Below are 71,099 nucleotides of genomic sequence, written 5' to 3'. Positions count from 1 at the left end.
CTGTATTTGTATGCACTTATTTTAAAAAGAAAAAAAAAAAGCCAAATACATTTTCTGACATTGTAAGATTGCCTTACTGTCTGTTATTCCTTATTGCTGGCCCCTCTCTCAGGCTGGAGGCCAGTTGGTGGAGAAGGAAAGGGAATGAGCGAAGGGGGCACTGTTGTGAAATGGGCGGCATGCCACTGAGAAATGTCACCAAGTTTACCCCAAAACATTGTCCTCTCAGAGTAGTAGGAAAATAGATTTTGAATCTTTCTCTGTTTTGTTCTTAAATTTCAGTTGTTGGGATATTGATGACTGCCTGAGAGTTGCTGCTGAGAGATTTTCAGGACTGTGTGGTTTTGGGGGTGGGTGGGGGGGATTTTTTTTTTTTAAAGGCAAAGTTGACCACTGTTCACTGCCCACGTGATCAGTTGTATGAGTACAATGCTGCATGCTAGTTGGTTACATAATACCCAATTCAGTGACTGAAGGCGGTGATAATGGATGGTGGTGTATACAAGATGGCACTGCTGTCTTTTGAACAGAGCCTGGCTCTGCAGCGCCACTTCATCTTTTTAAACACCCCAGAGCTCTGTTTGTTGTTGGTCGTGTCTTTCCTTTGAAACGAGTCGCAAGAGAAGTTACGGTTCAGGTGAACTTGGAGATTGTGGGATTGGTTTTGTTTCTGTTTTGTGTTTTGTTCTGTTTTATCATTTACCTGTAGTGCTACTGCTGTTGGTACTATCACCGACACCCTGTCGCTAGTGAGTGCTAAATACAGTATGGTACGATGGCAGGAGGAGCGCGCGGTGCCGCCGGCTCTGCCCGTGGGCATATCCGTGACAGCCCAGCTGGGGGTGGGGGAGGCCTGTAATTTCCTTCTTACATGTGTTTGAAATACCAAGTGAATAATACTGTTCTTCTGGGGGAAAAAAAAAAAAAAGATAAACTAGTGAAAATTAAAGAAAGGGTTTTAATAATAGGCAGGCCCCACCTCTCAAACTATTCTTAGAAACCTTTTGTAAACTAATTTCTTTTGATTACTATTTTGCATCAGTAAAATGATTTTTTTAAACCAATAAATCATCTGTTATTAGAAATAGTTGTCTCACAGTGATACTGGTTTTTCTTTTGTGCTGTTACGATTTAACATTGACAGGAACACTATTTTAAATCCTTTTATGTTCAGGTGTTTGTAACTTGGCCCTCTAATTAGGCTGAATCATGGCTTCAAGGTCTACTACAACTTATGTGTATCGTTTACGACCTAGCTTCTGTTTTAGTTTGAAGATAGAGATTGTTACCCTCTTTGGATTCTTTTTTAGTTACGTTTTTGTCTTTCTTTTTTAAATTGCTCAAATATTTTTTTAATGGTCGAGTTATTAACACTTGAAAATCAGATACTGCACCAAATACAGTTTTTTTTTTTGTAGTGTTTTTAATGAGTGCACCTATTATTAATGCTGTGCAAATTCATGTTACCGGTCATTGTTATATTACAAACAGACTTGCATGATTAACCAGTTTGTTGTTACACTTTTTTTTTTTTAATTGGCGCATCTATGACTCAGATCAGACTGGTTTCTCTTATGTAAATGCACACATGCAGAAACACAGAGTCAATTTTACATGCCCATAAAGACATGTGTAAAGAATTCAACTATTATGGTTTGTTGTATAAATGTGTATCTAAGCACTTTATTATAAACTGGAATTTGACCTCATAGACTTTACAAGTTGATCAGTCATTTGACCTAATTCGTGGTAGCTATCTGTATGCTTTGCAATCTCAATACAGATAAGCTTTCCAAAAAAGATTAATAAAGAACCATCCTGCTGTTTTGAATAAGTCTGTCCAGCTGTGGAAAAGACAACCTATGGTTTCTCTGTGCTGGTGTGTAAGGAGGGGGGAGAATAGGAATAGCTTTAAAGGGCTGTGTATTGAGGTTACTCCCATTAAAAACTAAGGTCTGCATGAGTCCGCCCGGCCCTTGGGTGGCCTTCGTGGAAGGCTTGCAGCTGTAAAATGTTGATCCGGGTTATTTTTCTGGCATTCTCTTAAGTTAAAAAGTTAACACTGGGACATGGGTTTGATGTTTTGTTGTACCTGATGACAGTGCAGAGATTCTCCACAGCTGGATAAAAGTGTCAGAAAGCTACTTACTGTACATGGGCAGTATCAGATTTAAGATCCTAAATATTTCAGCTGTGCTTTTAATACTCAAAATATTAGGGGATGGGGTGTTGAAGCTTTCCCTTTTTTTGCTTTAACAATTTATAGAATATAACAGATGTGCTGTCTTTCATGTGGCCTCACATTAAAAGTTATGAGAACGTACACATGGTTTACAACTTTTACTATATACCTTTCCTTGGCCACCAAGTATTTTTAAAGTGTGCCACCTTTTAACCTTTACTTTTTTTTTTTAAGTTGAAGGTGATACTTTTTCTATATATGATGAAACTCATGTCAGCTGAAGTGAGTGTAATCTCAGATATCAACACTATTATATTTTAAAATCACGCTATGGAAAAATCACATGCATTCTGTCATTTGTCAGATTTACAGTACCTTTTTTTTTTCTTTAACTTTTAGCATTAAATAAAAATAAAATTGGGAGCACTGAACATTTTCTGAGGCCTTTTTTAATTTTTTAAAGTAAGCTCAGAATGGCTATTGTTTTAATCACTAAGGGCAATGTGACCAAAGGATGTGTGGGTTTGGGGTTGGGGTTTGACTGGAACTGCAGGAGAAGAACAGGAGATAAAAAGACCCAGAACAAAAAGGCAACTGATGGTAGGAAAAAAAAAAAAAAGTGCTAGGGACCCGGGGGAAAGGGCAACTGGATAAGGGAAACAGATAAAGAGAAGAGCTGAACAAAGTACGGCCAGAAAGCGCTTGTTTATTTTTCAACTTGCAGCGGAGCCAGCCACTCTGCAATCGTAGACTGGAAGGAAGATCCTGACAACACTGAAAAGGCTGTCGAGACATGGAGTTGCTCTCTGGAAAGCTTTGGAACGAATCAGCCATGTTGGGCTGTGTGAAATGCACTGAAGACAAAAGAGGGGGGAAAATAGCCTACCTTTTGGAAAGCTGTGGAATAAAATCAGAGGGAAAGCCAGGTGTGAGGTTTATTGACGTCCTGAAATCTGAATTTATAAATAAGAGATAAGAGGTGGGAAGCACCAGGACACATTTGCAAGACATCGTAGGACAGTTCCTAGATGTTTGCAGCCTTTACTCATTTTATTGATCAATGGCTTGGCAGACTCCTACAAAAGGAAGTTGTGAACCTGACAAAGAGTTTGAGGATAGGGTACACACACACTGACTATGTGTTTTAAATTAAACAGCAACAGGTAATGTATAACCGAATATATTTTCAGTAGGGGTGGTCCGGTAACTTGGGGGACCCATCACTATGTGTATGTCAATAATTTTTTTTATTAGTAGCCTGCTTAAGGCAGTTTTCAAGAAACCATATTCTTAATAAGTTAATTACAGCTTATAATACACAACACAATGTTTCATTTAGTAATCAGATTAAAAGAAATGTTGAACTATTTTTTTAACTTAAAAATGCTAAATTTTATTTTTAGTAAAATTTAAAAGACTGCAGCTTGCAGAAGTAATTTTTAAAATTTCAAAAGCTCCTCCCAAAGTAAACTTTAATGATTGCATTCAGTTTCCAGTTAAAAAAAAAAACAAACAAACCAGACTCTTGATGTGGCAGATGTCTTTGTTTATTCCCCAAAGGAGGGAAAAAAGTTGAAGGGAAAATACAGAACTCCTTTTAATTCCTAGATTTAAGTCCCTCGTTACTCAAAGTTGTTTTGCATATGATTTATAGATGGTTTTATTTGGTTAGTGAAGAGTAAAATGTTTCTCTTCCTGATTCCAAAGTGTATACGTGGAATCATTCAGAAAAATGTTCAGTCGTGTGTAGGCCACTAGAAGTCCTGAGTCACCCTCATTTGCTTGCCTTTTCTTTGTAGGGAACACTATGAGAAGACACGCCTTTCCTCTGTCACAGACCAAGGTCAGAGGCACCAATGAATGGAATACATATTTACCTACTTCATCATCTGGGGTCCTAGAAATGAGAGGCTGGGTGGGGGATGCTGTTTAACTCCTTCAGTGCCAACGGCTAGGCCTCCAACAGCAACGGTATTGATTATGATCAAATAAAAATTATGGCATAACTTCCCAGATTATTAATAATCTAGGGCCTTTGTTGCTGTTCCTGTTGACAGCCTGCATTTTCCTCCAGTTATGAACCCCTAGCAGTAATTTAAAAGGCACGCAAATATACAAAAAGTCAATTCGTAAATTCAGAGGTTGGAAGGTAGAAAGTGACTGGATTTATGGATTATCTGTGGATTTCTCTATTAATCCCCAGATAAATCCATAATTAGGGATATCCACACTATCCCTATTTACCATTAACTAATTCGTACCTAATTTAACAGTGAACTTTTTTTTAACCCATTAGCCTGTTGTTACCTGCCCCTTCACCATGTCAATACAATTTCAAATGGTTGTTTTACAAAAGCTTTCCTTTTTAAATTTGAGTATCATGTATTTTTTTAAAATTACAGAATATGAAATCTACATCGGCACTGATCTTTATCACAGAATATTGTGTGCTTCTGTATGGCACTGAGCAGCATAAACCAACCCATACAAGCTACAGAAAAGGTATTTTAGGGCAAAAAAGTATGGTATGGGCAAAATCATTTTTGGAATCATGTAGACATTGGGTCATCTTCAGTACACATCAAATTTGTCACAAAGTCAGCCATGGAAATCCACTAGGAGGTGATTTTCTTTTAGGTCAGACAAGGTCTGGATAAGAGACTATACAGGATTCCTAGTTTAAATTGGAAGCATCAGTGCACTGGTTGATCTCGTCTTTTGAATGGACTTTAGAAGCTGGATTGCATAATCGAAGAGCCTCCTCTAGCAATTCAGTAGAAGCCCTTGATGCTGAGATAAGACATCCTATACAGAGTAATAATGTCCCATTTGAATATTTCTAAATATACTTTGCATTTTGGGGAAAATGAATTGTGTTATATAATCTGTAGATCCCACCACTTAAACACTTTTACTTAGCAGTGACTATTTCATTCATTCTGACTATCACTACTACCAGTTAACATTCAGATGCCCACGAGGGGACAGGCGTCACAACCAGAGTCACTTTTGGTTGCGTAGGTACTCGGGTAGCCACTTTAGCAGATAAATATTTGGGTCATTGCATATTTCTCTGCCTTTTGGAAAACCTCTTTCCCATGACAGTTCCAATCGAATAATTTGAACTGTAAATGTGGCTATTTATATTGCCAGGGAAAATAAGTCCAGAATCGCTTCATCAGAACTCAGGGCCTTAAATTTATTTTAATATATAATGAGAGTTTATTAAAAGAGCTTCAGATTATTGAGCTTTTACCTTCTTTTACTGTTTGATTTTAAAATATTAACCACACCAGTGAGAGTTCTTCTGCAGAGAAGTGAAATGTAGGAGTAGGGATGGCCTGGGTCTGAATAAATCAGTATGTTGTTGCACACAGCAGTGGCTTGGGGCCTCCCGCGTTCTCCAGAGCCTGAGAAGACTATGCGTGCGCTGCGAAACAGAAACAGGCGCTGCGTGCCTTAACCCAGGCTAAAAGCCTCTTACCTCCGTTTTTGTTATTTCTGCCTCCAAACAGCCGTTCCATTAACTTTTTTTTGGTGATAAAAGATAAAGATTTATTGTACCCCATATACAACTGAAATCAGAATTTCACAAGAGGGTCACAGTCATTAGAGAAGTTTTGGAATACTATTCTGTTAATAAGCACCATATGGGCTGTCGCCCTTAGTATCTGACACCTAGTAAGTAGGCACATCATTCTAGGCTTTGAACAGCTGAGAGTCTAGGCCCCAGCTTTCTTGGAGCTTAAAGACTATTCCACGGATAGGGAGGGCATGTCAGTTTGCTTGATGAAGAGCCCATATGGAGGAAAGTTAATCACGCGTCGGTTTCCTTGCACGAGTTTGGAAACTATAGTTAGGGCAAAATTCTTACGTGGAGGATTGGGTCTCTTTCTAGAACGCCTATCTGGAATCTCGGTAGAACTCTGACACGGGGACACAGTCCGAAGTCCAAAGTGCTTGCACACAAGAAACTCATCACGCCCAGCATGCAACCGTCTTGCATGAAAGGGGCCGCCGGACCTCACTATCTTCCTACAAACCAAGAGGCCCTTTGAAATCATCGGGGCCGGGTCAAAATCGTCAAATTGTAGCTTTTTCTTTTTTTTTCACCTTCTTATTGTTGCTCACAGTGGCGTTTTTGAAAAGGAGGAAAAGAGCCGCCAGCGCTGCCCAGCCCTGTTTCCTGGAGGGGAAGGAAAGGGGAGGAGGCTCCCTGACTCTCCAGCAGCCTGCGTCAGGGCCTGAGCCCACGAGGAGACCTCGCTGCGGTTTCCAGCGCGGCACCCTGACTCACGCCGCGCCCGTGTTTATTTATTCCAGAACTTCTGCCGGGGCCGCCGGCGCAGTGCCTTCTCCCCGCGCCCCTCTCTGCGCACGTGGAGCCGGGCGGCGGGACCCCACGGGGGCGGTGGCGCCGGGTCCCGCCCCGCCAGCCCGCCAGCTGCGCGGCTATAATTAGCGAGGAGCCTCGGCCGCGCGCGCCCGCCCGCGTGCCCGCGAGGCCCGTGCGCGCGCGCGCGCGTCCCCGGCCGCGCGCCCTGGGCCGGTAACCGCGTCGTGAACCAAATAAAGTAAAGGTCTGGCTCCTGCCGGCCGAGGGAGCGAGTGGCGTGCCCGCCAGCTCAGGGGTGTGGCGAGCCCTCGGTTGCCCAGAAAAGATGCGCCGCGCGTCAGCAAGAGCCTTGGCTGCTGCTGCGAGGGTCCCTGACGCGCTGCCGGCTGTCCTGGGTGGATTTTCTAAGTTGGGGAGGCCGCATGACAAGAGCTGCCCCAAATGTCACTCCCTTTTTGGAAATCATGATGCTAGCCTTTTTTTTTTTTTCCCCTACGACTGTGGCTATAATAAGGCAAATGTTCCGTGCTGGTGGAGTAAACACTCATAGTTAAGGGACATCTGTCTTCGGGGAAAGCACACCGAGGCCCGGTGCATGTCCATAAAAATGTGTTTATTAAGCAGACCTCAGGACATGCCCATATGGGTACTACAAAGTCAAATAAAGTACTGTAACAACTGACTACCTAAAAGGGAGTTGCCTTTTTATAGAGAAACCTTTCTTTCAATTAGAACAACAGCAAAGAAATTTTTCTCTCCTCGTGGTGCCATTGGGCGCTTGAGGTGCCCCGCCATTCATTAACTTCTCATTTTTGTTAATTATTAAATCTAATACTCTGCAGTAGCATCTCAAAAAAATATATATAATAAGGAGGGTCCTCATCCTTTTAAAAAATGACCCTGAAATGCCATTTGTTACCAGCCTTGCAGTGGGGGCCGAGGAACCTCACTGTGGACTAAGTGTTGTATAGTAATTTTTGTCATTGCTTAAAAGTGATTGCGGAAGATGGATGGGAAGCTAAAAATAAATAAAATAAATAAATTAAATAAATAAATAAATAAATAAAGCCGTGCTCCAGGCTTGAGAATACCTAGACACAAGTCTGGCAAAAGACTTCCTTCACCAACGTATATTTCTTTCCAGACAGCAGGCACAAAAACATTTGAGAAGCTTGAGATGAATTCCTACAAAACAGCCCACTCCTTCTATATTTTATCGAGGAACTCAGAAGGCTTCTCAGGTTGCAGGTCGGTTCCTAGGAAGCTATTCTTGCTCTTTTCCTGTGACTATTGTTCTTGACACGGCGACTCTTGAGTCACCTGCTCGGCTCCTTCGCAAAGATCTTTGAGAGGGAATTATGCTGAGAGAGGCTTTATGAGAACCCGCCTCAGGTCTGTCCAATTCTGTACCAGATACACAACGTTGGAATGGAGGTCAGGAAATCTCCAGATGTTCTTGGGCTTTGTGTGGCCATTTCCAGGCAATTCAATGAAGTTTTGTGCTTCTATTTGCAATTATTATTATTATTTTTTTAATTACCATGTATTTAGTAGGGGCAAAGGGATCAGACTGGACTATCTCGATGACAGCTTTTCGGTTTTTCATCTGTCAGCCAGACATGAGAAGGCACTGGGTGTACGTGATACCCATTAGGTACTTGGGCGCAGTGATTGTGTACCACTAAAAATATAGATTCTTGGTTATTTTGTCCAAGGGGGAAATAGCAAACAGCCTTGAAACACTGGAGAGAAGGGGCTCCCCCTGCTGTCATCATAGAAGATGCATCGTCTTTCTGGCTAGAGTCGGGTACCTAGGACACCCACCCAGTGTAAAGCGTAGCAGCAGATGATTCCTGAAGGTGTCATCCCCTTGGGGGATGTACAGTTCTATTGGAAATAAAATAAAAATTCAGACCACAGATGAAGGAAATGAATACTTTTCTTAAAAGTTTCTATGCTCAGACTCATTTACTGAATGGCCAGCTTCCCCATAAACCACCAAAATGGCTAACCCAAGTCCACGGATGGCTCCATAGGCAGGGGTGGTATTTGCCACCTGGTGGCAGGTGGGGGGTGGGGTGAGGATACGTTTGAGCCTATCATGCTTTTTAAAATAATCAACCAATACAAACGATGTCTGATGAAAAAGAAAAACACACCTTCACTGAATTTTGACCTCGGTAAAAAATGTTGGATGTGTAAAAAAGCGTTTCATTTTCTTGTAAATCACACTTCTCTGCACGTGGGTCTTTATCTCCATAAGTAAGCCTTTGGAGCTCATAACCACCACACATTTGTGGCCCTGGAAGGAACTCACTCGAGTCTCGACGATACACATTGCCTGAGTGGGGTGTCAGCCGTGACCAAACTAAGCCGGGGGTCGTTCATCTGTGTGTTTGCTGAGAGGTTGGGGGCTTCGATGGAATGAGTCCGGTCGGAGCTCTTCATGGATGAGGCCAAGCGCAAGCAGTTAAGAAGGAAAGGAGATAGGGGCATGGGCAAACGTTTAATTAATTAAAGCATAATTCCCTCTCAATTTAATTATCTGTGAAATGGGTTAAGGATATTACTTACCTCCTGGAGTTGTTGAGGGGATCGAATGACAGGGGTCTATAACACGCATACCGTGGGAACGAGCACGTATGAAGTGCTTGATGAATTTGGGCCAATCACCCCACGGTGCTGGGCTTGGGGCTGGAGTTCGAGAGTTATTTTAAACCGATGTCTTCAAGTTGGCTTCCAGAAACCCCTTTCTTCATTCCCCCAGCTCACTGACTCACCTCGCTGGATGGAGTGCCCTGGGCTCAGTCCTCAGACGGTTTTTCTCTCTGTCCACTTACTCTCGGTAATCTCGTCCAGAATCATGGTTTCAAAATAATATTTATGTGCTGACTCCAAAGACCTCTGCCCTTGATGTCCTGCCCCGAGTCCTGCTCATCCAGCCCCTGAATCCCCTGCTCCCAGGCTTTCCTGTCTTACTCAACGGCAGTTCTTGCAGTTGCTTGGGTCACAGACCTTGCAGGGCTATTTACTTTAGTTTTTCTCACACACGTTTCATCCAATCTTTCAGCAAATCCTCTTGGCTCTACCTTCAAAAAAATGTAATCATGAATCTGATCACCTCCTGCCACCTCGTCGAAACCGTCATCATCTCTTGTCTGAAGCAATGCAGAAGTTTCTGAACTGTCCTTCCAGCTTCTGCCCTTCCTCTCTGCAGTTTATTTTCAATTCAGCAGCCAGAATAAACCTTAAATATTGGCCTGCTCTTGCTTCTCCTTCACTCAAACCCCTGCGATACTTTTCTATCTCATTTAGAGTCAAATGCGTGGTCTTCTGCTGGCCCATGAGGTCGTGCTGCCTCTCAGACCTGGCTCGGATCCTTGCTCACTCCACTTCAGCCACACAACCCCGTCTTCACTGCTTCCTGCCTCAGGGCCTTTGCATCTGCTCTCCTCCGTTTGGAATGGTCTTCCAAGATGTAGTCATAGCTCACTCCTTCACTCCCTTCAGGTCTCCACCCCACTGTTCCTATTGCTGCTGTAACAAATTACCACAAATGTGGTGCCTTAAAACAACACAAAATTGGGGCACCTGGGTGGCTCAGTCATTAAGCATCTGCCTTAGGCTCAGGTCATGGTCCCAGGGTCCTGGGATCGAGCCTCGCATCGGGCTCCCTGCTCCGCGGGAAGCCTGCTTCTCTGTCTCCCACTCCCCCTGCCTGGATTCCCTGTCTCGCTGTGCCTCTCTCTGTCAAATAAATAAATAAAATCTTTAAAAACAACAACAGCAACAACACAAAGTTACTATCTTGGAGTTCTGGATGTCGGAAGACTAAATTGAAGATGTTGACAGGGCTGGTTCCTTCTGGAGACTTTGGGAGAGAACCCGTCTTCTTGCCCTTTTCAGCTCCTAGAGGCCGCCCACATTCCTCGGCTCGTGACCCTTTCCTGCCACCACTCCACCCTCTTGCTTCTGTCCTCACATTGCCTCCTGCCTCCCTCTTATAAAGACTCTTAGAATTACACTGGGCTCAGCTGAGTAGTTCAGGATACTCTGGTCATCTCAAAATGCTTAACTTAATCAAAAGTGCAAAGTCTCATTACCCAGTAACATCCCATATACGCAGGTTCAAGGTGTTAGGACACAGACATCTTTGGGGGGTCATTATTCAGCTTACCACATACCTTATATAAAATAACCATCCCAACTTACCCCCCTGCCGTCCCTCTTCGATTCTTCCCCTTGGCACTGTTCCCCATCAGACAATGAATATTATCTGTTGGTTTATAACTTTTTGTCTCCCCCACACCCCAATCCCTGCATGCCTTAGAGTGTAAACCCCACAAGGCAGAGCAAAGCATCCCCCGTGGCATCATAGTGTATGGCGTGTGAATGTTCTCAGTAAATATTTGTTAAAGCAATAAATTTAGCCTCTTATCTTACGAGGGAAGTGTGGTGCAAAATAGTAAACAATAAGATAAGAGTCATAAAAATGTATTTGGAAGATTCAGTGGAAACACAGTCATTCTGCCGGAGAGGGAGCACCAAGAGGGCTGCATGGAGGAGGAAACTGAGCAGGACCAGCCACAGGGCAGGGCTTGCCAGAAGGGACCGGGAGAAGGAACAGAGCTCAGCTCGGTGGGACAGATCTTGGGATGGTTAAGCAAGCCCAGGGATCCTACAGAAATGGTGTAGCCAGGCAAGAGGGTCCAGGCAGACCGTCTGAGTCTTCAGATCAGCAAAACCAGGAAGAAAGGGTCAGGGGCACATGCCCACAAACCACACCAGAGTCTGAGTCAGAATGGTGACGTATCCCGAGATGCTTTTACAAGGATAGGAGCTGGGGGTGTAGGTAAAGCAGGAGGAAGCAGGCAGGAAGCAGGTTCTCCTTGGGTTGGGTGGTGACAGCCTTCCTCAAGGTGGCCCCCAGCAATGGCGGGAATGGGTTCTGATGGCCAAACCCAGAGTGGGTGTTGGCGGTGCCAGCTCTGGCCCCCCACATTCTCCTGGCATGGGAGGAGAGAGGGAAGGAGGGGGTGGCAGGAAGGATGCACAGCAGCATGGCTCCCTAACGGTTCCCCAGGTGGCCTTCGAAGCTGGTTGCAGGGGTTCCTTCAGCGAAAGATTTTGCTAAGAACAGCGTGAAGTGGTCGAAGGTATGACTGCCTTCATGAAGAGCCTGGGTAAGTTCTGTGCTGTCTCTAAACCTCCTCAGCCTCCTCCTCTGTAGAATGGGGATAAGAACAGTACCTACTTCTTAAGTTGATTGTGAGGGCTAAGTGAAGACGTAGGTCAAGTCTCTTTGGGGCAGTCACACAATAAACCTGGAGTCTAGTTCTTTATCCCGGAATGGGATGCATCAGAGAGTGGGGTGGGGGGTGACCAACCAATCATCTTCTCTTCCCTCACCCAACACCTGAGATCGCAACACTCAGGGCTTCCCCAGGGGCCCTTTGTGGACAGGATCTCTCTGATCGGCCTTCTTGAAATGCCCATTTAAATTGCACCCCCTCCACCTCTAGAGTTCTCGATCCAAACTGCCACTGCTCGGAACCTTCCCCCACCACCCGCGGTGGGAATGGATTTCCAGCCATTTGTCCCTTCCAGCTTCAGTCGCAAGTCTGTATGGCTCTTCTCTGCCCAGCTCCAACGTGGGGATCTGTGGCCCATCCTTGGCCCTGGGGGAGAGGACAAAGGAAGGCCACCAGGTTCGAGGGGCCGGGGAGAAGCTGGCACGGAGAGGCCTGAGGGTGCTCCGGGTCTGCTCTGTCTCTGGCAGCAAGGGCCAAGGCCAGTTGTATCTAAATTAAATAAATGTACGTGTCACTCAGCACACCACAGGCAGGGAGGGAATGTGAATCTCTATGGCATTAGGTCTAGAATCAAGAACATGAAAATACACTGTAGGCTCTAGGGTAATGTAAAAAGATGGACTTTTACTGCTCACCCTGGGATTTCTCCACCTATAGAAGCTTCGCCTTACATGAAGTTAGGGACTCATTTCCCCTTACAGATAATTTACAAAAATATCAAGACAGAGACCAGCTTCTAGATAACCTTTCTCTGGTCATCTGTAAAGTATTGACCCAATACTGTTCCCCCAAATCAGTTCATCCTAAGGACACAGCCTTTCCTGGGAGTTGGTGCTCATGGCTTTGGTGCAGTTACAAGCCACGGGGTCACATTTCGACTCGGCCTCATGGAAATGTTATGCTTGGGTTTGTCACGGGCTCCACAGTGGGGGGCAGGAGGCCACAGGCACCAGGATAAACTGCAGACTTCCTCTCCACAAGGCTGGGAGAAGCTGGGGGTAGGCTGCCCGGCACGCCAGTCCCCATAGGAAGGCCACAAGAAACAAAGAAGTCTGAAAACAGATCCCCGAAGAGGCTTCTTCCTTTGGGGACATCTGACAAGAGCCTAGAGGTACCCTTGCTACTCTGTAAGGTGTGGTAAAGGGAGTGTGTAAAACCAAGAGGGTCTTATTTCAATGTGGGCTAACGATTTCGTGTGGGATTGCTAATATGGGAACTATTTTGTTCTCCCTGAGCCACGATGAATGTATTTCTAGGTCACCATGTAGGTTTGGGAAGACATGGTCACTCTACAGGGAGCGGAGGGAGCAAGGGACACTGCACAGAGGAGGAGATACTGAAACTCCTCTGTCCTATGCTCCTATGTCCCACCAGGAAGGCTCATGTCTGCCCCAGTCCCCAGGCCAATGCAGGCATGATGAAGGACTTGTGAGCGCCTCTCTCATCCCAGGATCACCTTGTGCCACTGAGGTCCCATGTGACTCCCTGAGTCTCCTTCCCTGCCCTGTCCTGAAACCACTGCCCCTGGAGAAGCCTTCTAGATGGCTCCACGGCCCCTCAGTCATGGCTTCCAGATATTTCCTCCCTTTCTTGGCCCATGCTGCCCAAGTCCACAGCCTGGGCTCTCCCTTGGTCCTACCCTCACGTGCTACTCAGTTGTCCTGCCCTCCAGCCTAGGCCTCCTCTAGGGCTGGAGATCTACCTTAAGCCCCAGTGCATGGTAAGTTTTCTGCTCCTTACTTTTGGTTTCTTTCCCAACATATCCTAGGGGATGGCTCTCTGCCCCAAGTTCCCTGTCGTCATGCCGTGTTCACCTGCTGAGACTCTGGGCTCCATGGTGATGACCTCTTGCGGGCTGGTGCTTGAGACTTTCAGAGATTAAGGGCTCCTCATCATCATCTCCCAAAGCAGACTTTGCCACCAAATCAGTTGAACTCGTGCTTGTCCTATCTTAGTGGACAAGCCTTATGCCATCGTATTGGTCAGGGTTCTTCAGAGAAACAGAATATATACATACATGCACACCTGTACATACATGTGTATGTGTTTCTCTCCTGTTAGTTCTGTGATATATATTTTATATAGATAGATATAGACCGAGAGATAGAGAGATTTTAATAAATTGGCTCAAGCAGGTTGTGTGGCAGGCTGGAATTCCACGGAAGGGCTGATGTTGCAGTCTGGAGTCTGAAATCCGTAGGCTGGAAAATCAGGCAGGGTGTCTACATTGCAGTCCTGAGGAGAATTCCCTCTTCTTCAGGAAACCTCAGTATTGGCTCTTAAGGCCTTCAACTGATTGGACGAGGCCCACCCACATGACAGAGGGCAATCAACTCAAAGTCTACTGATTTGAATGTTAGTCACATCTAAAACATACCTTTAGGGCAGCATCTAGACCAGTGTTTGTCCAAGCAACTGGGTAGGATGGCCTAGCCGACTTCTAAGTTCCCTCTCCTTCTCCCCGGGGCCTCCCCAGACCATGATGCTTCTATCAGTTATGATGCTTTCAAATGCAAAGTCACAAGGAAGCCTATTCAAATAGGCTCAAACTACAAAGGGAACTCATTGGCTCTTGGAACTGAAAAATCCACAGGCAGACCAGCTCTGAGTTTGACTCACTTCAGGTTTGAGACCACGTCTCTCTGGGTCTCTCGGCTCTACCTTCCCTGTGTTGATGTAATCTTCAGGCAGGGTTCCCTTGAGATTGTGACATGGTTGACACACTTCTTTATTCACATCCAAGAGGAAAGAGAGCGGGACATTCCTCCCAGAACCGGGGTGGGGGTGGGGTGGAAAGAGCACCAAGCTTCTCTCTGGTTGGCTCAGTCCTGACGTCATCACGGGGCCAAGGGAATATTCTGTTCTGATTGGCTTAGGTCTACCTCGCTCTATCCAATCCCAGGGCCGAGGGAGGGGGTTTGCCCTGCCTGCCATCTAGTTAGGGACCTTTCCTGGAGCCTGGGGTAGAATCAATCCCAGCAAAACCAGGGCTGAGGGGTGGGATGCTGGGAGCACCCTGCAGGGTCACAGGAACCAGCCCTCATCCCAGGAGAGGACAGCTTCTGGGAAGGAGGGGTCTCCCTGCCTTGGCGTCCGGGCAGAGCTGGTCCAGCATGGAGGGGCGCGGTGGAGACGGGCCAATGTGCGTGTCTTCAGACTTCTTTGCTCCGAATCGGTCTGCCTGTCTGCCATTGAGGGAGCGATGACCAGAACTGAACTCATAGCAGTCAGCTATACAACTGTTAGGACATGGGCAGAACTGTGGGATGTCCCTGGGAGCCACCAGCTGCTGAGGAGAGTGACTCACGCCCTGCTGACAGGGATGGCATGGCCCAGACAGAGAATGCAGGAAGAAGGTGGCTTGAAGACATGTTGGGACAGCCCAGGTGAGGGGGCTGCCTCTGAGATTTTGATCTGTAATTTTTTTTTTTTTAAGTAGGCTCCACACCCAGCTTGGAGCCCAACACGGGGCTTGAACTCACGACCCTGAGATCAAGACCTGAGCTGAGATCAAGGGTCAGATGCAACCAACTGAACCACCCAGGTGCCCCTGTAATTTGTTTTGATAAAACGAAACAAAACAAAACCTGAAGTGGCAGGACTTATATCTTCACAAACTATGAAATGCCTCTTTCGTTCCTCCCTCTGTCTGTACCACTTCCCTCTCTACCAAGATGCCACTGTAATTACTCGCACAGGCATGTCACACAGCATGCCAGGGGAGGGATCGGCTGCACCCTTGCCGAGAAGTCCACCCATCCTTCCTGTGCAGTGTTCTCCTCATACGGGTGTACGGGGCGTGCCTGTTGGCCAGCCCAGTTTGGCCATGTGCACTTGGCCCTCCCATCAGCCACTGGGCGACGAGAATCTTCCCCTGCTTGAGCAGCTGAAGGAAGCGGCATACCACCAGTGGGACCTGAGACTTCAGGAGAAAAAAATCAGCAGAGTTGTGCCTGGATATCATCCCGGGCTAGGGAGAGACACCCTGGGGGCAAAACGTCGCTGGAATCAGACGAGGGTGCTGCCTACAGAAACAGGCACAGCTTTCTAAGTTGTGCCACAAAAACAAGCTGCTGAACACTCACGCAGTAATGCTGTGTGATTTACAAGGCCTTTTGCTTCTCTCAGGTCTTTGAAACAAAAGCATCAGAAACCCTTTTGCAGAACAGAAAACTGAGGTAAGGAAAAGTCGCACCTTGCCGAAAGTTACTCGGTGAAGCCCCCATTGAAATCCAGACCCTCTAACCCTAAATCCCATCTTCTTTTACCACTGGTGCTCAGCGTTTCAGGGTAACACTTTTGGGGGCCCTGCCAGTGCAGGGAATATTAGTTAAGATGTGCCATGGAAAGGATTAAACAAATCCCACCAAACCCTTTGCTTACCCACGGGTTCATTCTCATTCTTCATGCTTAGTTTGCTAATGTAGGAGTCACATGTTCCTGTTGTCTTTATTCTCCCGGTTTAATCAGGAAAACGAGCCAGAAGAGCTGAAATGATTAGCTGGGGATCATTAGAAGAGGAAAGAATTTATATTCGCAGTGACTGTATTTCTAGTCCATTGATTAGGCAATTTTGCTTTTATGAATCAATTGTGGTGATTGCTATGCTGAATAAAATATGGAATTGCTATCGCAAAGAAAACATAAATTATTAGCTTTAAAACACATAGTGTCTCTGCATGGAACTATGTATCCTATGGTCTATTTCTCATTTCCTCTCCCAGAATTCCACCTGGGTTTCTCAGGGAGCTCTCCCATAGGTTCCTTGGCTCTACTGTGGCTTAGAGCAGCACGAGCCAACAAGGTGCAACATTATTATTTAGCTTCCACTGATCATCCCTTGTAGGTGGCCAGTGGTGTTCAAAGGCAATGCAGAGTGCTGTAGGGGGGAGATCAGTACCCACGCACATCTTGACTCTGCAACTTCAATCCAGAAGGTAAGGTGATTTTTAGAAATATATATATGTATATATATAATCACCTTTGGCGATTCTAATAACAAATGCACCAACAATCTCAGCTCCTATTAATATGTTGAATTTTTTTCATAGGCGATACAGAGGTCATTTCCTAAATCGCCCATTTCCCACTGATCCATCTCCGTGGATTGCCTCTTGCTAGAGCAAATATGATCATGCCCAATGAATATAATGAATAATTATGGAACTTTATTTCATAAGAGGGTGTTTTAAAAGCCAGATAATCACTTTTAAGAGGATACAAGAAAATGGAATAGGACAGAATAGAGGTGGAAGGAAGAGGAGAAAACAGAGAAGAAATAGCAATAGATCAAGTGCTTTAAGACTAAAACCTTGCAAGGCTGTTGTTCAGGCGTGAAGAACAAAGAAGGAGGTATGTGGCTTCAGCGGCATGGGATTTTTGTGGATTCTAGGTACCAGAAGCTTCATGAATGAATTCGTTTGACAAACGATACATGAAGGCACTGAGGATTCTAGATTGTTATAATTTTTTTAAGATCTAGCAGTCTCATAGCACACCGTAAAAGGACTGGCCCACGAGAGAGAGAGAGAGAGCTGATGACCATGAAGGAAAAGAGGAAGGAGAAGGAGAGAGAACAAGCAGAAATGAAAATATGTAGCAGCAGCTAGTGCCAACAAAATCCCCAGGGCAAGCCCTTTCTTCCCCAAAGAAGACATGTCGCCTACTTCTTAATTAACACGTTCCTATTTTTTCTCAGCACAGATCAATCCTGAGCACCAGCTTCCGTAAGTTCCTCCCTCCCAAGGTACTGTGAGGAACACAAGATAAATAAGATTCAGACCCTATTCTCAAAGAACTTAGAATCTATTTGGAAATTTCAAGCAATGCACCCTGAATTATGGATCTGCTCTAAGACAGCATTCAAGCAGGTGCAGAGGTGCCTGGTCCACACTCTGGGGGTGCAGTTCCAAGAAGAGAATGGGCCACACAAGGGTGGAAGGGACTAGGAGGGTTTCATGCCGAAGATGGACACCAGCGAGGCCTAAGAGGAGGCACAGCAGAGGTGAGGCAAGAGGACCTCAGGCAGAGCAGAAATTAGCATCAAGTGTTTTGGGATCAAGAAGAAAAATCTGTGACTTCTGTCACTGCAGGTTAATTATTGGGGGGTAATGGGGAATCAAACTTGACTAAATGGGGGAAGGTAGGACTTCCAAGGGCCCAGAGACTCAAGCATAGGGAGGCACCTGGAGTCCAGGGGTGGCCGTAAGGAAGCCAGCCCTGGCCCGGGTACTGATGGAGAACAGAACCAGGGGCCCGGGAGTTAAGGCCATGGACAGGCTGTCACATTACTCCCCTTCTGCGGAACTGGACCAGGATGGCTTCTAGGAAGGAGAAGGAGCTAGGAGAGAATTTCAAAGAGATTTGTTGGTAAGCTTTGGAGACAGATCTGATTTCGGGCAGGGGTAAGAAGAGGGCGTGGAAGATGACTCCATGGCTGCGAATATGTCTCAATTCTGCAAACTGGAGCAGGGTTTGTCTTGGCAGATGACAAATGCCTAGATAAGAGAATAAGAATGACTTGATGTGAGACTGGGACACACCTTGGGGCAAAAATCAGAGCTGCCTCGTCCTCCCCAATCCCCGGGCGTTAGACAGGGATTCGAGGAGATGATGCAAAAGCACCTCTGGCGAGAAGCGGGCCAGGCGGCTGAGGTACCAGGTAGGGCTGAGGATCCGTGTTTGCACCTGTGTGGCACAGACCCTGCTGCTTGTCTGGCTCCGCCGCCGTGGCCCCCATTCAAGGAGCACGACCCGCTCACTCGCTGTGCTGGCTCCGGGCTCTGGGGAGGCTCTCGGTCTCCCCGGGAAGGCAGAGATGAGCAGACTGGGGGATCTGAAATAGGAGCAATCAATCCAAGGAAAGCATCAGAGATAGCCTCTTTGGGTGTTTACTGGGGGATGCTGTGTTGAATTGGCATCGATGAAGGGGCAGTAAAGATTTCAGGGCACTGATCTTTCTTCAGAAATTCTTGGCAGGAGCAGAAGGTGGCATGATTTAGGGTGAGAAGTTTGTGTCTCAAAGTTCGACATATAAGAGTCTAGGGCTGTGGTCACAGCAGCTTGAGGAAGTTAACCAGGGTAGCCCCTGGGAGGCTAGGCTGCAGAGTACAGCAGTCCCCCTTATCCAGGGGGATGCTTCCAACACCCGCAGGGGATGCCTGAAACCGGGGATAGTACCCAACCCTGTGTATGCTATGTTTTTTTCCTATCCATACATACTTATGATAAATACATACTTCATTTATAAATCAGGCACAGTAAGAGATGAACAACAATAATAATAAAATAGGACAACTATAAGCATATACTGTAATAAAAGTTATGTGAATGTGATCCCTTTCTCGAAACATTTTATTGTACTTCTTGTGATGACGGGAGATGATAAGATGCCTATGAGATGAGATGAAGTGACATGAGTGACGTGGGCTTGTGACCTGGCATCAGGCCACTGACGTTGTGTCAGGAAGATCATTTACTTCCCCACCAATTGGCCGCATGCAGGTAATAAACTAGGGAAAGTGAAATCATGGATAAGGGGGACTGTTTGTTGTACATGCTTTTTAAAGCCAGGGCTGACTGTTCAGGTTCTGTGGTGTAGTGGTTAGCACATCTGCCTTACATGCAGAAGCTCCTGGGTTTGATTCCCAGGGGAACCACAAAGTTGCCTTAGTTCCCATTTAAGTGGGAGGGTGAAATTGAGCAAAAGAAAACAGGCTTATTTTCTATCTTTACCAGTCAGGATCCTTTTACTTACTTTTATTTATTTATTTTTAAAGATTTTATTTATTCATTTGAGAGAGAGAGAGAGAGCACGAGCGGGGAGAGGGGTAGAGGGAGAGGGACAAGCAGCTTCCCCACCAGCAGGGGAGCCCCACTCCGGCCCAAGACCAGGACCCTGAGACCATGACCCGAGCCGAAGTCAGATGCTCAACCGATTGAGCCACCCAGATGCCCCCAGAATCCTTTTAAATACTCTTTCCTGGGTGTGTACAAACGTCCTGAAATGCAGGTATTCTTTTTATCAATTTATGGCACAGAGAATAAGCTGAAATCTCACACCGAAGGTCCCCAGGTCCAGGCCCAGATATTCCTGATTTCTGTCCAGCAGGGCTGCAGGGCACTGAGAGCATGGAGCAGAGCAGGAGTCCAGGAGCCCACTCCTCCAGGGCCAGTCCTGGGGTCTGTACGGTACCATGACCTTTTTTCTCGGAGGCTCCCCTGACTTCACCCCTAAGATAGCATGAGTCCTGGCTGCATTGTGCTGTGCTTGAGAGGTATGGGAAAGGAAGAAGTTTAGCCAAGTCAGGAATAGCCTAGGTTTTGATATCAAGAAGTCTGGGTTCCAATTCCGCCTCCACAATGTCACTAGCTGTGTGATCTTGGACGGGCTCTCTTCTAAGCTTCTGTTCCCGTGTGTGGACTGGACATAAGAATAGCACAGTCCCATAGGAAGTCTGTGCACATTGAATGAGATGATCTGTGGAAAGTGCTTGCTGGCACCGTGTCCACTACCTAGTAGGCACTCAACGTGTGCTCCTTGGTCCCTGGTATCGGAGTGCAGCTGTATCCAGGTTCTGCGGGAGCGCTAGGGCTAAGCAATGCTGCCTGCACCCTTCTCTGCTTCTCTCCCCTGGCCACTGACTCAAATACCAGCCACTGAAACACTAAACCTCATTAACAGGTGTAGTCACCTCTGAGTTACCTCCACAGTGCAGCGTGAACCCCACTCAGCCCCCCACTGCTTTGTTCTCTGGCTCGTTTTCTGGTTAATCCAACAACTTGAACAAAAGTGTTCCCTCCCACCCCGTTCCCCCCCACCTCTCCACCCCACGTACGACCCACCAAAAGATGGGGAGTTGGGATCATGGCAGCCCAGAGGTAAATCCTGTCCAAGGAGCCCTATAGGAGAGCCCACAAAAGAAAGAGTCTCTTTGCCAAAGAAGATTTTTTGTTTTTATTTATTTACCTTTTTGCTTACAGGCTCAGAATTCAAACAGAGGATGCTGAATGGCCAGAACCTTGGCCCACCCCCGAGTACCCAGGGCATGTGGCCAGCACCAGGAGTTCAAGTTTCTGCCCAGTAGGCTTGTAATCTGAACTTTCTATTTCTAAAATCCCAGTTCTTAGTAGCCAGCACACATTCTGAGCCACGGAGTTCTGAGAATTATTGCACTTGTCAGCTGCTAGGTCACATGTCCCTCAGCCTGGTCCCTTCTACTGGTATAATAGTACTCATGTTAGAGCCATGAATTTCACTGTCACATGAAAATTGGCATCCCTTATAATACCACCCAAGGCTTGCCATAATCACCCAGAAATACACCGTCAGGACTGTCATAATTAATCAATTTTCGGGATCCCTCAGGGTCTCCAAATACAATGACTGGTAGCAAATTAATAAATACTTTGGATCATCCCATTTAACTTCATCAAGGCACTGACCCCATGATGAAAATTTAGCTTAATTAGGATAATATCTCATATTTAAAGAGTGCCTCAAAGCAAAGAAGCCCCCAGATTCCATCTCTTAATTTTCAAAGCTACAGCACATATCACTTAGAGCCAACTTTCAGTGAACAGGTATGTTTGTCCCCATTTTACGGATGAGAAGAGCTTCCTGCCCACTGACCTTTACAGAGCTAGGGGCTGGGGAGGTGAGCCCAAAGCTTGGGTTTCCCCCTTCGGGGTTGACTTTATTTGTTTTAATTTATGTTTATGGACGATCAGCAGCACAAAAATATATACAGAATGATTTGTGTGTGTGTGTGTGTGTGTACCTATTTCGTGAATAGGGTATCCTGTGTACACTGCGAGGCTGTAAATAGATGTCAGTAGTGAAAGGCTGGAGTGGACAAATATAGAATGTAGCTTGTGCTCAGCAATGCCGCACACCCCCACAGAGCCCCATGCTGGTATGTTAACTGGTCTGTTTGGAAGCTTTTTTTCTTTCTTCTTCTTCTTCTTCTTTTTTTTTTTTTTTTGGTTTAGTTGCATGATAGTACAAAGAGCCTTGTGTTATGGTCTCAACACTACTATTTATACCCTGTGACCCATTAAGCACTGATTCCTTGGTTGGGGTTCTCCCAACATCTCGAGAAAAAAAAAAAAGAAAGAAGGAAAAAATAGCCTGACTGGAAAAAAAAAAAAAAAAAAGGCAGTTCTCATTTACAATACTTGAGTCAAGAATTTGGAAACATGACCCTAGCCAAAGCCTTCAGAGGTCTCATATCAAATGTTGTTATTTTTGGGTGGCTTGAAAATAAGGCTGGTTGAGGCGTGGGCACCCGAGTGGCTGTCGCAGGAAGCAGGAGCTAGGGTGGGCCCAGGGCTCTGTCCAGAGCTGTCCCCATGTGGGGCGGGGACAGCCAGCTGCCGGGGGCTGGCCCCAGGCCTCACAAGAGGAATTGGCAACTTGGCCAGAGGAGAACTTCACCTTCCCTGGGTTGACCTCCCTCCCCTGCAGAGCGGTGTCTGACCTCAACCTTCCCCCTAGCTCTCCCAAAGGCAACCAGGCACTCTTTTCCTCCTAAACACGCTAGGAAATGAACCCCAGTTAAGTCTGACACCCCACCCCTTCTCCAGGGGACTTCGTTTTATTTAAACAGGCAGTATTTCTCCTGAAAGTGAATTTCCTCTCCCCACCAGCCCGTTTGGGAAACGTGCCCGCTGGAGGTATTTTTACGCTCTGTCTGCAGTGGGTGAAAGGGAACCCTGGCTTTAGCCATTCGCCGGGAATGCACCCCACTGTGGTGTGTCAACCTCAGAACTGAGGCACTGCCCATGTTTGGGAACGCAGCTCACTCGGCCTGTACCGCTGCATCTCCCTTCCAACTCAGCATGACCAGCGTGTGCGCGTGTGCGCGCGCGCATGCGCACGCGCGCGCGCAGCCACGCAAGCACGCACACATTTGGCTCAGAGACCAGATGGTTACCTGCTGTGTCACGGACGTTTTGTACACATTTTGGAAAATTACTCCGGCGGAGCCTGGGGGAGATGTATGGGCTCCTCTTCTGCAAAAACAATGCGGAAAAATATCAAGTAAACTTTCCGGAGCACACACTGGAGGAAGAGACAGGAAGCCTAACCTCTAGGCTTTGCATTAGTCACGTGCCTTCAGAGTTACCTTCGAGGAAAAGGTCTTTAAAATGTTTAGACTCGATTCCTCTTTGTAAGGAAGTCGATGTTTAGCTGCCCAGGAACCCTGTAAAATAGAAGATTGTCCATTCTCGGCCCAAGCGTTAGGTTTTCGCGCCTCCGAGACTGCTCCCTGGCCACACGCGTCCTGAGTGTGTGTGCGCCCACCGGCCCTTCCTATGGAAATTCTACTTGTCCTTTCACCCAACTCAAATCCTGCCTTCTCCGCACAACTTTCCACTTGCCCCATCGTAAAGACAGGTGCCAACACAAGCCAGAGGCAGCGTCCCACATTCCAGAGAGTGCGTGAGGTTGCGGAGAGAGAAAACAAGAGGGGTGGTGAGAGCTGGGTTGGAAAAGCCACAAACCTGAATTTCAGATGTTCTTGTCAGCCACATGAAGAGGTTTTTCTTGAATGGAGAGACAATGGGAAGCTGTGATTTTATGTATAAGGGTGAGTCGATGTTGCTTGTGTCCAAGTGATGTAACTAACAGCCGGGAAGTGTTTGTGGGTGCATAAACGAATATTTATCGAGTAACTGTTGTGCAGGGCTCTGAAAACCTCTGTGGCAGTGTTAATTCATGCTCTGTCTTTAACATTTGGAAGCTGGTGTGGTCTGAATGTGCGTCCCCCCGCCAAATTCATATGTTGATTCCCTAGCCCCCAACGTGATGGTATTTGGAGGTGGGCTCCTTGGAAGGGATTAGGTTCAGATGACATCTTGAGGGTGAGGCCCCAAGGGTGAGGCGGGATTAGTGTCCTCGTAAGAAGAGTGAGCGAGACCAGAGCTCGCTCGAATTCTCTCGCTCTCTCTCGCTCTCCGTGCCACATGAAGACGCACTACGAGGGCAGCCATCTGCAAGTCAGGAATTAGGCTCTCACCCCAAACCGAATCTGCCGGCACCTTGACTTTTTTTTTTAAAAGATTTTATTTATTTATTTGACAGAGACACAGCGAGAGAAGGAACACAAGCAGGGGGAGTGGGAGAGGGAGAAGCAGGCTCCCTGCGGAGCAGGGAGCTGGATGCGGGGCTTGATCCCAGGACACTGGGATCATGACCTGAGCCGAAGGCAGACGCTTAACCGACTGAGCCACCCAGGCGCCCCTCTTTCAGCTGATTCTTGATGCTCTGTGTTTAGTTTGGAGAGTACAGCTCTCATATACAAGAGATTGGCACCTTATAAATTGTTTCTTCAAAGACTATGGGAAGAAGAAACTCACTGTTTTTATTTCCATCTAGAACAAATGTACTTGAATTCTTCCTGCACGTGGCAAAAAAATAGAGTATGTTCTATGAAAGGTTATATGAAATATGTTGTCCGTATATATAATTTCCGATGGAAGGAAGACTTATAAATCTTCATCTGTGCCTCTCTTGCCTAATAACTTACAATGCCAAGCGTTGGTTTCCACCCAAGGTAATAGAAAGTCAGAGGGCCAAAAGGAAGGAAAGATCACAGGCATTCTTTATAACACCTGTGTGATGAGGAATGCCCAGGACAGTGTCTGGGCATTCTGGAGACCCAGGTGAGACTCCCAACTTGGGTACTTCTGCCACTTCTTGTCACCGAGAAGGGCTGGAGGCATGCAAGAGCTGTGTAGGCTTGGTCAAAACTCCGACATCGTTTTTATTCCTTTCTGAAATGTGTGTATTGTCTCAAGTTTAATTATGTAGGTAGAGGGGAGGCTGACCTGAGCACAAAGAAAACTTCCTTCTCTCAAAACAAAACAAAACAAGCAACAACAACAAAACAACCCCACACAAAAAATGCAAGTCTCTGCCGCCCCCAAGGATCCTTCCCTCAGCAGGACTAGAGGGGACTGGATTTCCTGCCCCTCGTGCCCCTGGCAGAGTCCAGGGCCCTTGAAGGCCTTCCTCTGTTGAGAGGCCATCTGCGGGCTCAGGAGGCAAAGGACGGGAAGCGATTTGGTTTTCTCAGCCCGAAAGCGAAGGCACATCCTGCTCAGATGAGGCTACCAGGAAGGCATCCCTTCAAACTTGTTTGCTCAGGCCCAGGACCTCCATGGTTGTGTGCACGTGCTCGGCCACCACTCCCGGTCCCCTGGCCACTCCTCCACGGAAGCTCATGCCTACCTACTCCTCTCTCCTCCGCCTCCCTGTCTGCCTGTCCCCTCCACAAAGCCTCCCACCGGGACTCTCCGCTCCCACAGATGATCACTGTCCTCGTGACTGAGGACAGCGATGCACCTGCAACACTCACATGTAATTCTGGATGATGTGTGCAAAACCAGCTAAGTAACACGGTCCACTCTTAACCTTACTCAGAAAAACACTGGGCTTGCCTTCCCAGAGCTCTGTTGGCCAGAGCTTTTCAACCTTCTGTGTGCCTGTCTGTCACCTGGGGAACCTGTTAAAAATCCAGATTCTGAGTCAGTAGGTCTGTGGTGGGGCAAGGGTGGGGGGAATCTGCATTTCCCACAAGCTTCCGGGCGATCCCAGGACCACGCTCTCAGTGGGAAGGGGTGGACCTCAAGCTCCTCCAGGCCACCGCCATGTCTAATGTGACTCTGGGTCCTCGGTGTTGGGGACAGTAGCTGGCACACAGTGGGTTTTTGGATGGAAGGAAGGAAAGGGGGAAGAATGGGAAGAGACAGCAGAGATTTTGATTTTTCCATTGACTAAGTCTTTCCTGTTCTTGACACTTACCACTGGGTGGGGGCTCTTGATCTTAAAACCCAAGACAGGCTCAGGTGAAGCAGATGTGTAATGCAGGCTTGCGGTGGGGCTTTTTTTTTTTTTTTTAAGATTTTATTTATTTGACAGAGAGAGACACAGCGAGAGAGGGAATACAAGCAGGGGGAGTGGGAGAGGGAGAAGCAGGCTTCCCGCCGAGCAGGGAGCCCGATGCGGGTCTCGATCCCAGGACCCTGGGACCATGACCCGAGCCAAAGGCAGACGCTTAATGACTGAGCCACCCAGGTGCCCCTCACGGCGGGGCTTTTTAAAGAGAGCTTCATCCCAGCTTCTGAGGGGTTCTTCCTAGCTACTCACAGATTTTTTTTTTTAAAGATTTTATTTATTTATTTATTTGAGACAGAGAGAATGAGAGACAGAGAGCATGAGAGGGAGGAGGGTCAGAGGGAGAAGCAGACTCCCCGCCGAGCAGGGAGCCCGATGCGGGACTCGATCCCGGGACTCCAGGATCATGACCTGAGCCGAAGGCAGTCGCTTAACCAACTGAGCCACCCAGGCGCCCTACTCACAGATGTTTTTATGGCCCTCAAGGCTCGCTCCCAATCTGGCACATCCCTATGAGGATGCCAGAATTCCCTCAAAGGCCTGGGAGCTATGACGTGCCCAGAGGTACTGGTCACTAGAGAGAGGAGGCGTTCTGATCACAAGCTGCTTTTATCTGGAGCTCGCTGACCAAGTGGTGCGGTTCCATGTCCCTGGGGAGCATTTGATGGACAGCATTGCCTTTAGAAAGTGATAGAACTTTTCTGTTGGCAGAGTTTGTATTAAAACCTCAAGACCCTCGGTCGTTTTCATCTCTGCTCCTCCTAATTTATAAGACAAAGCCTAAAGTACTTGATCTGTAAAATGCATCTTGCCAACAGCAGGCAGACTTACGGAGAGCCTCCTCGGCCAGGGTAGCTTTCATCTTGAAGAATGCACAGAGCCAGGGAGATAGGCATGTCATGCAAATGATTAGGTGGTAGCACAGATCATACGAAATTGGGCCAAAATCCCTCGTCATTATTTGCAGGAAAAAAAAAATGCATTCTAAACAAATAATACGTTTTCAGTATGAAACTAACCTAATCCCAAACCATTTTAAAAACAGGATAAAAGAAAATAAAAGAAAAAAAAATCACTCTAGTACATTAATAACCACCGTTAAATACAACCACCATTAGCATTTAGTGGTAAGTTTCTGTCTTTTTCTTTTCCTGTGTGTCTGTTTTCATGCGTATACTAATTTTTACCTAATTCTGACATATGGTATGTGTAATTTTATGTGCTTTTTTTTTTTCACTTACCTTTGTATCTGTTTTAAGTGTTTTCCATGTTTTGGTAACCTTCATTACCAATATTCTCACTTCCTGTATGTTAGTCCATCGAATGCTTATAGCAGTGTTTATTAATTCAGTTCTTAATGCAGCGAAATGTATTAAGCATTTCAGCTGTTTCAAAAGTTTTACAAATACAGTGGTGGCAAAAATGTAATTTATCAAGTGTCTGCACATGGCATACGGCGTGTTTAGATTATTTAATGAGCTTGAAATCCATAACAGATGTATTGATGCGCAGGTAGTTTTAAAGAGGTATATAACAGGTGACACAATTAAAGCATTTATCAGAGGATCTCTAGGAAGTAAACAAGGAACAGACGTGGCCTGTGAGCCTTTGCCACGGAGAGGGGGAGGGAAGGCGGGGAAGCGGGAAGTGGCAGGGATGGTTGCAGAGAGATTTGGAGTCCCAGAGGCCAGGGTGAGGGACCGCTCATCCGGTCATCACTGTGGCCATGAGCCAGTAACTTCCCTCCCTGCATCCCAGCCTCCCCGTCTAAATCAGAACGGTGCCTACCTCCAAAGGCCTGTGGCGAGGATGAAGGACATACATGAAGGCACTTAGTAGGGTGCCTGTCCAGGTGTAGCTACTCAATAAAGTTAGAAAACACTGTTGGGTCAGCAGCCATAGAAGTCGGAGAGCTGCCTACTCCCATCCTTCCCAGGCCTGGTGCTCTTGTACCATATGTCTAGTTATTTTAAAGTTATAAGTCAAGCCAATAAACCATTTAAAAATTGTTCTGTCCTCCCCCTTGATATGCCTTCACAACACAAAATAGAAAAGTATTTGTAGAGCTATATTTTTTCTATGACTAAATATTAGCAAAATATCAAAGGGGGAGGAATCTGATCCTTTGCAAGTCTGTCTGGGATGTTGTTTGGCAAGCAATGTTTGGATGAGTAATAAGAATAAAGACATGAATTTACAAATGATTATATATTTATTTTTAAAGATTAATTTTCTTGCCTTCATTTCGGCAAAATCATTAATTATATTCTTATAATCAAGATTGTCACAATCTGTGTTCCTTTGATAGCAATAATCTAACAGATTAAAAATAAATGTAATTATATTAAAATGTACAAAATTTGAATATATTTTAATCAATATGTAGATTAACGTTAATGTGAGAAGCTAGAAATTTAATTATTTTAGCTATGTTTTCAAAAAACTTATTTTTTCCAAAATAGTCAAAATTATCCATTGTGACTGAAATGCAAAATATAAATTACTTAGTGAATATCAAAAGTTAAAATTATTTAAATAGATCTGAACATTTTTAAAAGATATTTATTAAAGATTTAATTTCACCTCCATGTGTATTTTTATAAAAATAAAACTATTTGCAATTCTAGCAAAGTTCATTTAGCTGCTAATGTCAAGAACTGCTTTTGCACAGCAGATATATTCTGTCTAGAACTGTATTTGTGTACAAAATTAAAGAAATATAAGTTATGTGATATTGCAAAATGTTAGCCGAAATGCATGTGCAACTGTTAGGCGTACTGTGTAATTTTTTTGTGTACCCCCAGAACCCTGAATTGGAATGTGAAGAGAAGAGAGTGGACTTTTGGCACTATTGGGAAGTAATTCTTCATTATGCAAGAATTTATTACATCCTTGCTATGGGAGGGAAGAATTAACAAGGTAAAGAATTTGTCTTTTTTCTTTTCTCAGCATTTCTGCTGCCCTAGTCCTCTGTACGCTCCAAAGTCATGGTCATCTCCAAAGTCAGCAGTGGTGCAAACACACCTTCTCAGTACTCGGTACTCAGATGCAGTGCCTTTTCCTTCAAGGACAGAGATGAAGGAGGTGGCCCTGGGGCCGGAGCAGTGTTGGGCACAAGAGTGGATGTTTGGGATTACAGGTTGTTGTGCCTACAGTGACCACTGGGTCTCCACTGATACGTGTCTGAGTCTGGCATCAGAGACTCTCTTGTAAAGGCAACTGCAATAAAGAAACAAGGGATGTTATAGACAGATATGTATTGGGATAAATTTTCTGCAGTGCGCAAATCCTTCTTGCAACTACCATTATCCACATTTGTCCCCTCATTGACTTTGAATCTATTCTAGAGCATTTCTCAATACCTTACCCACCCTAGATGGCTTGAGGTTTAAACACTAGGCCTCTGTCCGTTTTGACAATTTGTTAGAAAAGTAGGGGAGAGAAGCTCCCTCCTTTCTCACCACCCGGGGCCAATTCCAGAATTTGACAGCCAGCAGGAACAGAGATGCCCTTGGAGGGAAATACCCATGACCTAGAGCAGAGGGCCAAAGCTCGGAGGAGGAAGAATAGGTCAGCAGGTCCAAATGCAACTCAGAGTCACCACTGTGTTCATTAAGAAACTCTTTGTGTCTCACCCTTTTTTCATTATCTCTGAAGGTCAGTTGAGCTTGACTTCCCACCAGAAGCTTCCAGACATTTGTCAGGGGAACAAGACTCCATGGAAAAAGGGGATGTGTTTGAATGGGAGGCAGGGATGTTTGTAGGCTGTGCTGTGATAGAATGATGTCACTGTCCGCAGAGCTGGGACTCAGGAGCCTGGGGCAGGATAGAATAGCAACCTGAACTGGCCAGGAGAGATGGTCAGGGCCCCCAGAGCCAGAGGAGTGGCCCAGTGTCCAATTGTCTAGGAAAGGACAAAAGGCAGTGCACTAGGCTTTGAATTCCTTTAGAAAAATAGTCACCTTTTTTTTTTTTGAAATTAATACATTTACCACCTGTACCTTTGATTTCTAGCCTACTTTATAGGACTCCTCCCAACCCTCGGCTTAATCCACTGTTTGAATATCTTTGTTTCGAAATTGTAAATTCTCTCGCTTTAGGTTAAAGCAGTGACCTCCTTTCCCTCCGCTCTTCCTTAGCGTTCAAATCATCCTTCTCCCAAGGCGTGTTTCAGGGCAGCGTCTCAATATGCCATGTGTTGTTTTCTGCTTAATATGACTAAATCATTATATCCTATAACGTCGATATAGATGGGCTTCAGGAATATAAAGACTGGCAGAAAGGCAGGGAGAAAAGGAAGAGAATAAATCTGTTTCCCCTGGGAGATGATAAGTCACTTCAGTGAATCTCTCTTGAGGGCCCACTATGTGTCTGATACTGTCCTAGCACTAAGATTGGTAGTATATCTTCTCCCGAGCTGCTCATAATCTTGAAGGGAAGAGAAGCCAAGTATACAAATGACCATAAATTAAGGGAGACTGAGCCGAAGTTATTAGAGAAGTATAGTCCAAACTGTTGGCAGCTCTTTGTATGGATCCTGAGGTTTCCTGATGAGCGTTTGAACAAAAGAGAATGAGCAACATCACAAAGCGAAATGCTGGCTGCCTCGGGATCTCAGCTGTGTCGGATAGGGTTTGGGATGCTAGGATGACATGTGTGGCTTCCTTAGGTAGGGAGTGGGCAGCACAAAGGTGGTTAAGCAGGGAGGAGTATGGTGAGAGCATCCTTTAGGAACATAAATCTGGCAGCGGAGTGCACAACAGATTCAAGTGAAAGGAGTAGGAGACAAAGAGCCTTCTCAGAATGTACGATGGCATCTTGATATGGAAGAAACAAGGGTCCAAGCTAAGAGAGAAGATGGGACACTAGCCAAAGAGTTCTGGGGTTACCTGTAGGGATACACTGCATCTTCAAGACCCAGCGATCCTCCTACACCTGTCCATGTCTGTTTATGTTTTATGCATGTAAATTGCAAGCATGTCCATTGCCCACAGGTGCGGGCTCTGTTGAGAGCATGATCATCGTGACTTGGGTCCCAGGTTGGGACACTCCAGGCATTGTCAGGGATAGGGGAAATGTAGGAAGAGCACAGCCCTGTTGTTGGCTGTAGGTGTAGGTGAATCCCATAGACACAGTAATAAACACCAGAAAATTCTAGTGAACTGAAAGAATAAAAGAAAGAGCCAGTATGCACACAGCACTGCCAAAGACCAGGTGGGCGGGAAAACTGGAACACTGGGAGAGGTTTGAGACCACAGCCTGCATGAGGCCTCCCTCTGCCATCAGGAGATAAAGCATTGCTCAGAGATGTTTGATTAACTTCTGTGTTTGGAGGGATTCCTGGGAATCTGGGTCTGAGGCTGCAAGGAGCATGCAGGACATTTATTGGAGAGTGTTCTTGGGACTAAGGCCTGCTGAGGAGTGGAGGAAGCTGACCTAGGGACAGGGAGGACTGAAACTCTAAAGTAGTTGCAATCGTTCTGGAGTCAGGATGGCCCTTTGAAGTTGGCCCCAGCTGAGGCTAGAAGGCTGGGCTTGCATGCTGTATCCACCAATCACTGGCTGCCTGCTTCTGGAAAGGGGGGTGCGTGGGGTGGGGGATCTTAGTGACTCCCATCAGGCAGGAGCGGTTCCTGGAAAGAGTCTCAGTTGTGAGCCGTCAGCAGCCAACTCTTCCAGCACCTGGGGGGAATGAGAGCCTCTGTCCTGAAGGAGAGATCTCAGAGGCACGCCCCAGCATCATCTGCTTTCTGAGGATTCGTCTTGTCTGTTTTGAGACTTTTGGGGTGCAGGCTGGTAGAGGGAACGCTATCACCTAGAGCTCTGAGCTCATCAAAGCTAAGAGGGGGTGAAAGCCTGCGGTTGAGGGACATAGAGCATCCAAGAGGCACAAGCAAAGGGGCACAGCCTAAAGAGAGGTAGTTGAGGGTAGTGGTAAGCGCCTGACTCTGGAGTCAGGCGACTTGGTCTTCAGTCGGCCACGTGGCAGCAGTGTGACCTTGGGCACATGACTTCACCTCTTTGTCCCTCAGTTTCTTCAGTTGTCAAATAGGGACAAAAATAGTGCTTACCTCATCAGTTGCTGAGACTAAATGAGACAATGCCTGTGAAGTGTGTCGTGCTGGCCCATCATAAGCAGGGCTCTGTGGACGGTGGCGGGTGGAGGCCTCACGGCTGTGAATCATTTCTCGAACTTGGAGAGAGGACTGAGACAAATATTGGGAGCCAGAGTCCTCATCCACGAGGTCTAAGCGTTAGGGAGGTCAGACCAAAAACAGAAGCGAGAGGTATGTTCCTGTAAGGTTGGAAATAATTTGCAAACTGTAAGACACACTGTAGATGTCACTGTGGTCGGGGTGTTCTGCTGATTGCTTTTTTGGGGGAGGGAGGATATAATGTTCATAACCAATAGAGCCTGGAGAAGACAGCCACAGGGTAATGAACATGAAAGTGTAAGAAGTCCCTGGTGAAATTGAGCTAAGCAATAGCTCTCTTCTCTGAGTGAGGACAATGTTATCCTCTGTCCCTTCACATATGAAGGGCCTTTTTTGTGTCAGATCCTGTCCAAGGCTCTTAAGATCTAGAAAGAAAGAAGATGAACTCCATTCCCTCAAGGTGTTCATGACACCTGTTTGGTCATGTGTATTAAATTCTTTTTCCATTGGTAGCAAAGGATTTGCACACATTCCCCCAAACTCCATCTCCCAGTCCCTAAATCATCTAGCTAAAGCCCTGATGGGAACAGTAAGATCCTTCCAGGGCAATGACATCCTAAATTATTGCAGTCCTGAGTGTGGCGACAACCTTTGGCTGAGCACCTCACATCAGGGTGGTGATGCCCAAATGGGACGCACACCAACACATGTTTAACTTAATTAAATTGGAGTTGGAGAGTGGGACCTTCTGATGAACAGACATTTCAAAGCTTAATGAATTTTAATTTATCAATCGTTCTTTTATGAGTCATGCACTTTTTTTCTGGTTGGTCTAGTTTTAAAAAAATCTCTCCCTGCTCCATGGTCAGAAAGTTTGAAAGGTTTTTATTTTTTGGTTTTTTATTTTTTATTTATTTTTTGACATTTGGATCTGAAATATAACTTGAATCAACTTCTTTGATTGTGTGAAGTAGGGATCTAATGTCTTTCTTCTTTGTAAGTGTGTTTTTTTTTTTTAAAGTGGAGGACACTTCCAAGATGGCAGGAAACGTGAATGTGTTACAAGAAAGAAAAACACCAAGCAGAACTGGGTTAGAAGCACTAGGCATCCAGCTCTTGGTTTTGGCTCAGGTCATGATCTCAAGGTCATGATATTGAGCCCCACACTGGGCTCCTCGCTCAGTAGGGAGTCTGCTTGAGATTCTCTCTCTTCCTTTCCCTCTCCTCCTCCCCCTGCTCACGTGCTCTCTCTCTTTCTCTCTAAAATAAATAAATCCTAAAAAAAATTCACAGTTAGCAGAGGATTCACATGTGTGCTTTTTCACAATGTATTTATGACCACCTTATGCATGTAACTGAGATTCACAGAAGCTCAAGGACTTGTCCAAGTTAACACAGCTAGTGAGCACAGGACCATATGTAAAATCTGGAATGTTTTCTTAGTGTGGTGTTTTTTCGACTACGCCATCTCTTAGCTTAATCTCAATTTTCCAATGGCTTTTATTATATAATTAAATCTGCTAAATCTGTTTCTATCTCTCCATCTATTAGCCTCTATTTGTCCATCTACCAATTTATCTGTCCATTCACCTACCCATTGTTTATACATTCATCTGCAATGCACTCATCTCCTATCCACCTACCTAAATGGGAAGGTAGGGCAGGTGCCAGAAAGAGTCCAGGGAAAGTGGGAGGCCACTTGAATTCAGCCAAATCCCGAGCTCACCCCCAGCCAGTTGCCTAACACCATGCAATTTACCTTGTCCATTTGCAAGTCAGTTTCCACATCTGTAAAATGAGGAGTTTGCACGAAATGCTTTTTCAAGTGTGCTCTGGTTCTAACATGATTTCCTTCTAACTTGACTTTTCAAAATTTTGTCTCTAATGCTGTTTTATTCACTAAAAGTAATTTACTTCACCTCTGTGCACCTTTTGTCTACAGCTCCCCCTCATGCCCCTTACCTGCTTCCTTGATTGCAAGCAAAAAATGCAGAGCTCGCAGTCACGCAAACATGAGGCTATTGGTTTATACAGTTGAAGGACCGGGTTGATCATGGAGTTGAAGCGGTAACGAAGAGACCCAGGGTCACTGAGCTGGAACTAGGAATTCTAAGTAGCCATCCGTATTTTATTTCTGATTATCCCTAGATCTTTTTCTTTTCCAGCAAAGGAAGGCCCTGTCCACACCATGGGAAATATGGCCCCTGGCCATCCCAGATAAGCAACTTCAGTAGAAAAATTCTTTCTCATGTTGTATATACAATAATTGAAGGGGAAGAGTCTGACTGTCCTCCCTCAGGCTCTGTGGTTGGGGTACAGGATGATTGTAGCCAAAGACCCTTTGATCTATAGTTCTAATGGAACCTTGTGGAATAGAAGAGCAGCTCTTCCTCCCCAAAAGATGCTGAACAGGCCTCCAAAATATTCTTTACACCCACTGATCAAATAATAAGGTCCTGGTGGGCAAAAAAACAACTTGGGAAAGTTAAGGTAGAATAATGGTTAGGATCAGGGGCTCTGGAAACAGTTTTCCTGGATGAATTCCAGGAAATTCACATTTACAAGCTGTGGGACCTTGACCAAATTATATATTCTCTTTAAGCTTCACTGTAAAATTAGGAGAATAATATTACCTCTGTCAACAAGTTATTGTGAGGATTAAGTTGGTATAAAATGCCAAGCACAACGTCAGGTTGTCTATTACTACCACTGCTATGACTACTAGTATTAAGAGCCTACAACAGATACGTGATAAATAACGGATTCTGAGCTAAAGTGATGCCTTCTAATGACTGACCTAGAGCTCTTCCCGGCATCCCATGGATGAAGGGCAACTAAACATTGGGAACATTGGGAGGTGGGAGATGAAGCAGCTGGGGTTGAGTGAGCAGCATTACGACACTGGCATTTCTGAATCCTTGTCACACGCCAGTGGCCAATGTCCCCTCCTTTTTTAACCTGTTCTTTAAAAAAAAATTATTTATTTGAGAGCGAGAGAGGCAGGGGGAAAGGGACAGAGAGAGAATCCTAAGCAGACTCCACGCCCAGCGCGGAGCCCGACATGGGGCTCGATCTCACGGCACTGAGACGACCAAGAGTTGGATGCTTAACTGACTGTGCCATCCAGGAGCCCCCCCCCCCTTTTTTTTTTTTTTTACCTATTCTTGCCCCTATTTTATAGAAGAGGAAACTGAGGCATAGAATGATGACCTTCCAGCTGGGTGGTAGAGGCTCCTTTAGGGGCATTGCCGGTGTACTGACAGAATCACAAGCAGGTTTTCTTAGGTCTCTGGCTAGACAGGACGGGCTCTGATGTCTTCTCTCTTCATGGCGCTTGCCTAGTGTGTGCTATGGGGCTCGCGGCTCGCCCTCCGTCTTTTCAGAAAACACACGGGTGCGTGTCGACAACGACAGTTGATGGAGAAGAAAGCAGAAAAAAAGTAGAAAGAACTCAGGCGCCAGCACGTGTGGGGGAATTTGCAGATATATGGATACGCTTCCCCAGATAAATCACCTGAATGGCTGCCACTATTGTTCATGAAATGTCCGACTTTTATGCAACCGTGAGATTGATTTCTGTTGCAAAGGAAGAGTGAATGTAGATCTACTTGAAACTTTGTCATTCTCCATTTTTACAACTCAGGAATTTCAAAATAATCAGCGTGTGTTAGGTCATCCATAGACCTGTCTCTCTTTGTTACTCAAGCCCGCAGTCTGGCAACCGGCTCAGCATTTCTGTAGGGTGCCTCATTCCGTACCTGCAGCAGAGCAGTGACTCAGCCTCTGGAATCACTCCCTTTTCCCCAGGATGACATGTCAACTTTACTTCATGGCTGTGTCATGTTTCTTGCCCTGTGGCTGATAAACAAGGCAACCCAGTCAGGAAACCAAAGCAAATTCCCTACTTCTGATTCAAAGCGGGAGGTCTGCCAATGCAGACCTGGAAGACAGGCTCCTTCACCTTGCTTGGTCCTCTCAGCGGCCTCCCTCCCTTCCCTCATTCCTAGCCCCCAGGAGAGGAGGACAAAACCTTGAAGCTCTTTTTACCCAAAAAAAAAAAAAATCTAGGAGCATTGATGTTATACGTATCAAAGAGGAGAATGCTTATCTCGTTGACTTATTTAAAGTGAAGCATGTGTTTCTGTGAGGTTTGAAGTGCCTGGTGTTTGTAGAACTGGGGTTCCGGGCTAGGATTCTCTGACTCCATCATCATGCGGAAGTCTATGGTCATGGAGACAGCATGGTGTCATGGATACAAAATGCAAGGATTTAAGGTTTCTGAGCCTTGCTTTCCATATCTAAAAGTGGGGATTAAAAAATAATTCTTGGGGGTGTGGTTGTAAGAATTAAATGACAGTCCACACCATTCACACACTAAGCACACGTGAAACTATATCCCGGATTGACGTGATGGTGACTCTTCTCAAGGACTCGCTGGGTCACGCTCACCATGATACTGGTTTTGGCCTTAATTGTTTCAACTGGCAAAACAGAGATAATTACATTGCCACTAAGTCATGTTTTCAGAAGCTTGGACTAGTGAAGTATAAATTAGTAGAACCTTTCTGGAAGCAATTTAGAATTATCTATCGAATAAATATATATACCCTTTAATACAATTTTACTCTCTAAGAATTTGTTATGAGAGAGTAGTCAGATGTTATTCATAAGTATGTTAACAATGACATTGTTTATAATATGAAAATTTATAGGCAACCTATAAATTCCACATAGGAGATTGGTGAGGTAAATTATTGTACATCTATGTGGAGGAATAGGGTCTAGATAGCCATTAAAAATCAGGTAGAAGAACATTTATTCTTAAGGGAAATATTCATTTCTGTATCACTAAATGAAAAATGCAAACAGTAAACTGGGGTACACTGTTTGCTATTTTTAATAAATAAGAAAGGCACATATACACAAGGAAAAAATACTGAAAGATACATATCAAAACATTAATCATAGTTTCCTTTGGTTGGAATTCAAGTGATTTTTGTTGTCTTCCTTTGCGCTTTTCTGTATTTGACACATTTCTTTTACTGGGTATACTTTATTTCTTTAATTAGGAAAAAAATGATTTTAAAATATGGCCACTTAACTCATCTGGTTTTCAAATGAGTTAGTTATAGTTTAATCCACGATCTCCACCTTTAAAATGCTTCAGAGCGGGGGTGCCTGGGTGGCTCAGTCAGTTAAACGTCCAACTCTTGATTTCAGCTCAGGTCATATCTCAGCGTTGTGAGATCAAGCCCCGCGTCAGGCTCTGTGTTGGGCGTGGAGCCTGCTTAAGATTCTCTCTCTCACTCTGTTCCTCCCAACCTCCCCACTCTCTCTCTCTCTCTAAAAAAAAAAAAAAAAAAAGCTTCCGAGTGACTTTGAAAGAATTTATAAATATGTGCATAGAAACAAGGCTGAGAGGAGACACCTCAAAATGTGCCCAATATGATCTCTGTGTGGTGGTTTATGGGTAGTTTTATTATTTATATTTTCAAAATTTCTGTAGTATACATGTACACTTTTATGAACAGGAAAAATGCTATTAGAGTATCTGAAAAACTGAATAATTATTATTTACTAAGAGTAATATTTTCTCAACGCCTTCTGTGATTTCTGCTTGATTTGGGCTTTTTTTCTTCGCTGAATTTAGTTTATCTTGCAAGTAAATAAGCCAGCTCAGAGACAGCCCCTGTTTGTCAGTTTCAAGAGGTCTAATTGGAACAAAATCTAATTTCTTTTCTTTTTAAAACCTTTCATTCATATTTCAGGGTGATTTTAATTTGTAATATCAAGTTATTCAAAGCCCAAGGCCTAAGATGCCAGAGGGTAGACCGTTCTCAAGCACAGCCGGCTGAATCCGAGGAAAAGCCTGAAAATCTCCAGGCGAGTCTAGCCTCCCAGGTTTGTCAGCCTGATTCTAGATCAAAGGGGCTCAAATAAATGCATTACCTTTAGACTACTTCTCTCCAAGCCTCAGATCCACTGGACGCTTGCCCATCTGGGCTGAGACCTATAGGCAGCTGTTTTTGGAGCAAGGGTGTCTTGAGGTCACAGCTAAAGCACAGATTTCCAAGTCTGGTAAAACAATCAGCATGTGTTTACCAACACGAATGATATTTTCAAGGTCAATGCTGGGTTTCTAGCAAAAGAAAAAAAATAATTGGTATTCAGGGTAGAAAAAAGCAAATACAGTTGCAGGCCTATTGTAAAAGCCTCTCTTCAGCACGCGATTTTAGGGATGACTGTCATGGGCCACTCCGCAAGGCCCACCCACAAACTGGATCTCACCCTGGGCATAGGTGAATGCATTTGGGACCAGAGTACATTTTTTCCCCCATCTTTTTTCCTCTGCTTAAAGGGTAAAAGTTATTTTTATATTGCAGCACAACTCTTATTGACAAATATGAACAATGCTGACATGTGCTAAGGGTAAATACCGTCCCAGGTAAGGAAATGAAAAACGAAAAAACTTGCAACGTGTTTCCTTCAATGTGGCACCACACGCAACTCGGTGGCTCAGGCCAGAGATCTGGAAGTCCTCCTTGACTTCTGTGCCTGCCTCACCCCACCTCTACTTCCAAACTCTCACCGTGGGTTTCTCTCCACCATCTCTGCTCCTGGCCACTGCCCCCCTCCCCCCCACCGTGTCCATGTGCAGACCCACCTCACCCAGCTTCCAGAGCTGTCCTTGTGGAATGCAAACCTAACCACCATTCCCTCTTAAAACCCGCTCCTCTCTGGGACAAAGCCTGAGCTCCTCAATGTGGCCTTTGGTCATTAACTACTGCTTATCTCTTTAGCCACCTCTACTACTCCCTCTTCAAACTCAAACTTTCTGTCTTGCCCTAGACCCCAGCAGGGCTGGGCCCATAAATAGCAGGACCCAGAGTGCAGTGAAATATCAGGCCCCTCGTTCAAAACAAAAATTCAAGGATAAAATGAAGAATTTCAATATGGCGACCACAGCGCATGAAGCTCCAAGCCTGGGGCCTGTGTGATAGTTTGGGTCACATGCCCATAGGAAGCTACCCTGACCTGCAACATGTTTTCACCTCAATTTCCTTGCTCCGATGGTACTTGGTCTGGAATGTCCTATTTTCTGCTTCTATCATTCTCTCTCTTCCTTGTTCTTTAAGATTCACTTAGCTTGGATGTCTTTGCCAAGAAGTCTCCCCAAACATCCCTCCTACAACCCCGTTACCAACTGGGGTGGGTATTCCTCCTCTGAGTGCCTTTTAGACCAGTGAGTCCCAAAGGCTGAGCCGCCAACTCCCTACTGTATAAACACCTGGAGTGGTTTGTGAAAATGAATCTGAGTCTCAGGGCATGGAGCCTAGGCCTCTGCCCTTTGAAAGCTCCAGAACAGACGTGCTCGCACACTGAAGTTTGAGAACTAATGCCCCCTGCCTAGTGTCCTTGTCAGTCAAGCCTGTGTTCAGCTCCTCTGTTTCCTTAACACCTAGCACCGCGCCTGGCACTCCATACATGTTGATGCTCATTTGCTGGATTGAGCTAATTCTCCCAACTTTAGCTCTGCCTTCTTGCCACTTGTGCTTCTCGCCGACTCCTGGGTCCTTGCGGCCTCCTCCCTATTTCTTTCAGAGTGAAAGCATCTCCACATGGCCTCTTTGGCTGGCCCTGGGCCTAGGAGTGACCCGTGGGGTTGGCCCTTTCCCCATGGAGCTGCCAGCTGGTGTGTTATGGTCAATCCTTGGCTTCCATTATTCTGAACCCCACAGGGAGACCCCAAGCATGTGCCATCCCTTCCTGAGGAGCTTCAGAAGGAGACAGAGAGATGATGCTCTCTCCGCAGATGTGCACGTGAGAGAGAATCTCATTTTCTCTGTGGTTGAGAGCCCTCATGTGAGACCCCCAGGCAGGCTGCAGGCCAAGGAGATTGCAAATGGCACCACAAGGCCCCACACCGCTAACATTACACGAGGCAGCAGTGAGCTTGGCTGTGAATGTGTTTGCCCCAGTCCCGGCCCAGGTGTGGAGAGGTTGATTCCAGAAGTCCAGGGAGCTGTGCCCAAGGCCTGAGAGAGCTCCCATCCCTGTCCCTCAAGCCTGAGCTTGCAGAGCAGCACCCAGATACTGGAAAGATGTGGATGACAGACCACTCCAGCCCTGAGGCAAGATACTGGGTGTTTCCTTGAAGGGGGTGGAAGAGGTGCCTGGTTGGGGGGGTGGGGAGGGTGTACAAAGAAACAACAGCAGCCTGAAATTTCCCGCTGTCATTCACTCCCAGCTTCTCTGGTGGACATAGGGAGTGGTGGGTGCAGCTCAGGAGCTGCCTGCCTGTCTCCCATGCTGGGCTCAGCTCAGCTCGGCCCAGAGGTCTCAGCCGGCTATACTCTCAAGACCGCCTCAGGGCTTCCTAGATCCATGAGCCCTGCAACAAGCAGGCCACCTCCAGCCCTTGGGTCTCCCCATCGCCCTCCCTCAAGGCATCTGGGGCACCCTTACACCAGCTTCTCCTGGGCCTATTTTGAGGCCCATCTACCAGAAGTTGGAAGACTGCCTCACAAAAACTTGGCCCTCTCCCTCCTGTTTTGATTCGTGCATTTGCTTTGTTTAACAAATATTTTATGGCTGTTGTTTCAAAAATTAGTTCTTTCTAATTAGGGGCATCATCACATTTGGATCCCGTGCCAGCCAAAGTAGGCAAAAACTTCTAAGCCTTGAGGAAGCTGTGACAGGGAGGGGAGCCCTGTGGCTTCTGCAGCGTGAAGGAGGACAGGTCACCCCATGGACCATTAAGCAATTGTCTGGGAGCCAGTCGTCTGGTGGTCTAGGAATGGTTGCCCGAGGAGGCAGATGTCTCAAGGATCACGAGGTGATCGGGGCCACTAGTGAATCTAGCGCTTCAGCCACACACAATTTCTCACTCTCTCCATGACATTTTCCTTCATCATCATCATCACTGACTGTGAATAGCTTCAATGTATTGAGTGCTTAATATGTGCAGGGCATGGTCTTAAGTGTTCTCCTTAAAGAGTCTCATTATATCCTATAATAACCCTGAAGTGTTGCAGTGATCAACCCCTTTTATGGATGGGGTGTTGAGCCTTAGAGGTGCAAGTCACCTGTCCCAGGTCAGACAGATGTTAGGATTCAAAGCACACACCATGCTGTCACCGTGGTGAACGTCTGCATATAGGATTCCCTCCAGGTGCAACCTGGTTCATGGACCACTTCCGCTTCCCAGCCTCCCATCAGCAGACGGGGGCTCGCAGTTAGCTCTCTGCAGCACCCCCACGTGCATTTATATTTCTGTCTACCTGTGGTAGAGTAAAAAACATGTATCTTTGGTCTTTGTCCCTGGTTCCTGGCACAGAGGTCTTAAAACCCTTAGGATTTCCTGAGTGATGGGAATGTTATTTATACAGGACCTTTTGATTGGGACGCTTGGGTGGCTCAGTCGGTTAAGCATCTGCCTTCGGCTCAGGTCATGATCCTGGGGCCCTGGGATCGAGCCCCGTGTCAGGCTCCCTGCTCAGCGGGGAGTTTATATGCTGATGTTTAGCTGAGTTTTTATGCTGATGAGGCGACTCATGAGGACTCCCAGAGGAACCAGACACATGATTAGAGGGGGACCTTTCAGCCCCACCCCGCCTCATCCTTAACCTCCAGAAGGGGAGGAGGGACTAGGGATTGAGTTCAATCACCAATGGCCAAGGATTTAATCAGTCATGCCTACTTAATGAAACCTCCATTAAAAACCCTAAAGGGGGGGGGGTTGAGGAGTGTCTGAGTTGGTGAACACATTCATGTGCAGGGAGGGTGGTGCACCCCTAGTTCCATGGAGAAAGAGGCTCCTGTGTGGGGGACCTTTCCAGACCTCACGCTGTGTACCTCTGCATCTGGCTATTCATTTCTATACTCTGTAAAAAAGTGTAATCTAAGTATAGGGCTTCTCGGCTACTGTGAGTCCTTCCAATGGATTATTGAGCCTGAGGGCAGGAGATGGGAAGCCCTGAACTTATAGTCAGGTGGGTGGAAGGACTGGGGACGCAGTTTATAGCTGGTGTCCCATGCGGGGGCAGCCCCGTGGGGTCTATGCTAACTCTGGGCAGTTGGTGTCAGAATTGGTTTGAATTGTAGGTCACCACCCAGCTAGTGTCAGCTGGTTGTGGTTGGAAAAACCACCACACCACCCCACCGACCAGCTAGCTTTGCAGGTCTGGGGAGGGACTGGAGTTGCTGGTTAAAGGACATTGGAGTGGGGGGCACAGTCTCTGGAGCGCCACACGGGCTCAGCATTGTTCACCCTCCGATCTGCAAACTGCAGACTCTTAACCTTGAGGTGTGCCATCTGGAACCTCTCTTCACCTTTGGCTGATGGGACAGATACTCACTGGGTTGGTTACAGTGAGTGACGAGTGGTGGTAAGTTTTAGTACACGACGCCTAGGGTCACACTGGTCCTTAGTAGCAGAGCAAGGACTGGGCGTCCCAGTCTTGTGACCAGGACTCCATCCCTCTACCTCACCATCTTTTATCTTTCCAAAGTACCCTTCCTTATTTGATGCCACAGTTCTGATGGGACCAATGCAGAATGGAGTCACCATGAAGCTGTCGTGACTCACTGCGGGACACACCATGACCGTGGTTTCCAGCTCTCTCACCTCCACTCTGCACTCCAAATTGGACAATTTTCCATCAGGTGGTGACTGGCCCTTGAGTGTTCGCTTTCCCCACCCGCCAGATGTTGTGAATCATAAACCCATCAGCCTCAAGGCCTCTGTCCTCTGAAGATGCAGGCTCTGAGGGCAGGTGGGGAGAGGGGAGATTCCAGCAAGGCCCCACTACCGTCAGCAGCTTCCATGGCAGAGAGGATTCACCGGGCCAGCTGGGTCCTGAGCTTGGAGGCCGACTGGGTGTCTGTCATCAGCTCCCCCCTGTCCCGGAAACAGCTTCTTCAAAAGGGTCTGCAGCAGCGGCTGCAGTGGGGAGGCCGGTTCAGAGCCTCTGGGGCTGTTGGAAGGTGGGAGGAGGAGGAGGGGAGGGGAGGGGTGAGGAGGAGGCCTGGAGCCCTGCCGCCTGAGTGAGGCTGGTGACACGAAGAATCTATCAGTCTTGTGTGCAGAGCCAAATATGGTGCTGGGGCTCAATAAGTAATAAACAATGGTCACGTTGCCGGCTTGACAAGGAGAGGCATTACAGATGAGAGCCAGGGCCAGCCTGACGTCACGGCGTGTGGCCGCTCCCCACCATGGGCAGGAATTCCTTATTTGTCCTTGTTGAGCCCACACGTGCTTTCTTCTTGATGCGCTCAAAGCAGGAAGGGGAAACTGAGGCCCACGCGTCACTTCGGAGACGGGTCCCCCGGGGTGTGGTATGAGCTGAGCCCGGGTCGTGTCTTGACTTGCTTTTGGCAGCATCGGCCACACACAGCCGGGCTCTTAGGGGCAACAGCAGTAGATGTCATGGCTGGAAAGAGCCAGAACTGGGACGTTTTCTAGTAGAAGTGGTTGAAGCACATTATTAAAATGTGAGTTTTCGACATCCCAGGACAGCTGTTTGTAGGGGACTGGGGAACGCACAGAGCCCGAAGGCTGGCCTCTCCTTACAGCGCTGGGTGACAGGCTGGCTGGAGACAGGCCCTCACACATACAGATCTGAGAGCAGAGCCGAACTGGTGGCGTGCGGGAGGGCTGGCGGGGCCAGGATGCCTCCTGCATCTTCCTCCTGCGCATCAGGTTCAGGCACTGGCCTCTGAATGAGGTGGCGCCTGTCCCTTTCCCCGTGCCTGTCTGTATTTGGGCCTTCTTAACAATGAGATTTCTCTGCAGCGCGTGTCCTATATATGTGACTACAGAGAAGAGCTGACAAGGGAGGTAGCGTCACGTCGTGGTGAAAAGAGCACAGGATTTTGAGCCAGAAAGACCTGGCTTTGTGTCTTAGAATCCCAGCTGTGCCCATCACCCGCGGTGAGACCTTAGGGTGTTCAACTCGCTCCCCACAAAATGGGGCAATCTCTCCCTCTCTGCGGGGTTTTCGGGAGAGTCCGAAATAGCCCTCCGAAAGGGCCCAGCATGGTAGGCTCCCAGGAAATAGAGCGGATATGGTTCTCCTAAACTGAAACGATGAACCACCTGTAGGCTGATATTGGCTAGAGCCCCTCCTCCCTCCTGCCGGCAGCTTTGCGGTTCCGAGCTCTCGCGAATGGGTTGTGGCTTTAAAAACGCAGATGCCTTGGGCAGAAGAGAGAAGACTTCTCGAGGAAAGCCAAAGGGCACCGCGTTCGACTGGCACGACTCTGTCTGCACTCTGATGGCTGTGCTGCTGGGCCCAGAATGCTGAGCAGGGAGCCGGAGCGGGGCTGCTCTGCGGGGCGGGGGCAGGCCCAGCCGTGAGGCCGGGCTCCATCACCGTCCTTTCCCGGCCCGTCATCATCCGGGATGTGGGAGCCCCAGGTGGGGGGGGCGGTGGAGAAGCATGCGGTTCCTGGGCTGCCCAGAAACTGCTCGCGCCACGTAGCCACCATGCTTGTTGCAGGGAGGGATGGTCACCATATGCCTTTTGCGCCGTCACGTTGATTAGACCCGCTCCCGTTTGCTCTCCGCAATCACCCCCTGAATGGAAAATTAGGAGAGCCATATGCATTTGCTTCATATCATCCAGGGTGGAAAACCCTGATCCTTTGTGCCAGAAGGAAAGTGTCTAGGAGGCCATCGGTCTACACCTTAAATGTCACGGAGAGAGTGTGCCAGAGCGGTGTCCACACTGATGGACCCAAACAGTGAGGAAAATGGGGTAAAAATCAGAAAGGAATAGGCACGCCATCATTCACACAAGAGTAGGATTAAACCTAAAACATGACTTATTAGTTTTATTTGTAAGTTTGCAAGTCATATTTCTCCCACAGCAACGCTACATTAAGAATAGTAGATTAGGGTGCCTGGGTGGCTCAGTTGGTTAAGCGACTGCCTTCGGCTCAGGTCATGATCCTGGAGTCCCGGGATCGAGTCCCGCATCGGGCTCCCTGCTCGGCAGCGAGCCTGCTTCTCCCTCTGACCCTCCCCACTCTCATGCTCTCTCTATCTCATTCTCTCTCTCAAATAAATAAATAAAATCTTTAAAAAAAAAAAGAGTAGTAGATTAAATAAATAAAGAGTAATGGCAGACTGTGACTATTGTCATTTGTCACCCCCAGAGCTCCATGTTTCCACGTGGTGGCAACAAAACCAGTGATCTAAATATTAACAAGTGGAACGCATTATAAACACTTAGTTATACATTATGATCCCTGTAAAGTCATTACAACAGAAATAAAAACTGTTTTTTATCTTAACTATTAATATTCATCAAATGTTAATGAAAATACCTAACAAATAATTATGAAAAACACATTGCTTAAGTAATAAAGATGAAAGAGATGATAATCGTTGTGAATATTTAATCTGCAAAATAAAGAACATACCATTAATAAGACTTAATTATGTCATTAAATATTTAATTTTACTTTCACTCCTAAATTTTGTTTGCATTTTGCATATTTTAAATGTAAAAAGCTTTTTAATAAGATTTGTGGTTTCAGCGACATCAAATGCCAGAGCATTTAAGTTTGACTTACTGTCTTCATCAAATTGGTCAAACATCATTTTATTTATCATTAAGTGAAAGGAACAATACTCCTTGCAGTTTACTGCAAGTTATGCTTTATACAAAAGGGGGGACTTTAATAATTGATTCTAGGTTATACCCACAAAAACAATGTTTTCTAGTGAGGAAGAAAAATAATTGCTTTCCTTTCCTTTTCCTTTTTTTTTTTGAGTATCACACAACCTCCCACATTTCCTACTGTTTGCAGAGGAGAACACAGATCTGCTTCTGCCTTGGCTTGCTATAGAATAGGTCCTCCCCCAGCCACGATTAGATCCACTCATTGCCTCAGAATCGGTCCCATCAGATAACGCCTGTTCCTGGGTGCATGCTTACAATTACAGGGAGTAAGATAGGTCTCTGGGGCTGCTGGGTGGCACTCCCGAGCTCCCCTTAGCATGCGGTGGCCACCTCCTCTCAGGTTTCCGGCGCAGGGGCTTGGCTGTGTGGCTCAGTGGGCACAGCCAGACGTACGCATAGCACAAGGACGCAGCTTGCACTGCTCATGAGAGCCAACGGTGTGCATCTCTTCCCGTTCTGTGTTCTGTGGGATCACATTAGCAGCTGGGAATCAGCCGTGGAACATTTACACCAAAGAAAAGGGCAAATGTTACAAGTCAGGGCTCCACCTGGCCCCCCACCCCAGTTGGTAAACATTCAGTGGCACATCACTGAGCTCACGAGGAGGGATCAGGACAGGACGCTCAGCCATCTCCTCCTATGCCCCTGCGCTACTGGGGCCACTGACTACCCAAAGCTCCGTGGGAGGGGCACAAACGCCCTGCGGTCACCAGTAGGCCAGGGCGCCGAGGGCTCACCTCGGCCTCAGGCAGCTCTGTGCAGTGTGGCAGGAGAAGCTTACTCCCCTCGCGTCTGTGTCTCCTGACCACCTTCTATTCCCGGTCAGGCAGCTGAGGCCTGGGGTAAATGGCCATGGCAGGCTTTTCCTTTGCTGACTAGAACATAAAGAGCTCTTTGTTGGGAGATAGAGTTGCTGCTCAGGCAGCATCTCCACCTGGGCTCTGAGGGCCAAGCAGGAAGCTGGACAGGAGGCAAGGCACCAGCTGTCCCAGTTGGCCCAGGACTGAGGGCCTCCGCTACTAAAACCCAAGGGTGGTCCCTGACAACCCTAGATCACCTAGGTCCCCTCAGGGCGTCTCCAATCGTTTCTCTCTGGGAGGCTGGACACTGGATGAGATCGGGAGGGGCGGATCTTTGGAAAGGCCTCTTTGTCTTCTGGAAACAGCTAGAAAGAACAGAACAAAGCAGGAAAAAACCAGGAGTCCCAAGGAGAAATGCAGTGTTTCCATCCTTGCACATAAATGAGAGGTCTGGAGCTCAGTCTGTCACCCATTGAGGACCCCAGTGGCCTAATCTCCAGGGCTTTAGGAAGGCGTGAGCCCCAGGCACGGGTAGAGGCCTGTAGGGAGGCTGGTGTGGCCTCCGGCCTCCTGGCTGTTAGACCTGCGCAGGCTCATCGATATTCTGGGGCTGTCAGTCCTCTCAAAGTTCCACTGTCCCCACAAACATGCTCTTCTGGGTGTTCCTTTCCAACGTGGCTCTCAGTGACTGACCGGCATACCGATCGGGCCCTTAGGGACAGCAAGCTGGCACATCACTGTCACTCCTAGACAGACAGGCCCGTCCTCAGCCCCCGAGGAAGCCTTCATAAGGACATGCTGGCCCTTTTTAGAGGAGACATTGGGGTAGATGCTAAACTTCCAGCTTTGAAAGAATGAACAGTGACCAGAATAATAATGGGGCGAGGCTCCCACTCGTCCTGCTCAAACTTGTCTTAGAATCGAGCCATGTTTGATGATCTCCCCGTTTTCCCACCTCTGCGGTGGGCTGGAGAGTCAGGCGGGCCCCAGGGCTGCTGGTCTGGTGGTAGGTGCTAGGTGGTGCTCCTCCCTCCTGGGGGGCTCTGCCTTCATAGGAGGGGGTGCTCATGCACAGGCTGGAGCCTGAATTGTCAACCGGCAAGAGGCTGATTCACTGTCCCTGGAGATTCAGAGGTCTGACTGCTCATCTGCTTTGTCTTCCTCCCCACCTGCCTGCCAGTTCCCATCATTCTGAGGGTGCTCAGGGACCATCCTTCTGCCGTGTCCTCCTTAGACTCCACACCTGAGTCAGGGGCTCCTTCTCCAGGCTCACCTAGCACTCCATGCATCAATCTTTCATGGCCCCTACTCATATCAGCACAGTCTATTTTTCTCTTCCTCTAGGACTTCTAGATGGAAGGGACCTGTCTTATCATCTTTGTATCGAAAGTAGTGCCTGGTACACAGTAAGCGCTCAATAAACGCCTACTGAGTGCTTTGAATGCTTGGAGGACTCCCAATTGTCCTCTGAATCACAGCTCAAGGGATTACCTCTCCCACGAGGTTTTTTTGGGTTAACCAAGGGCACCTCTACCTTTCAGTAAGATCCCAACCCTCTCTTATTTTTGGAAATAGTGACTATGGCATCATTAATCCGATATCGAATATCGATTAAGCACTTACAACATGCCAGGCTCTGTGGTAAGCACTTCACATGCATTCCCTTCCTTTGATTCTCACAGAACCCACTGAATTAAATTCTGTTGACATCATCCCCACTTTCCAGATGATAAAACTGAGGCGTCGAGAGATTAAGAACCTTACTTAGGTTGACTTTTCTCGAAAGTGGTGAAGTCAGGATCAAACCCATCCAGCGTGACTTTAGACTGGCTTACTCATCATGCCCTGCTCTCTCTCTTTTATATTGGTTACATACAGAATGAATGGCTAAACGCTCCAGAGGGGCACTGCTGTGATGATGGAATGTTCTGTGGCCACACTGTCCAATCGGCAGCCACTCTCCTCGGCTGGCTCCCGAGCTCCTGAAATGTGGCTAGGGTGCCTGAGAAAATAAATTTTTAAATTTTAACTAATGTAAATGTAAATAGCCACATGTGGCTAATAGCTACTGTATTGGAAAGCAGGGCTCCAGAAGATAAAGGACATGTTTTAATGATCTTTCCTGGGGAGCCTGGGTGGCTCAGTCGGTTAAGCGTCTGCCTTTGGGTCAGGTCATGATCCCAGGGTCCTGGGATCGAGCCCCATATCGGGCTTTGTGCTCAGTGGGGAGTCTGCTTCTCCCTCTCCCTCTGTTGCTCACCCTGCTTATGTGCTCGCTCTCTCTATCAAATAAATAAAATCTTTTTCAAAAATGATCTTTTCTAAGTGTCTTACCACATAGTTCACGGCCATCAAAGGAAGGACTCAGGATGGCTAGTCTTAGTATCTTTCTGTGCTGCAAAATCACCCAGCTCCTCCTTGCACTGAATTAGTGAAATAAGCCAATCCTAGCCCTTAAAGTGTTTTTTCTGCTCTAGTGGTTTCCTACACATGAGGACACGTACAATCCTACTTTCTTCATTCACAGAAGCCTGGAGAGATTAGCCAATCCAGGGCAGACTGGTCAACCAGAGCTGAAGCAAGGGTTAGGAAGGGAGCTACCCTAACAACACCTATTACTAGGCCTAGTGTGGGGCATTATCCTATATGCTCCTAAAAGCAATTGTGTGGCCTAATTCCCATTTTACAACTGAGGAAAATTCTGAAAGTAACACTCAGGAAGTGACAGAGACATGACTCGAACTGAGTTTGTGTGATTTCACAGACCCATGAACTGAGGGTGTAAACTGGAAATTCATCTTAATCACGGGATGGTCACCGTTCAAGGGCAAAAGAAGTATTGAGAGATTGACCACCTGCTCCAAGTGTGTATGTGTGTGTGTGTGCACGCACGCGTGCGTGTGTGTGTAATTATTGCTCCAATATGGTACAAGGCAAGTGGTTAGAATTAGTGCCTGAGCAAAATAGGCCTATTTTGTATTCCTCATAGCTAGAATAGAAAATTCCAGAGTGACAGTATCCAGTACAGTAACCATTAGCCACTGGGCTAGTGAGCCCTTGAACCGTGGCTCATTGAGATGTATTGCAAGTGTAAAACACACCAGATTTCAAAGATTTAGTATGAAAAAAAGAATATAAAATACCTCATTGATCATTTCTGCATTGATTATATTGAAGTGATTGTATTTTAGATACATTGGAGTTGTATTAGAACTTAGGTTATTTGTTTCTTTTTGCCTTTTTTAATATGGCTACTAGGAAGATTTAAGGAAGCGAAGTTGGTTAACCATAAACGGGGTTTGAGCCTGTGCATCCGTCCCGGCCCCTCGAGGCCGCGCTCGGGGCTCTGGCTGCGGGAGCTCACTCTTCCCCCATCGCACCCAGAGCTCCTGACACGGTGTGATGCTTCTGCCTTAAAGTGCACTATCACTTCTTTCTTGAACAAGGTGCTTCGTCATTCCTCTCTGGGAGGCAGCGAGGTGATGAGACCATGACACAGGAAAATGACCTGATCTCCCCAAGGTCGTTCTGGAAGGTCATGGCCAAACCCAGCGGAGTGCGCAGTCTACCGCAGAGTTGACCGCCCCGAACAGCCTGGAAATGCTTTTCCAGTGGATGATCTTAACTGCAGGAAAGCAGGTTCAGTGCCTGGCTTGCAGGGGGTGGGGGTGGGGGGGGTGTGGGAAGGGATTATAGTGTCTGAGAGTCCCTGACCCCACCCATGATCATAGTATTCACCGCTATCTGGGCTCAATCACTTCCATTCTCCTCACGGAGATGGAAAGGGCCGTAGTATTCCTCTTTGATGATTTAAAAGTGTTATGTGCCTTTTCCTCTTTCCTCTTTATATCCAGCGCTCTCCCTTCCCGTGCTGCTTTTCACGTTTCCATAGTAACCACCTCTATTGTATCCCTGACTGTGAAGAGAAATCTTGCAGATGTTAGTAGGGATCCAACACCTTCCAGTAGCTATTTTGATTCAGTCTCCTTATCTCCCCGCGCTAATTTTCTTGTCCTTTCTTCTCCCTACCGCTGTCCCCTTTCTCCCCTCTTCCCCCAAGTGCCCACGAGCCCTTCAGCATTGCTGCCTCTGTCCCCGGCCTGTGCCCAGGTGAGCTGGGAGAAGGCCAACATCCCTAGGTCTCATTCTAAACTTGAATTCTTCAGGTGGCTCCGACACACGGAAGCTCAAGGGGGTAGAATCAAAGGCCCAAGGCCCGAGAGCAGCGGGGTAGGATCTTTAGTCGCCATTAGAGGTGGGCCCGTCCTGAAGGCCTGAGGAGCACATGGAGGGCCTGCCTTGGCCCTCTTGACCACTGACCGCACCCTGTCCTTTCTCCCGAGTGTGTACTCTCCTCCGCCCCAGCCTCACGGAAAGCTCATGACCATATCATTCTGTGCATTTCCCTCAGAGAGGTCAGTCAGCTTTCCTTACTGGTGTGGAGGGCAGGGCAGACGTAGAAACATGCATGCACGCTCACACACACAAACACACATGCGTGCACGTGCACACACACACACACACACACTTATCAGGGCTTGGAAGACCCGCAACACCTGGATCACCCACCACCCCTCTCAGGGCCAGGCTCAGCCGGCCCCCTGGAAAGGCAATCAGAACAGGGCTTTATCGGTCACCTCCTGAAATTGTTTGAGTAGTCCTTTGCCCGCAATGCCTCCTTGGAACTGGGCATTATTCTTTTGATTACACAAGCCTGACAGTCTGATCATAATAAACATGTAACTGAAGAGAACCTATTCCTTTCCAGCAGCATTATTTATTCACCTACAGCAAAGGCTGAGCTATATTTAGCATATGATGTCAGTGGGTTGTTTGGATTCTTGGAAATTGGCAGGAAGCCACCTCTCACATGATATATGAAATCACTGATAAATGCTTCTTTTCACCAAAAGAAAAACAGCTTAATAAATGCGGTCCTTTTCTGCTTTCATCTTCTCTCCCCTCCCTCCCTCCCTCTCCTCCACCATCCTTCCTCCCAGCCGGTCCCTCCCCCCCGCTCCTCCTCCCGCCCCTTCCACGTCTGGGATTTGTCTTTCTGTGGCACAGCTCAGCAGAGCCTGTGAAGTGGAAATGAGTTGCTCAATATCACAGATCAAAATGAGGCTGTTGGGATGCTCAGGATGGTTTTTTCCTCTCCTAGAGCCTGGAAGGCTGCCAAGGCACTAGCGAATCAGACACACACGCACAAAAAGGCAAATCTATACAGCAGTGGCTTTATGGGGCCCAGTATTTATGGCGCACACAGCACTAGCTCCGGGTTGCTGTTTTGCAGGCGGAGATGGGAAATAGATAGTGATTCAGGATTGCCATTAAGTGTGAAAACAGGCCCCGTACAGATTGGGTGTAATAAACCAAGTACAGAGAGAAGCTGTAAGAAGCCCCGGATTTGCCACACTGGATCAGCCTTGAGGCCCATCAAGTTCAAGCTCCTGATTTTGTGCTGGTTAATACCTGATGCTTGGAGCAAATCTTGCTGCTTTCCCTCTGTCTTCCCCGTCCTGTGCTGGGTCCATTATAAAAGACTGCTAGAGGGCTTGGGCGGGGTCCTGTGTTGGGAATGACATTAATTCTTCCCTCCTGTGGAGATCAGTTTATATGGCCCGAAGCACAAGATTTAATTGCCCTTCTCTTAGCTCCTGCAAAGAGCAGCATCATTACTGATCTCATGCATTCGCTCGGCCCCTTTCAGAATCAGCTGTAGCATTTAACTCAGTGACCCCCTGGGCAGGAGCCTGGTGGCAGTCTTCCTGGCCACAGGGGACAGGGAAGCAGTGGCTCCCAAGGTGGTTCATTCATGTTTTTTTGTCCTCAGTGCCATCCACTGGCCCCCTGTCCTGGCATCGTAAGATATGGTGAAGACAAGTGATGCGTTTGTTTTCAGCCCCTTATTATTTGGGGTATGTTCATTAAGTTCCCTTCTAAGTCTGCCAAGCAGTCCTGCCCGGGTGATACCAATCACAGGAGGATGAGGGACTTGGAGAGGTTCAAACCTGCCACAGTGACACGGGCTGGGGCTGGCCTTTCCCCCACGGCCACCCCGGTGCTGAGCCCCCTGTAGCACCCATCTTCACCCTGGGCAGGACAGGAGAACAAACGGGGAAGAGGAGCGAGTGAGAGCAACCATCTTCAGATTAGCATTCATTTGGGGCTCTGTGACCGGGACTGCTGGTGAGTGCACGTCTTTGTTTCGGTTGGAGTTCCTTCTTCCTTCTCCAAATGAGGGGTGTCGGACCCAGCTGACCTGGTAGCTCCCTCCCAGGCTCTGGAATTCTCAGGTTTTATAATTGTATGGGTCTGTGATTTTATGAGTCACCCAGGGTGATTGAACTCTTTCCTGGGAGGTCATGGCCCTCCTCATCCCCTCCCCCCGGGTGAAGTGGATAAGCTCTCAAACACAGATGATTCAGGAACGCTCCCCACCTGGGCACTGGGCATGCCATGGGGCCTGAAAGGGCCCAGAAAGAGTCTCTGGATGCACATTTGCTCTCGCTGAGACCACGGCTCACGTGGGCTCTCTGTAGGGCCACATCTCGTTGATAACAATGATGATTTCTGTTTTAGGCAAGGAATGATTCTTTTGGCCCAAGCCACTTGAGAAGCTGCCTGCCTTTCCATCAGCCCTAGATCTCACATAGAACAGTCCTGTGGCATCTAGCAGAGCGCTGCCTGACAGGGGCAAATAACCTCCTCGCCTCTCTCTCGAGGCTGGCCCAGGGCATCCTCGGGGCTGGGCTGCAGTCACTGTCCGTTTTATCGTATTGCCTTGGGTGAGGGATGGGGAGACCAGAGGTATGGCAGGGCCACACGGGGAAGCACCAGGGTCGGTCAGGAGGCAGAGGTAGGGGAGGCTCTGTGGGCAAGAACCTTTACCATGGTTTCTATGGGAAGGATCAGGCGAGGCAGGACAATCAGGCTTAGGATTGGCTAGCTAAGTTTGAACCCGGGTCCCCTGTGAAATTCATGTTCACTGGGACTGTTAAGAGTGTATAGTAGAAAGCTATCTGAGGACTCCGGATGTCTATGGGCATATTAGTCAGGGTTCTCCAAAGAAACAGAACCAATAGAATGTGTGTGTGTGTGTGTGTGTGTGTGAGAGAGAGAGAGAGAGAGAGAGAGAGAGAGAAGGAGAGAGATTTATTTTAAAGAATTAGCTCATGTCTTTATGGTGACTATGGAGGCTGTCAGGTCCAAAATCTGCCAAGTAGGCCAGGAAGCTGGAGACCGGGAAGAGCCAGCACTGCAGTTCAAGTCCAGAGACAGTCTTCTGGCAGAATGTCCTCTTGCTCAGGGGAGGTCAATCTTTTGTTCAATCCTGGCCTTCAACTGATTAGATAAGGCCCACCCACATTCTGGAAGACAGTGTGCTTTACGGAAAGTCCAATGACTTAAATGTTCCTTTCATCCTGCTACACCCTCACAGAAACATCCAGAATAATGTTTGACCATATATCTGGGCACCGTGGCTCAGCCAAGTTGACACACAGGCTTGACCTTCACGTTGGGAGAGTCATAATTTGCTTAGGGGTTGCTAATAGCCCCCTTCGTGGTTGTTAAAGCATGTACTTCACAGAAATTATGAGTTTGGTTAATACGCAGTCATTGTCCCCATTAAGGGGTAGCTCTCACTTGGCAGGATCTCCACGGCTCCTCACCTCTCAATGCCTTCGCTCAGGTAACTTCACAACTACCTCAGGAAAACACCTCCTGGCTTACAGAGCACAGTTGCTCCCTTTTTCTCCTTGCTTTTCACAACACCAACGAGGAGAGCATCTCAGAAACCAGAGACTGTGGCAGGGAGGCGCCTTGACCCACTCAGGTCAGACAGCCTGCAAGGGGAGAAAGTCAGACTCAATTTCATCTTCTGGTTTCAAATGGCAGGAGCTGGTATTTATTTATTTATTTATTTATTTATTTATTTATTTATTTTAATGTATTTATTTGACAGAAAGAGAGAGAGAACAAGCAGGGGGAGCAGCAGAGGGAGAGGGAGAAGCAGACTCCCCGCTGAGCAGGAGCCCGATGCGGGGCTCGATCCCAGGACCCTGGGATCATGTCCAGAGCCGAAGGCAGACGCTTAATGACTGAGCCACCCACGCGTCTATCGGAGCTGGGTTTTAATGAGCAATTACCATGTGCAGGGCATCTCCTGCAACGCTCGCCCGCATTAGTTTGCCTAACTTCCTGAATGACTCCATGGGGAGGCGCTCCGCCCCTTCTAAGTTCCACCTGTCTATGGGAAGGGAAACTGAGGCCCTCCTGCCACCTCACATGGCGGGGTGAGCGTGGGGGGCTGCGTCTCGGCCAGGCTGGAGTCCATGATCCTCAGCACCCTCTCCGCCCGGTTCCCCACCCAACACCCTGCTGCTGCACATCCACACCTGACAGTTCCTCTCTGGAGACCAGGAAGAATTGCCTTGTCCTGCAGTGTTACTGGAGGCCGTAAGAAAAATGTGACAGAAAATTTTGGAAAAACCCCGCAAAGTGGAACAAGGTCTCAAGGTGAGGCTGGGGCTCCAGAAAGCAAGCATCACTTCCCAAAACATCTTATCTAGGGTTCGCCCCAGGTGGCCCAGCTTATCAGGAGCTGCCCCAGGGCCTTGGTTTCCTCCGAAGCATTCATCTTGTCTCCCCACATAACATACTGGGCCCTGATAGTGCCGTCCCCCATGATGTGCCCAATGTGGGAAACACACTCATTCAATAACCCTTTACTGAGTGCCAGGCACTGTGCTGAGAGCCAAGAGCTGGGAGACAAAGAAGGTGGATCCTGCCCCCAGGGCACAGCCTGCCAGAAGAGACAGACCTGTCAACCAGACAGCACCAGCCCACCGGCAATGCGGCCAGTCTGGCTTCCAGAAAGCACACTGGATCCACAGAGCGAGGCATCATCAGCTCTTCCCAAGGGCTGCAGGGGAGGGTCGCCTGGAGCGGACAGAGAGGGCTAGGTACTGGTTCCTGACCTCAAAGAATTTATAACCCAGGTGAGGAGCACAATTAAGGACGGGAAACATTAGAAGCCATCCCAGGAAAGAGAATGACACGTCAGGCAGTGTGGCCTCTACGTAAGGGTGGGGAGAGGCGGTGAAGGATGGGATGATTTATAAGCCAGCAGAAATCGCTGCTTCCTGCTGCTGACATGCATACAACCATGTCCCCTGACCTTTCCACGAGCCTCCGTCCTTGTCCTTAAACGATGCTCCGCTCACAAGCTCACCAGCTCTCATGAGCCTGGAGGCCGCTTTCCCCTTCCCTCCTGGACCTCTCAGCTCCCGCTTGTCCAAGCTGAATTTCTCAGCCTCCTCTGGATCTCACCTCATCCTCGGTGCATTCAGGTCCCCCCTCCCCAGGATTTCAGACCCTTCTACTTCTGAGGTTTGCCTAAAGCCCCCCATCTCCTCTACTTCCTGCAGCCTGGGGGGGAGAAAGATATTCTAATCCATGCTTGGTGATGGGGACGGCCAATAGTAGGCTTCGTGTCACCCGCAGCTCGCTCTCTCCGTCTGCTAGAACTGGTCATTGATTACGGATTCCTTTGAATGCACTTGTTTGTACCTGGTGGAGAGTTCCTTGGTGTGCTCGCCAGCGTGTCTTAGCACTGTTGCTTCAGAGAAAGCAGTCGCCTTTGTGTGTGTCTCTTACAAATACATGAGCCGCACGCGCGGTCCATCTCCTCCCCTACAGCACGGAGCTAGGATGATTGAAACGCGACATTTTAAACCCAAAAGCAAATTACAGCCAGGAATCAGTGTGAAATTACTCTCCTCGGCTCAGAGTGCCTTTTTAAAAGTCAGGCAGCAGTGCCCAGGATGAAAGTTGGCCTGTCAGACAAGCCCATTCAAGCTTGCAATTCCTCTGTCATTTGCCCGACAGGCTTGTGATAAAGAGCAAGGATAAAAAAAAAAAAAAATCTGCCAAAAATAGTGCCACTGAGAACCCTACACTGGGGCAGACCCGGGAGCCAAGGCCGTCGCGGCCCTGCCCTCTCCGATAGGCCGGCCACGGCATGGACTTGTTCTGACAGAGATGACTCATGACCTCAGATTTCAGCCCCAGAGACGCTGGAGAGGAAGCGCTGCGAGACCCTGCATTTGTGAAACCCTGAAGAAACGGAAGGGAGAACAAAGTTTACATTGAAAACCTTGACTTTCCAAACAGCATGTTGAGACAGCCCCACAGCAGACAGGTTTACTGCAGGCCTGGAACTCGCCCTGGGCTGCTGTAGGCCGGGAGATTCATCTAGAAAGAATATAACGAGCCTCCTTCTCCCTGGTGCCCTGGTTACTCCCCTTTGTACCCTTTCTGGGCCTTTAGTTCCCCCCAGGGTGGTGCCCTAGGGGCCCAGAAAAGGGAGGGCCCCCTCGGCAGCCCGGAGCGAGAGGGGCCCAGGAGAAAATGAAGGCAACTCTGTCACCTGCTAAGCTATGGGAGAGGCCACCACAGCCTGGTAGCAAGCGCTCTGGATGACAGGAGACAGGCAGATCCTCCCTGCTCTGTTGCCAGTTCTCGGGGGGAGGTGAGCAGCTGACTGCCAGGGCTTCAGGCCTGCTCCCCAGGCTGAGGCGGAGGCCTCCAGACACCCCACCTGCCAGGTGACATGTGGGGGTTGTCGCCCTCGAAGGTAAGATGTCATGCCTGTCTTCATTCCTTTGATCTCCCCTAACCTCCCTGGGGTAGGCATCATTCGCTCCAGTGTATAGAGGAGACCACAGAGTCTCAGAAAGGTAAGCTAATGCACCACAGTTCCCATGGCTAGGAAGTGGTAGATCCAGGAGTCGGATCCAAGGGTTTGGGATCTAAGTCCAGCGGCTTCCATCGAAGGAATTCTCCCAGCCTGCTTCAGAGGTGGTGGCACCCGGGCACATGGGGAATGTCGTGAGGTCCCTTACCTTTGGTGCGGAGCTTCTCCAGGTGGAGATTTCTGTCCCCATCCTTCTCATCTTTCTGTCCCACCACCCGTTTGTCATGAGAAACAATCGCATCATGAACCAGATGTTAAAGGAGCCGCAGATTATCTGACAACCGTAAAGCCCGACATGGGTTTTGTTTATCAAGGCCCCAAACGAAACCGCTGGAAGGGCTGCGAGGACTCCAAAGTGGCGACCATCTCACGGTCAAGTCCTTCAGAGCCATCTACTGCTCTGTAGGCCCCACCCCCAGTACTAATCGGTGGTACCGCTGCCGTGGTCATTGCGACCCCCAGCCCTGACAAGTGTTCGGTGCTTCCGGTCACTGGCAAATCAGACAGTTCACCCGGGCCAGCTGTCCCTGCTCCTGCCGGCTGTCACTCACAGCCTCCTGCAGGCAGAGCCTTCCCTGGGGACATTTCCCCGGGGACCCCCTTCTTTGGCATCCTTAAAAGCTGTCACACTGTCCCAGTTGTTTTTCAAGGAGAAGGTCCCCGGGGTTTCATTGAGGCAGACTTGAACTTGACCCCACCACGTTGATGTATTCATGTCTACCTCCCCTTGGGAAAGGGGTGCCAAGCCCCGGGTGCCCGTGGCTGGATGCTGGCAGCCTCCCAGCCTTGGCAGCTCATCCATCACCTGTTGTCTCCTACCCGGAACATGAGTTTGGACACGCAGGGATTGCAGTGGTTCCTGCAAAGGCAACCTCCTCTAGCGGAACCTGGGACTTCTGGGCAGACCGGCTTCACGCCCCACAGGGCAGTCTGTCAGCGGAGCCGTTAGGGCCGGGCACATAGGTAATGCGGTACGTAGGGTCGCTGAGGGAGGCCATCACTCAGCACTTGATTCTGAACTTGGCATCTGCCAAGAGCTTTTCAGCCATTTCTGCTAGCTATTACTCCTAAGCATCCTCAGGAGGTGGGCGGGAGCTGTTGTCCTCTTTTTGAGAATAAGGAAATGGGAAGAGAAATATCTCCAGGGACACATCCACAGAGTGAGAAGGGGTCAGAGCCCTTGGTAGTGAAGCGTGACCTTAGTCACCATCCTCTTTCAGCCCTGGTCCCACATGCATCCAGCAAGCTCACTGGGGAGGGCGATTCTGGAGCATGGCTTTCATCCAGGAATCGTCTAAAACATTAACTTGCTAGGGGCCGAGTCGAGGTCTGGGTCGCTGTCACGTGGCTCGGAAGGGGCAGGCTCAGAGGGGTAAGTGATCTGCAGTAAATCACAGAGTGACAAGCACCTGCTCAGTGCAGAAAAGAAGGCTTACTCCCCAGCCACGCCCCAGGCCAGCTCTGAAGCAAGATATATTTTTAAACACGAGCCTCGTAGAGAAAATGTTCCCTAGCTTGTCCCCATAGCCTACTAATGGGGCAGCTGTTGGCAACCAGTACCAACAGCCCGTGCTAAGGGCTGTGCTCTCAATTTTTAGTTCTATTCTTGTCCCCTGGCATACGATAGGGGTTGCTGTCCCAGGAGACTGCAGGCTACTGATGAAAAAGAAGGTTTCAGTAGGTTCTCGCCTGCTCTCAATTTCAAGACTCTCTGATTTCGTTCAGACGTGGGGCCTGTGGGCCTGTGCTCATTTACTGAGCTGGAAACTTTTATTTTTTTTTCTTCTTCACACTGACGCCATGGAAACTGCCCGATGCTTCCCAGAAGGCTGGGGTCCCCCTGCTTCATCCCGGGCTGAGAAGGGCTGAAGTCTGAGAAGGTCAGCTGCCTCTCCGATGTCTGGGAATCTGGTTTCCCAGCGGCTTGGCTAGCAGGTGCCTCACACCCACCCCTCCTTCGCAAGTGAAAAGAACCATTCGGGGTCAGTTTTGCTGCTTCTTCTTGCTCTGATCAGGGTCCGTTTCTCAGCTAGAGCAAAGAAAGACACCTTACAAGTCCTAATTAGAATGAGTCTTGTTCTAATTTATTCAGGGTATCCTCCTACATCGTGCTGCTGGTGCGTCCCTGTGTGTTAGTGGTGTTGCTGTGGTCCGTGTCATTGTTTTAAAGAAGCTTCTGACCAGGGCTGGAGGAGACGCCCTTTGTCTGCCTCTGGGCCCTGTGGTCCTGGCCCTCGCCAAGGGAACCGTTCTCGCACTTCTGTGTTTGAGTTATGTAATATAAACAGCTCCAAGGAGATGGGCTCCTCCACTTTTGTGTTTAGACTCAGCCTTCACTTGCCCTCTGCAGAGCTCGTCACTTGGGTGGTTTCCTCTTGCCTGCTGCTGGAGAACAAAACAGCCTGCCCTTGACCCTTCTCCAAGACCAGCCCTTTCCTCCCATGACCCAGCAAGGAGAACGAGACGCTGCTCGTGCGTTGTCCTCAAAGGCTCGGCATGGGCCAAGGGCACAGGGGGGCGTCCAAGCCCAGCAGAGACGAATCAGACTTTCTCTGTGGCTTCTTCTCTGATAAGGGGTTCCTCCACGCCAGGAGTACACCTAGAACATTTCAAACATAATTCCACTTCGCCCATAGGCTAATCCATAGATTCACACCTGACTTTTCAGGAACACGACTGATGTATAAAAACACATGTGTGTACAGCTAAGAAGAAAGGTCAAAAGGTATGATAGAAGTCAGCTCCATGTTATTTCACCAGTCACATCCCCTGAAATCAAATATTTTCAAAGCGTTCCATTGCTAATTAGACCAAGTTCATGGTTTATCCCCCTGATGTGCCACACAACAGGAAAACGCCGTGCATCTTCTCCCTGAGTTTGGCTTAGCATGAGGGTGTTCAAGGCACAGTTGGATTAGAATGCATTTTTAGTAACAGGTTCTTGAAACAACTCTCCGAGGGTTGAGTCACTTATGTCTTTATTTATACAGTTGTCTTAATGCAGATCACAAATATTTTCGGAAAAGTTATTGACTCTCAAATTTCTTATGGCAAGATTCCATCTCTCTCTCTAATCACCCCTGACACTCATTGCTTGCCACCTACTGGGGTCACCAATCTCGAGGTGAGAAGGATGTTTGTTCTTGTCATCTCTTCAGTCCTGTGGGCTTGGGAAGGCAGGACCAGAAAAACGGAAGGCCCAGAGGTTCGGAGAATCGAGTCCCTAGGGTATCAGGGTCTGGAGGAGGGAGATAGCGGGTGTGACCTTGAATACAGCAAGAAGGGACTGTGCCAGCCACACTTCTCTTCCCACTGGATTCCCAGAAAACTAGGAGAGAAAGGAAGAGAGGGAGGAAAGAAGGAAGGAAGAAGGGGGAAAGAAGGAAGGGTAGGAGGGAGGGAGGGAGAAAGAAAAGGAATTTATAGCAATGAGAGGGAGCAAAAATGCAATTGGAGCTTTTGGTGTTAAGAAATATTTTAAGGTCTACCAGCTGAAGCCCAGCCGGCGTCTCTGACAAAGCCATACAGCATTCCCGTGTGCCTTCAAGGCTTCCAGAATCTCCCTGCATTTGTCCAGCAGCAGCAGCTTCTAGCCCTTGTATCCCCTCTAATTTGCGAAGTCCCAGCCCTTACCCTCCCATCTCCCTCTACGTTTCTCTCCTTCAAGGTCAAATCCCAGCGCACCTCAACATTTCAGTGCTTTCCAGGGTGGTGAGAGCCCCAGCTTGCGGAGCCCTCCCGGGGGGCGCTGGGGAGGGGGTTGTGAGCGGCGGAGGGGCTGGAGGAAATCTGCTGGGGCCTTGACTTTCTCACACATGTTTCAGATGTGCGGGGTGTGATTGTAAACAGCGTCTTCATCACTGCCAGGCTGGCCTCCCCGCCCGAGTCCTGTTCCCAACACCCTAGGGGTTCCAGTAATAGGGCGTAAAGCAAACAAAGAAAAACAGTAATCTGGTGTTCCAATTGCATTTTTTGTTTTTAGAAAATGTTAATGATAGGTTATTTGATTACCCTAGGTTTGGCTCTGCTTGCTCTTTATTAAGCACATCTGGTATTTAGTGACAATATAAGTAGCAGGAGTTTTTCTGGCGCTTGAGAATAAGCTCATCCAATGTTGCCATGCAGTTTGGAAACTCGTCAGAGAGGCCAGCCAAACTTGTGGAGATACAAGACTTTTTCTGTAGGCTGGGCAGGTGGCCAGGACAGCTAAAAAATGTGAATTGGCTAAGAATTGCTGCCACGCAAACACTTCTGGAAATTTCTGTGCTTGGGCCTGCCAAATCCATTATGCACAACATGAATTACAAGAGTTTCTATCTCTCCAGCAGTTGCGTTTTGAGTGAAATTCTCCTGCGCGCTTTATGAAACATACACACACACAACCAAAATGAGAAAAACACCACAAAAATCCACTACTGTGTTTTTTTCTTTTCTTTTTTTTTTGGCTCTTTCCATTTGGGTTGCCAAGTGCACTTTTCCTGAATTAGGAGAAATAGCCTCAAACTTTGGTTTCAATTACATTCAATTCTAACACGTGGGAGGGAACTGTGCTTCCTGGAAATTCTAGAAAGGAAGGATGTCTCACATCATGGAGACAGCCTAATATCTAAGTAGGAAAAACAATAAAGTGCAACAAAAGAACTTGGAAAAGGAGAAAAACATATACACCCTCCACACCGCATGGCCAGGCATTGGGGTTAGTCAGAATGGGAAGCCGACCTGTGGGCAGAAGTTGCTTCTCCTGCGCCCAAGACTGCACCCCGCACGAAGGTCCATCCTACAGACCTGACAGGCACACAAACGATTTTTGAAGTAGAGGATGGGCCTGGGAGGGCACCCCACAGCCAGTCAAGGGGAAAGCAAGCAGAAGAGAAGCAGGATCTTCTAGGCAGATCCTGGTTCTGCCCAGGCTTCCCTCCCTTTCCAGGGCTTAGAAATGTTTGCATCATTTTCTGATTCCAAATTGAGACTTGCCTCTTTCTTGTGATTCAGATGTGCTAGATTACTCAGACTCTGCCCAGCATCCCAAGAGGGCCTGGAGCTCTACTTCTATTCTGGAATGACATTCTTCGTAGGACACATATAATGGCTCATGTGAGATAATCACACCAGCACGTTGTGAGACAACGTCGTACAGCTAAATCCTTCCAGTTCCTACCAGGGGTGATGCTTTCTTGATACACAGCCTTTCTCATGAGAACTTAGATAATCATGTCAATACTGGTGAGTCGACGCTCTAAGGTCTTCTAAGAGCCAATGGTCCCAGCTCTGTCATTAGTCAAGCTGCTATGCTGGTCTGTGCCTCAGTTTCCCTCTCTGTGTTTGCTTGTCACCATTCTCCCAGGATATGGGAAAGGTCATGAGATGAGCATCAGGTTCTGGCGGGGACACTAGTAACTCTGTGACCTCTTTCTGGGGGCACATGTCAGCATAGTGTCCTCACTTGTGAAACAGGGACAGTGACATCTTCCTTATAGCACGGTTGTGAAGAACCAAGTGTACTAATAACTATGCGACTGCTTTGCAACCCATAAAGCTGGATACAGTTGTGGGTTGTTATCAGTACCTTTCAAGTCCTAATTATAGAACTTGGCTCACTTAAATTCCTGTGAATGGGACGTAGAGAGTGTGAGTCAAAGCGGTCCATGCACATGCATAATGTAATCTGGGAATTTATTGGGACTGGTAATGAGAAGAGACCGTTGCTTTCTGCAGCTGATAAAGGATGACCTCTTTCAGTATAACTCTTAATTAAAGTATGTCACCTGTTTCCCCTCTCCCTCTCTCCTCCTCCCCCCTCCCTTCCCCTTTCTTTTCCTTCTTTCACAGATCTATTGGCAGCAATCACTGTGAATGTGCCATTTGACTATGTCGACCTAAGATTGGAGGGGAGGTTGCCGGAGCTAATTAAATTTCCTTTCCCATAGTGACTGTATCCCAGAACTATAGTTCACACTAAGCAGTTAAACAGGTTTGGGCATTTGGAAAAAAAAAATGCTGGGGCCCCAAGAAAGCACTCTTGGCCTCATTTCCATTTGGCTCACATTGTCCTGTTCTTGGCTTAAGTTTGAATCCCAGGACACATTTTCTCAGTTTCCTTTTCTCATGTTCCTGGATCTTTGTTGTAGAATTGTAGGAAACACAGAGTCAGGGGAGTCAGCCAAAAAGGATTTCTCCCCTTCCCGGGAAGGTCTCGGGTCCTGTCTCAGATACCAGTGTGGGGGGCCTCCTCACCATGTTATTGTTTTCCTCACGATGGCCCAAGCTGGGGGGCTTTGCATTCACATTGGTCAAAGGGCCTTCTCCTTTGGGTGAGGGTGAGTCCAGCCCAGCTTGTCAGGTCTGTAGGACGGACCTTCGTGCGGGGTGCAGTCTTAGGCGCAGGAGAAGCAACTTCTGCCCTTCTGCCCACAGCTCTGCCCACAGAGCCACCCTCTGACTGCCCATAAGCACAACACCCATCAGTGAGCCAGCCTGGTCCCGCTCTGACCTCGGGGCTCCGGGGCTTCTGAGGACAGATCTAGAGCTTGTGAACTAGGGTGAGTCCAGCCCAGCGGAAGTGTGAACAAGAAGGAGCACAGAAGGCCACTGTTGGGCCCTGCAGAGGGAGAGAATGGGGCCTGGGGGCGGAGTGACAAGGGCGCAGGAGGGCATGACTGCAAAGAAGGCCTGGCTGCCACCACTGCCTTCCCGGGCAAGGACAGGGACAACAGGCCAACAGCTCACACACAGCACAAGGGCTGGCTTTGCCTGCCCCGCGCTCCGGAGTCTGTGTACTCTCCCTGCTGAAACCAGTTGGCACCACTGTGAGTGGGTTCATGGGATGAACGTGGAATTTTCTGGAATAATAGACTGTGAAGCATTCCCGGGACCTCGTAATATCCAACCAGCCGCTCCTGCCATTTACCTTTTAGGTTTTACTGCTGTGAATAATAACCATAAATATTTATGGAGCACCCTCCGTCTCCCGGCTCGTCACCGTGAATTATTTTATTCTCACGGCAGCTCAGCACAGTTTCGCTGTGACGTAGGCACTAAAGTTATCCCTATTGTTCAATGGGGAGAACCAGAGCTTGGGTGGGTCGTGTGACCTGACCAAGTTCACACAGCTCGGAGGAAATGCTGGGCCTCTCTTTGGTGCCCTATTACTCACCACACGGCCACTGCCCAAGGCTTTGGGCCGCTGACCTCTCCCCCCCACCCTGTGTCATTAGTATTATTTTTGCATTTTTGTCCAAATGGGCTTTCCATGGGAGGGGGTTGTGCCCCAAAACACATACCCTCTGTGCCTCCCACCCATGAGCTCCGTGGGTGCTTTCTGGTTCCACTGGCTTCGGCTTCCAGGTGGTTGTGCCTCCCCGGGCAGGCTTCCCATCACAGCCCCCACTGCATTCTGCTCGCTAGCCTTCGGGATAGCCAGAAAATCCCACGCTTCTCCTAATAAAGTTAATATTCGAAAGGATCACTAAGCTTCCAGATCAAATCCACTGACGAGTGCTTAATAGACAAGCCATTTTATCTGACACTTTTTTAAGTGAAGATGATTTTCCACGTCTGTCTAGTCAGTGTTTGCCGAGTACCTGCCATGTGCTTACTGTCGTCCTGCTAGTCCACGTACCGTTTCAGGCACCGTCTCGAAGAGTCTGTGTGCTTACAATGGACATACTCTCGAAATCCTAGCGTTCCAGAGAGAGGTTTTCCTGGGATTTTTGCAGAGCCCACTCTTCCTCTCCAAGGTGATCCCTCTAGATGTGAGACAAATTAAAAATGCCTTCGTGGCATTTTTTTTTTTTTGGCAAATCTTAGATTTCACAGACACCCGCTAAACTGGGTTGAGTCCTAGCTTCTTCTTAGATCATAAGTGTCTCAGTTTTTTACTGCCGTGTAACAAATTACCACAAACTCAGCAGCTTCAAACGACACACATTTTTTTATCTCACAGCTTCCATGAGTTAACTAGGTCCTCTGCACAGAGAGTCACAAGACTACAGTCAGTGTGTCAACTGAGCCGGGGTCTCCTCTGGGCTCAGGGTCCTTCCTCCCCCAGGCTCACTCAAAGGGCAGAATTCATCTCCTCGGAGCCATACATCTCCTGGCTGTTTGCTTCTTCGGGGCCAGGAAGGGAGAGAGAGAGAATCTGCTGCTTTGTCTCTGACCTCCAGATTTTCTTGTAAAGGGCTCATCTGATTAGGTCAGACCCACCCAGGATAATCTCTCTTTCGATTAACTTAAAGAAAACTGATTAGAGATCTTAATTACATCTGCAAAATCCCTTCACCTTTGCCATGAAGGTAATGAAACACAGGAATGATACCCTATTACCTTTGCTGTGTTCTATGGGTTAGAAGCAAATTAAGGCCGTTCTCACACCCAAGGGGGGGAGGTTATACAAGGGCAGGGGATGTTGGGGGTCACCTTATAATCTGTGGATAGGAAGGTTATCTGCATACTTTTCGATCTATTTATATTTAGCAGAGCAACAGGCACACGATGGAAAAATAATGAATGGGTACTGAGAATTTAGTGATTGGAAATGAATTAATGTTTTTGAAGACACACGGTTTCCTCCAGAGCACACCCTGAAAAAGGTCATTTTTTTCCGCCAGTAGGTCTGAATGTGTTGGGGTGGAGGGAAGCGTGGGCAGGTGACAATTCAGAAAGTACATGAGCTGGGAAATCTAGGGTCCATTCCAGTTGTTCCTCTGAAAGCTGTGTGAGCTTCCCCTATCTGGGGAGCGGGGGAATCATACCTGTGTTCCCTTGCAGGGCTGCTGAACAGGCAAAAAGCGAGCAGCAAGCTGCGGGGACAAAGGTCTGATTGTCCTGACGGGGACTGCTGAGGAGCAGGCGGTTAATAATATGCTGCTAGCTCAAAAGGTGGGCGGGCGATCACATCGCCAGGAGCTGGGCTTGTTTTTTTTTTTTTTCCAGTGATAACCAGTGGGGCCTTCTTGAGAGGCAGCCAATTCTCTCCCATAAACTGGGGAATGCATTTTCTGAGCCCACACTAGGGAGAAAGAGCCCCGTCCAAACTTCCTCCGGAGTTCTACCCCCAAGTTGAGTTCTAGGTCCAGAACCTCCCGTGCAGCATCTACAGCCGGCCTCCACAGTTCCCCCCCGCCCCCCGCCAGCCCCGTCTCCACAAGGCACACAAAGGAAGTGAGATAGTGGGGAGTCTGGGGCCATTCTTGGTCACGTGAGGATTGCTGCTCAGTTGGCCAGAGCGGAGCAGCTGCACAGAACGAGCACAGATACAGTCCAGGCTGGGGAGCCCGCTCTGCACGGCGCCCGCCACGGAGCAAGCTTCCCTCCTGCAAGGAAACAGTCAGCTGATAATGTGTTAAGATCAGATTAATGTCGGAAATAAACATGTAATAATAATAGTGTAATAATAGTGGTTGTCACTGTGATGGTTCTGTCTGTTGAAAATATGAGATCCAGAGTGTGGATTTCCTAGGCTAATTTTGCCCTTATTTAAAAGAAACTGACAGATGTACTTTATAACGTGGAAGATAATTTAAAAAGGAAAGAATGGAAGAACACCTACTCATTTTCCTTGTTTAGCCGTCGCCTTGTTCTTTTGGCTTAGAAAGGACAAGGAAGTTTTGGTTTTCTGAAAGAACCGATATTTAGATTCTACCCTCCACATCTCCCACCCTGTCCTCAGTTTCCCCACACTGCTATGCCCAGGTTCTAAATTCTCCAGGAAGCTACGTGACTTCACCCTCAACCCAGGGCTGTGGTCGTTTGCATGAAAAGAAAACAAGCGTTTTTAGTGATCTGGAAGCCAGCTCGGTTTATGATTCGCACACCTTAGAGCTTTCAGTTAGTGGAAACACCCCAATGGCGCTATCTCAATGCGTTGTTCCTGACTCATCAGAAGGAACAGTCCCGTGATGAAGGAAGCCGGATTGTGACTTCTCTTGTATTCCTGCACCAACTTAAGCTTGCATTCTAGAACATGAAGCAATTTGAATACACCACCTTGATTTTGAGTCACACACCTAAGATATTTTCGCATCGGAGATGCTTAAAGCACAACTTAGACGGGACGCAGAAACGGAGCCAGATGAGGGCCAAGTAAGAAACAGGAAACAAAATGTCTTATACTAACTGCCTGGTCTGGACTATGGACTTGGTTGGAATTTTCAAACGAGGGGATCTTGTTGTTTTTGAAAGCCATGTTGACAAACTGATACTGTATTTTTAGCATGCTGCGAATGGAAAGCATGCAAGATATGTGAACAATATATTTCCAAATATGACACGTATTTATAAAACACAGTAAACGCATGACAGATTGAGTAGGATATGTGGAAAAATAACAGCTGTGCTACACCCTATTTCGTAGCAAATTCATACACAACAAATGACATTCGTGTCCCATGTTTTGCAAAATCTATTTTTTAAGCATTTTAGGAAAGGATGTAGGGAATGAAAACAAAAGTTTGCAAAAGAAAAAAAAACAAGACGGATGTAAATTTAAGTGACATGTCATGTAATTAGCATGTAGAACACTAGTTCTGGAGAGGTTACCCCATTTTCCCCAGCATGCTGCCTTTTGATGGAAATGATAGTAAATGAAGCATTAGACGTGATTTGCATTTTAGGGTGGGCTAAAATGTCACATATAAGGGAAAACGTATAGAAAATTTCAGGATACAAAACAACCAATATGTGTGCCAGTGACGTGAATATTCACTTGGACTCGAATTGGTGCCGATCATGGTTTGTGGCATCAAAGACAAGACTGGGTTCTGAACTGAGAAAAATCTGACCAGAGACTCTTGGATTTGAATAGAGATCCATGCTATGTTCTAAAGCAGGGACTTACCCTGAGAAGCGGTGTTTTTAAGGAGAGAGTGTTAGCACCTATGAGTAAAGTGGTAGCAAAGCAACCTCTAAGGACAGTGATAAGAATTCCTTATATTTATAATATAGACATTTATGATTTACAAATGAGTTTTCTCATTTTCAAATCCATAATCTTATTCAAGCTATGGAACAGCCCTGTGAGGCCTGCAAGAAAGGTTTCATCATTCATAATGTCCTCACAAAGAAACCAAGAGTTTGTGACTTCAGGGTCACACTTAGAAAGAGGAGGTGCCAAACCAAACAACAGGGCTATTTGTTTGTTTAAGATGCCCCCTGGGGGGCACCTGGGTGGCTTAGTCGGATAAGCGTCTGACTCTTGATGTCATGATCTGGGGTCATGATCCCATAGTCCCACAATCGAGTTCCGCGTTGGGCTCCTGCTCACCAGGGAGTCTGCTTCTCCCTCTGCCCTTCACCCCACTTGTGCTCTCTCTCTCTGTATCTCTCTCTCAAATAAATTAAATCTTAAAAAAAAAAAAAAGATGCTACCTGGGAGTTACAAGCATTTTTTTCTTCCTCTTCTTTTGACTTGTGCTTTTTTCCAAATTTTCTGCAATGAGAAAATATTATTTTAGAACTATAAAATGACATTAAATATTATCACTGTAAACAAGGAACAAAATCCCCGTCCTCGTTCCTTCTAGGCAACTCCTTTGTCTCCACTCCCTACTTGAAGCTGGACTGGACCTTGCTGGGCCATTCATTGCTGGCCTCTGCCCCCAGGCAGGAGGAATCGGGTTCAGAGAATGCAGGGTTCTATTCGCAGGCAGAGCTGGTGTTAGCCAATGTAGAACAGACCAGACTGTGAGTCTAGAAGACTGAATTTGCATCCAATTTTCTACAATGCTGGGAAGTTGCCTCATATCTGTGTGCCCTAGTTTCCTGTTCTGTATCCTTTTGGTCAGCTATGGAGTGTTTCAAGATTCCGAAGCAAACAGTGCCTTATCAAAGAAAGGTGATGCTAAGATTACATTCTTATGGGAGACGTTGCTAAAATGTTGAAATACTGCAGTTGAGTTTTCTGCTTGGCCTTGGCCTCATTAAAAGGAGACTTTAGGAGCAGGAGTATGGGGAGGGAAGGGTGGGTGGGCATGGGAGATGGTGGAGAGGGAGATGTGTTAGTTGAGTTGAAGGGGAAGTCATTGACAGGCATCCTGAACTCCTCTGGTCCTTCCCTTGTGGGCGTCGCTCTAACGGGACCTTCCTCACTCATGGACACGCCACAGAAACTCATGCCAGGAGGCCATCTGATCTAGTGTCATAGATAAGAACAGACCAGACTGCTTCCTTGACCTTGGGCGAAGCAACTTGGCCTCTCAATTTCCCACTTTCTCTACCTGTAAATAAATGATCTCACTGGGCGTTGAGTGATAATTGAGATCAAATTCCTGAAGGATTTTTAGCTCCTTAGAATGCTTCAGTTTTAACCTTTGGGGAGGAGGGCCCTTGGAACCTTCTGACAATCCAGTAAGAGCTAGGAGCCTTCCACCCAGAACAATATGTACATAACCATCAACTTGCATATAAACTCATATGGTTCATAGATTCCCTGAAGCTTAAACTTCCTTTAAGTTAGAAAAAAACAAACAAACAAACACCTGCCTTAAAAGAGAAGTGTTGTAAATGTGTAAAACATAAATCATGGGTCATTTTCATCATGTCACTGCCATCCCATGGACTTCGTTTGTGAATCTCACGTGCTATGTTTTCACCACTATCCTCATTTCATTATTATTAAAAATACACTACCATCTCTATTGGTGTTTGTCCTTCCCCCTGACCCCCAGCACCTGATTTTTTTATGATTATTGTTTACACTCTAAGGGCCTTGGAACCAAGAATGCTTTGCTGCTGGTCCTGTGTGTAAGATAAAATAGGTCTCTTCCATCTAAGTATAATTGAGTAAATAAATAAGAATATGTATAAAGTGAGTTGTTAAAATGGGCTCTTGTTTATCACTCTTGGACAGTTAAAATTACAATGACGGAGAGAAAATGGAAAGTGGCCTCTCAACATGTTACAGAGGATACTTGACACATGCATTCAATCCGAGGCTGATTAAAATTTGCATACTTATTATACTTATTATTTATTCTAAAATAATTGAAAAGCAGTGGTCTTGAAGAAAGAATTAAAAAAACCCAGTATTTTATGCATTGGTTCCAAAGGAACCAGCCCATTTATTCAATAATGAAAAAAAGCATTATTTTCACATTGCCACTTAATGTCTTCTGTTTTCTCCCATCATTATTTAGCTCAGTTGGAAATTAGGCATATTCCCTAGTTACACTGAAAAAAAAAAAAAAAACTGGTATTGTGAAAGAGCAATATCTTTCGTAGACAACTGGACCTCCTTCAGAAAAAGACACTTGTGTGCGTTAAGGTGCCTCTCGGGTTTACACTGGACCCTCCTGCCTTTTCTTTTCCCACTCTTGGCACCATGGATAGGTTTTCAGCACAGCAGAATCTGCAGCTCTCTCTCTCTCTGAGAGATATGTGTGTATATCTATATATTTTTTTCTTTTTACTATCTTCTATAAAAGGAGTCCGCTATTGATTGCAGCTGACTGAGTCGTTTGAGTTGATATCTAAGCAACGCTAACCCAGATAGGGATTAGCATTACATCAGCTGTCAGGCGAGGAAGCCTGGCAGCCTGCCAGCCTGTAAAAACCGGACCGTGTTTGCGTCACCGTTCCCTTGGTAATGCTTCTTGGAGCCTTGGCGGCTGTCCCCTGAGGTTGTTTCCTTAATATGTCAACAGACATTCCTGAATCTTTAATGCTGGAGAGCTCTTTTCCTCTTCCAAAAACACTTAGGTGACCAAGCAGCTGGTGCATCCTGTTGCTACGATCTTTTGAAATGTAGTTCTTTCAGGAGATAGGTGTTTGTTCTATTCAAAACATTTGAGGGGATTTAAGAAGGTTTAGATTTCTGCTTCTCCATGTTAGAGGACCTATTTTTGAAGAAACAGGGCAGCCAGCTTAGTGCTGAGAGCTGCTTGGCTTTTATCTTCCTTAGGAAACCCCTTATTCCCTCACCAGCTTATCCAAACCCTCCAATTATCCTGTTACAGTATGACATTGCATCGAAC

At 47.4% G+C, this 71,099-nt stretch overlaps 1 protein-coding gene, 2 long non-coding RNA genes and 1 other non-coding gene across 6 annotated transcripts in view; 3 read left to right on the top strand and 1 right to left on the bottom strand.

The window, feature by feature from the left end:
- IRF2BP2 (interferon regulatory factor 2 binding protein 2) overlaps positions 1-2,613 on the top strand; it is a 5,516-nt gene extending 2,903 nt beyond the window's left edge. Inside the window, exon 2 of the mRNA XM_081824295.1 lies at positions 1-2,613. This exon is cut by the window's left edge and continues 936 nt beyond it. The gene's annotated coding sequence lies outside the window, so the exon portion shown is untranslated.
- A 13,078-nt stretch (positions 2,614-15,691) lies between these two features.
- Positions 15,692-44,918, top strand: LOC115937280 (uncharacterized). 2 transcript variants are annotated; one of them, XR_014146339.1, is made up of 5 exons: positions 15,692-16,008; positions 16,677-16,767; positions 17,529-17,834; positions 28,535-28,649; positions 42,422-44,918. It is a non-coding gene; the product is annotated as an uncharacterized LOC115937280 (long non-coding RNA). The 2 variants fall into 2 exon arrangements; XR_014146338.1 differs by lacking the exons at positions 28,535-28,649; positions 42,422-44,918 and adding an exon at positions 20,813-21,784.
- TRNAV-UAC (transfer RNA valine (anticodon UAC)) lies at positions 19,416-19,488 on the top strand. The gene has a single exon. It is a non-coding gene; the product is annotated as a tRNA-Val (tRNA).
- Positions 44,919-53,466: 8,548 nt separating the features above from the next.
- On the bottom strand, positions 53,467-58,944 carry LOC145722227 (uncharacterized). 2 transcript variants are annotated; one of them, XR_014146337.1, is made up of 3 exons: positions 57,281-58,944; positions 55,947-56,492; positions 53,467-54,220 (listed from the first exon to the last, which is right to left on the bottom strand). It is a non-coding gene; the product is annotated as an uncharacterized LOC145722227 (long non-coding RNA). The 2 variants fall into 2 exon arrangements; XR_014146336.1 differs by having other exon boundaries at positions 55,947-56,082.
- Positions 58,945-71,099: the final 12,155 nt, after the last annotated feature.

This window comes from Leptonychotes weddellii, chromosome 6 (genome assembly GCF_054177405.1).
Source record: "Leptonychotes weddellii isolate Sample4059 chromosome 6, ASM5417740v2, whole genome shotgun sequence".
NCBI classification, from domain to species: Eukaryota; Metazoa; Chordata; class Mammalia; order Carnivora; family Phocidae; genus Leptonychotes; species Leptonychotes weddellii.
Note: the sequence above shows the minus strand (reverse complement) of the source record. Positions and strands in the feature narration are given on the sequence as shown.